At 48.5% G+C, this 72,089-nt stretch overlaps 1 protein-coding gene across 1 annotated transcript; it reads left to right on the forward strand.

The window, feature by feature from the left end:
* The first annotated feature begins 23,193 nt into the window (after positions 1-23,193).
* Positions 23,194-45,420, forward strand: LOC147121712 (nucleus accumbens-associated protein 1-like). Its single transcript, XM_085982157.1, has 5 exons — positions 23,194-24,011; positions 28,088-28,261; positions 29,436-29,541; positions 33,543-33,640; positions 44,940-45,420. Exons 1-5 carry the CDS (start codon positions 23,234-23,236, stop codon positions 45,281-45,283), a joined length of 1,500 nt encoding a protein of 499 aa, XP_085838283.1. The 5' UTR covers positions 23,194-23,233; the 3' UTR covers positions 45,284-45,420.
* The last annotated feature ends 26,669 nt before the right edge of the window (positions 45,421-72,089 follow it).

Genomic DNA, 72,089 nt, shown 5'->3' on the forward strand with positions numbered 1-72,089 from the left:
GATTGGGTTTCGTACCAGACCGACACACTTTCGCTATATGCCCCTTTTTCCCACACTGCCGGCATATTTTATCACGAAACCCACAAGTACTTTGGTCGTGGGTGGTTTTGCCACAACGGTAGCATTTACCTTTGTGAAATGTCACCTCATGGGTGTCATAGCCGGTTGTGGTTTGTCGTATTTGAGCAGCACCCTGTGCTGCTGCTTCGTGGGCCGATGCTATTTCAATCGCCTGATCTAGGCTGAGCTGTTTCTTGGCTAGCAACCGTTTACGTGTATTCTCATTTAACATGCCACAGACAAATCTGTCTCTGATCGCGTCCGCCAATATGGCTCCAAACTGGCAATGTTTGGACAACCTTCTGAGCTCAGCTAAATAGGCTGCCTGCGACTCATCATTCCTTTGGTCGCGTCTGTAGAAGCGGTACCTTTCCGCTATAAATGGTGGCTTAGGGTTTAAATGTTCCCTTAACGTATCAACAATTTGGGCGTACGTTTTGTCTGCTGGCTTTTCTGGAGTAAGAAGATTCCTCAGCAGACTGTATGTTTTTGCCCCCATAAAATTTAATAAGGTTGCTACCTTTTGGTCATCTTCCACCTTGTTTACTATGCAATAAAGTTCATGCCTTTCGATATAGGCATCCCACTCTTCTGTGTCCTCAACAAATGCTGACAAACAACCTTCTTTAGTCATTTTAAACTTTTGAAGAGAAAAAAAAACTTTTCCCGCTTTCTCCACTAGATGGCATTTTCCCCGCCTTTTCTCCCTCTGCTGTCAACGACCTCTCTCCAGCGTCGCTATTTTTGGCCCTTGCAGCTCCCGTTATTGCCACCGCCGCTATTAACAACGACCTTCCCCTCTCGTGGCCCGCTAGTCCTTGTGGCTCCGTTTGTTCCCCAGATCGCCTGCCCGTTCTGGCCCTTGCAGCTCCCGTTCCCCGGGAAGGATTTCAGTTTACCTGGCCCTGGGTGGACTTTTGCCCCGTGGCTGGAGCGCCCGTTCAGCCTCTTCTCTCAGCTGCCGCAGCCTCCGCTGGAAACCTCTCTCTCTCGCTCCGTTGCTGCCGCTCCTCCCGAACCCGGAGTGCTGGGCGGCCTCCTTCGGCCGACGCTGGACTCTGCAGGCTGGCTGGTAAGAAGCCTCTCTCCTTCTCTCTCCGTACTGCTACCGTTCCTTTGTTGCACCGTGTACTGGTGAGTTCGAACCTTACTCGTCGGCAGTATAAAGTATGTGTCTATACTTAATGCAATAATGACGAGACAGCTTGGAAGATTCAACGTAGGTCTTTACTTAATACCAACAGGCGGGAAACTGAGGGGAGATCAGTACCCACAGTACTATTTATACCCCTATGGCCAGGAGTGGTACTACGGTATCACTACGCCCTACAAAGTAGTGCTGCCCTGGCCATAGGTTTAAAGTAACATACCTATTACATACACAACAGTATATTTACTGGGTGCACGCACGGTGGTTTATTTACAGGGTACACTCACAGTGATATATTTACAGGGTACACGCACGGTGGTATATTTACAGGGTACACTCATGGTGCTATATTTACAGGGTAAGCTCATGGTGGTATATTTATAGGGTGAACTCACGGTGGATTATTTACAGGGTACACTCACGGTGGTATATTTACAGGGTATACTCACGGTGCTATAATTACAGGGTACACTCACTGGTATATTTACGGGGTACACTCACGGTCGCATATTTACGGGGTACTCTCACGGCGATATTTTACAGGGTATACTCACGGTGGTGTATTTACAGGGTACACTCACGGTGGTGTATTTACAGTGTACACTCACGGTGGTATATTTACGGGGTACACTCACAGTGTTCTATTTACAGTGTACACTCACGGTGGTATATTTACACGGTACACTCACGGTGGTATATTTACAGGGTACACTCAAGGTGATATATGTACAGGGTGCATTCACTTTGGTATATTTACAAGATGCACTCGCGGTCGTATATTTACAGGGCACACACACGGTGGTATATTTACAGGGTTCACTCACTTTGGTATATTTGCAGTGTACACTCACGGTGTTATATTTACAGTGTACACTCACGGTGGTATATTTACAGGGTGCTCTCACGGTAGTATATTTACAGGGTACACTCACGGTGGTATATTTACTGGGTACACTCACGGTGGTGTATTTACAGGGTACACTCACGGTGGTTTACTTACAAGGTGCACTCACAGTATATTTACTGGGTGCACTCACGGTGGTATATTTACTGGGTACACTCACGGTGTTGTATTTACAGGGTACACTCACGGTGGTATATTTACAGGGTGCACTCACGGTGGTATATTTACAGTGCACACTCACGGTGGTATATTTACAGGGTACACTCACAGTGATATATTACAGGGTACATTCACGGTGGTATATTTACAGGGCACACTGACGGTGGTATATTTATAGGGTAAGCTCACGGTGGTATATTTACATGGTACACTCACGGTGGTATATTTACTGGGTACACTCACGGTGGTGTATTTACAGGGTACACTCAAGGTGGATTATTTACAGGGTACACTCACAGTGGTATATTTACAGTGTACACTCACGGTGCTATAATTACAGGATACATTCACTGGTTTATTTACGGGGTACACTCACGGTCGCATATTTACGGGGTACTCTCACGGCGATATATTTACAGGGTATACTCACGGTGGTTTATTTACAGGGTACACTGACGGTGGTAAATTTACAGGGTATACTCACGGTGTATTTACAGTGTACACTCACGGCGATATATTTACAGGGTATACTCACGGTGGTATATTTACAGGGTAGACTCACGGTGGTATATTTACAGGGTAGACTCACGGTGGTATATTTACAGGGTACACTCACGGTGATATATTTACTGGGTACACTCACAGTGTTATAGTTACGGCGTACACTCACGGTGGTGTATATATACGTGGTGCACTCACGGTGGTGTATTTACAGGATACACTCACGGTGGTTTATTTACAAGGTGCACTCATGGTGGTATATTTACTGGGTACACTCACGGTGGTATATTTACAGGGTACACTCACAGTGATATATTTACAGGGTACACTCACGGTGGTATATTTCCAGGGTACACTCACGGTGGTATATTTACAGGGTACTCTCACGGTGGTATATTTACAGGGTACACTCACGGTGGTATATTTACAGGGTACACTCACGGTGGTATATTTACAGGGTACACTCACAGCGATATATTTATAGGGTAAGCTAACCGTGGTATATTTACATGGTACAATCACGGTGGTATATTTACTGGGTACACTCAAGGTGGTGTATTTACAGGGTACACTCACGGTGGATTCTCTACAGGGTACACTCACAGTGGTATATTTACACGGTACACGCACGGTGCTATAATTACAGGGTACACTCACTGGTATATTTACGGGGTACACTCTCGGTCGCATATTTACGGGGTACTCTCACAGCGATATAGTTACAAGGTATCCTCACGGTGGTGTATTTACAGGGTACACTGACGGTGGTAAATTTACACGGTACACTCACGGTGGTATATTTACAGTGTACACTCACGGTGGTATATTTGCGGGGTACACTCACGGTGGTATATTTACGGGGTACACTCACTGGTACATTTACACTGTAAACTCACGGTCGTATATTTACACGGTACACTCACCGTGGTATATTTACAGGGTGCACTCGTGGTATATTTACAGTGTACACTCAAGGTGGTATATGTACAGGGTGCATTCGCTTCTGTATATTTACAGGGTGCACTCACTGTGGTATATTTACAGGGTGCACTCTCCGTGGTATATTTGCAGGGTGCGCTCTCGGTGGTATATTTGCAGGGTGCACTCACAGTGGTATATTTACAGGGTACACTCACGGTGGTATATTTACTGGGTACACTCACACTGTTATAGTTACGGGGTACACTCACGGTGGTATGTATACGTCATATACACTCACGGTGGTATGTTTACAAGGTGCACTCAATGTGGTATATTTACAGGGTACACTCACGGTGGTATATTTACAGGGCACACTCACGGTGGTATATTTACAGGGCACACTCACGGTGGTATATTTATAGGGTAAGCTCACGGTGGTATATTTACAGGGTACACTCACGGTGGTATATTTACTGGGTACGCTCACGGTGCTATAATTACAGGGTACACTCACGGTGGTATATTTACAGGGTACACTCACGGTGCTATAATTACAGGGTACACTCACTGGTTTATTTACGGGGTACACTCACGGTCGCATATTTACGCGGTACTCTCACGGCGATATATTTACAGGGTATACTCACGGTGTATTTACAGGGTACACTGACGGTGGTATATTTACAGGGTACACTCACGGTGGTGTATTTACAGGGTACACTGACGGTGGTATATTTACAGGGTACACTCGCGGTGGTATATTTGCAGCGTGCACTCTCGGTATATTTAACGGGTGCACTCACTTTGGTATATTTGCAGTGTACACTCACGGTGGTATATTTACAGGGTAGACTCACAGTGGCATATTTACAGGGTAGACTCACGGTGGTATATTTACTGGGTACACTCACGGTGGTGTATTTGCAGGGTACATTCACGGTGGTATATATACGTGGTACACTCACGGTGGTATATTTACAGGGTGCACTCACAGTGGTATATTTACAGTGCACACTCAATGTGGTATATTTCCAGGGTACACTCACGGTGTTATATTTACATGGTACACTCACGGTGGTATACTTACAGGGTACACACACGGTGGTATATTTACAGAGTGCACTCACGGTGGTATATTTACAATGTACACTCACGGTGTTATATTTACAGGGTAGACACACGGAGGTGTATTTACAGGGTACACTCACGGTGGTATATTTACTGGGTACACTCACAGTGTTACAGTTACTGGGTACACTCACGGTGGTATATATACGTGGTACACTCATGGTGGTATATTTACAGGGTACACTCACGGTGGTGTAGTTACAGTGTACACTCACGGAGGTGTATTTACAGTGTACACTCACGGTGGTATCTTTACAGGGTATACTCACGGTGGTATATTTACAGGGTGCACTCTCTGTGGTATATTTGCAGTGTACGCTCTCGGTGGTATATTTGCAGGGTACACTCACGGTGGTATACTTACAGGGTACACTCACGGCGGTATATTTACAGGGTACACTCACGGTGGTATATTTACAGGGTACACTCACGGTGGTATATTTACAGGGTACACTCACGGTGGTATAGTTACAGGGTACACTCACGGTGGTATACTTACAGGGTGCACTCAAGGTGTATGTTTAAAGGGTACACTCACGGTGGTATATTTACAGGGTACACTCACGGTGGTATATTTACAGGGTACACTCACGGTGGTATATTTACAGGGTACACTCACGGTGGTATAGTTACAGGGTACACTCACGGTGGTGTATTTACAGTGTGCACTCACGGTGGTGTATTTACAGTGTGCACTCAGTGGTACATTTACAGGATACACTCACGGTGGTATATTTACAAGGTACACTCACGGTATATTTACAGGGTGCACTGGCGGTGGTATATTTACAGGGTACACTCGTGGTGGTATATTTACACGTTACACTCACGGTATCTTTACAGTATGCACTCACGGTGGTATATTTACAGGGTGCACTCACGGTGGTCTATTTACAGGGTGCACTCGGTGGTATATTTACAGGGTGCACTCACGGTGGTATATTTACAGGGTGCACTCACGGTGGTATATTTACACGGTACACTCACGGTGGTATATTTACAGGGTACACTCACGGTGGTATATTTACAGGGTACACTTACGGTGGTATATTTACAGGGTTCACTCACGCTGGTATATTTACAGGGTGCACTCACGGTATATTTACAGTGTGCACTCACGGTGGTGTATTTACAGTGTGCACTCACAGTGGTATATTTACAGGGTACATTCACGGTGGTATATTTACAGGGTACACTCACGGTGGTATATTTACAGGGTACACTCACGGTGGTATATTTACACGGTACACTCACGGTGGTATATTTACAGGGTACACTCACGATGGTATATTTACAGGGTGCACTCACGGTGGTATACAGGGTACACTCACAGTGCTATATTTACAGGGTTCACTTACAGTGCTATTTTTACAGGTTACATTCACGGTGGTATATTTCCCGGGTACACTCATGGTGGTATATTTACAGGGTACACTCACGGTGGTATATTTACAGGGTACACTCACAGTGGTATATTTCCGGTGTGCAATCACGGTGGTATATTTACAGGGTACACTCACGGTGATATATTTACAGGGTGCACTCACGGTGGTATATTTACAGGGTACACTCACGGTGGTATGTTTCCAGGGTACACTCACGGTGGTATATTTCCAGGGTACACTCACGGTGGTGTATTTACAGGGTGCACTCACGGTAGTATATTTACAGGGTACACTCACGGTATATTTACAGGGTACACTCACGGTGGTATATTTACAGGGCACACTCACGGTGGTATATTTACAGGGTACACTCACGGTGGTATATTTACAGGGTGCACTCACGGTGATATATTTACAGGGTGCACTCACGGTGGTATATTTACGTGGTACACTCACGGTGGTATAGAAACATAGAAGATAGGAGCAGGAGTAGGCCCTTCGAGCCTGCTCTGCCATTCAATGAGGTCATGGCTGATCATCCAATTTCAGTACCCTGTCCCTGCCTTCTCCCAATATCCCTTGATCCCTTTAGCCTCAAGAAATATATCCAACTCTTTCTTGAATATATTTAATGAACTGGCCTCCACCGCCCTCTGTGGCAGAGAATTCCACAGGTTCACCACTCTCTGGGTGAAGAAATTCTTCCTCATTTCAGTCCTAAATGGCTTACCCCTTATCCTTAGACTACGACCCCTGGTTCTGGACTCCCCGGCCATCAGAAACATCCTTCCTGCATCTGGTCTGTCCAGACCTGACAGAATTTTATAGGTTTCGATGAGATCCCCTCTCAATCTTCTAAACTCCAGTGAGTATAAGCCCAATTGACACAATCTCTCCTCATACGTCATTCCTGCCATCCCAGGTATTAGCCTGGTGAATCTTCGCTGCACTCCCTCCATGGCAAGAACGTCCTTCCTCAGGTAAGGTGACCAAAACTGCACACAATACTCAAGGTGCGGTCTCACCAAGGCCCTGTACAACTGTAGCAAGACATCCTTGTTCCTGTACTCGAACCCTCTTGCTACGAAGGCCAACATACCATTTGCTTTCGTAACCGCCTGCTGCACCTGCATGCTTACCTTCAGCGACTGGTGCACAATAACACCCAGGTCTCTTTGCACTTCCCCTTCTCTCAGTCTATTGCCATTCAAATAATAATCTGCCTTCCTGTTTTTGCCACCAAAGTGGATAACCTCACATTTATCCACATTATAGTGCATTTGCCATGTTTCTGCCCAATCACCCAACCTGTCCAAATCGTACTTGAGTTTCACGACATCCCCCTCACAGCTTACCCTCCCACCCAGCTTTGTGTTGTCTGCAAATTTGGAGATATTACATCCAATTCCCTCGTCCAGATCATTAATATATATTGTGAACAGCTGGGGGCCTAGGACCGATCCTTGCGGTACCCCACTAGTCACTGCCTGCCACTCGGAAAACGACCCGTTTATTCCAACTCTTTGCTTTCTGTCCGCCAACCAGTTCTCTATCCAAGTCAATACCTTGCCCCCAATCCCATGTACCTTAATTTTGCACGCTAATCTCTTATGTGGGACCTTACCGAAAGCCTTCTGAAAGTCCAAATACACCACATCCACTGGTTCTCCCGTATCTATTTTATCAGTTACATCCTCAAAAAATTCCACTAGATTAGTCAAGCATGACTTACCTTTTGTAAATCCATGTTGACTTTGTCCGATCCTGTCACTGCTTTCCAAGTGCTCTGCTATTGCATCTTTTATAATAGACTCTAGCATTTTCCCCACTACCGATGTCAGGCTTTAAGGTCTATAATTCCCCGCTTTTTCTCTACCACCTTTTTTGAATAGTGGGGTAACATTAGCTACCCTCCAATCCATGGGTACGGTTCCAGAGTCTATAGAGTTCTGGAAGATGACCAGCAATGCATCTACTATCTCTAGGGCCACTTCCTTAAGTACCCTGGGGTGTAGACCATCAGGCCCTGGGGATTTATCAGCCTTCAGGCCCATCAATTTTCCTAACACCATTTCCCTACAAATACTGATTTCTTTCAGTTCCACCCTTTCATCAGACCCTATGTTCCCCGACATCTCTGGGAGGTTATTTGTGTCCTCCTTTGTGAAGACGGAACTGCAGTATGTATTTAGTTGGTCTGCCATTTCCTTGTTTCCCATTATAAATTCCCCTGATTCTGACTGTAAGGGACCTACGCTTGACTTCACCAATCTTTTTCTCTTCACATATCTATAAAAGCTTTTACAGTCAGTTTTTATGTTCCCTGCAAGCTTACACTCATATTCTGTTTTCCCTTTCTTAATTAATCCCTTTGTCCTCCTTTGTTGACTCCTAAACTGCTCCCAATCCTCAGGATTATTGTTTTTTTTAGCCAATTTATATGTCCTCTCCTTGGATCTTATGCTATCCCTAATTTCCCTTGTTAGCCACGGTTGAGTCACCATTTTTGTTTTATTTTTATGCCAAACTGAGATGAACAAATTCTGTAGCTCATCCATTCGGTCTTTGAATGTTTGCCATTGCCTATCCACCATCAACCCTTTGAGTGCCATTCCCCAATCTATCCTACCCAACTCGCTCCTCAGACCATCATAGTTTCCTTTATTTAAATTGAGGACCCTTGTCTCTGAGTCAACTACTTCATTCTCCATCTTAATGAAGAATTCGATCATATTATGATCGCTCCGACCCAAGGGGCCTCGTACAACAAGATTGCTAATTAATCCTTTTTAGTTACATAATACCCAGTCTAAGATGGCCGTATCTCTGGTTGGTTCCTCGACATATTGGTCCAGGAAACCATCCCGTAAACACTCCAGGAATTCCTCCTCCACAGTATTGTTACTAATTTGGTTGGCCCAATCTATATGTAGATTAAAGTCACCCATGATGACTGCTGTGCCCTTATTGCACGCTTCTTTAATTTCCCTTTTAATGCCATCCCCAACCTCCGCCTTACTGTTTGGAGGTCTATATACCACTCCCACTAATGTTTTTTCCCCCTTAGTATTTCTCAATTCTACCCGTACAGATTCCACATCATCAGAGCTAATATCCTTCATTACAATTGTATTAATCCCTTCTTTAACCAGTAATGCTACCCCACCTCCCTTTCCTTTTTGCCTATCTTTCCTGAAGATCGAATACCCCTGGATGTTGAGTTCCCAGTCTTGGCCATCCTTGAGCCACGTTTCCGTAATCCCAACCAAATCATATTCGTTTACCTCTATTTGCACAGCCAATTCATCCACCTTATTACAAATGCTCCTCGCATTAAGACACTCACTGGGTACACTCACAGTGCTATATTTACAGGGTACACTCACGGTGGTATATTTACAGGGTGCACCCACGGTGCTATATTTACAGGGTGCACTCACGGTGGCATATTTACAGGGTACACTCACAGTGGTATATTTACAGGTTACACTCACCATGGTATATTTACAGGGTTCACTCACGGTGGTATATTTACAGGGTGCACTCACCGTGGTACATTTCCAGTGTACACTCACGGTGGTATATTTACAGGGTGCACTCACGGTGGTATATTTACAGGGTGCACTCACGGTGGTATATTTACAGGGTGCACTCACGGTGGTATATTTACAGGGTACACTCACGCTGGTATATTTACAGGGTACACTCACGGTCGTATTTTTACAGGGTACACTCACGGTGGTATATTTCCAGGGTACACTCACGGTGGTACATTTCCAGGGTACACTCACGGTGGTATATTTCCAGGGTACACTCACGGTGGTATATTTACAGGGTGCACTCACGGTGGTATATTTACAGGGTACACTCACGGTGGTATATTTACAGGGTACACTCTCGGTGGTGCATTTACACGGTACACTCCGGTGGTATATTTACAGGGTACACTCACGGTGGTATATTTACAGGGTACACTCACGGTGGTATATTTACTGGGTACACTCACGGTGGTATATTTACGGGGTACACTCACGGTTTTATATTTATAGGGTACACACGGTGGTATGCTGATTAGGGTACATTTATGGTGGTGTACTTACAGGGTACACTCACTTAAAACCCACCTCTTTGACTAAGTTTGTGGTCACCACTCCTAGTATCTCATCTTTTGGCTCAGACTTTATTTTTACTGTTCATCTTCGTGATACCTTGAGATGCTTTTCTATATTAAAGTTCCTGTATAAATACAAGTTGTGGTTGTTGAGTTAGAACTGCTGCAGTACTTGAGTCAAATTCGCTAATGAATCGGAGAATCATACATCACGGTAGGCAGCCATTCGGCGTATCGTGCCTGTGCCGGCTCTTTGAAAGAACTATCCAAATAATCCAATTCCCTGCTCCTTCCCCTATAGTGATTGACTAAAGTGAGACATTTTTCATTTCCCCCACCTGATGCAGTGGGGCCTGTTTGGGCTCCAGATTCTGGGGGGTCGGTGGTGTAAAAATTAAAGGATCTGCTGCAGTATCGGCCTTGCGCCACGCGGTGGCACTGTAACACCCCCCTCCACTGGTAGGCAGCCGACACTGCAGCTAGATTGCCAATGGCCATTTCCGACTGACAGACGCTTGAGTCAGAAAAAACTGGTGCCAGTTTCTGGCCAAAATTTACCAAATGTGTTTTCGCCGTGTACTGACGCCACACAGCCTGTATAGCTCGGACACCTTCCTGCCACGGCAATTCTTGTTGCTCTGCAGTGAAACGCAATCCCTGTGTCTGTGACTCCTGTACAGACACTTCCACTCCCTGAAAAACCCAGGAATGAGTTACAGGCTGGAATCTAATTGGGGGGTTCGGGTGGTTTATATTTAGAATAACAGATACCTGGGAGTGAGTTACAGGCTGGAATCTAATCAAGGGGTTCGGGTGGTTTATATATTCCGGGAGTGAGTTACAGGCTGGAATCTATTTGAGGGGTTTGTTATGTTCATTAATAACTAGTCATTTTTATTAAGAACAGCTAGCTTTTGCTAGACACTTTATTGAGCACATGTGGACTAGGTACAGTATCTGTAGAGGCCTCCATCTTGACTGCTGCCTTGTGGGTAGCCTAGTGCATCGTGGGTAGCCCACTCTTATATACATACAGCACCACCTAGTGTACCATTCCAGAATGACAGTTTACTGATCATTACATCCCCCTTTGAGGTTAAACAAAATCAGTATCAATCAATAACAACATAAACATCTTAAACAGTCAATACATTTTCAATGTAGTTTTCTTTGTACTCAAAGATTAAGTCTAGCAGGCTTTTTTACTTCACGTGTGGATCTTCTCAGCACAGGTAAGTCTGATGTGTTTTCATGAGAGCCTGTATGTGTATTTGTGTTAGATTGTTCTGGTGGTGAGTGACAAGATTCAGTTGCGGCATTGTCATCGATTTGCTCTTCGATAGTCTCTTGTGTTTTTAGGAGGGAACAGCGGTTCCTCCTGAGAATCTGTCCTTCCTCAGTTCTAACAGTGTATGACCTTGGTCCTACTTCCTCAAGAACTGTAGCTTTCCTGTTCCATGCATCTGGATCCTCAATCCTGACAACATCATCCCTTGTCAATGGTTTTAGAGTTTTGGATGACTTGTCATAGTATGATTTGTGTTTCAGCTTTAACAGTTGAAGTCTCTGTCTCAGTTCCTTACTCTGCTTTTCTTTTGCACAGCAGGGTAGCGTGGTACGCAACTTGCAACCCATTAGGAGTTCAGCAGGAGAAGAACCAGAGTCTAAAGGTGAGGCTCGGTAGCTCAGCAGGGCGAGATAAGGATCAGACTTGCTTTCTGTCGCTTTCTTCAGTAGCTGCTTGAGAACTTGAACACCTTTCTCTGCCTTACCATTCGACTGAGCATACAAAGGACTGGATGTGATGTGTTGAAAGTCATAATGTGCTGCAAACTGTTGCCACTCCTTACAGTTGAAGCACGGACCATTGTCGCTAACGGCAATCCTGGGAATTCCATGTCTGGCGAAGATGGATTTCACATGCATTATGACACTGCTTGCTGTGGTGCTTGAGAGCAGTGCCATCTCAGGATAGTTAGAATAGTAGTCAATCACTATTAGATAGTCTTTACCATTTAAATGAAAAAGGTCCATACCAACCTTTTGCCATGGTGCTGTTGGTATGTCAGCTACTATCATTGGTTCCTTTGCTTGTTTGTTTTGGTGTTTCTGACATGTCTCACATTTGCCTATCATGTTCTCAATGTCCTTATTTATGCCAGGCCAATAAACAGTGTCTCTTGCTCTCCTTTTGCATTTTTCAATTCCGAGGTGTCCCTCATGAATCCTTTTGAGCATGTCTTGACGTAGAGCCTGTGGAATGACTATTCTGTTCTGTTTTAGTAATAGTCCACTTGCGACACTCAATTCTGACCTTATGTGAAAATATTTTGGACAGGAACCTTTTGGCCAACCATGATGAATGTTCTCTATTACTGTTTGTAATACTGTATCTTTTACTGTTTCCTTCTGCTATTTGCTTTGATTTTGTGTCTGACACGGGCAGCGCAGCAGTGACCATACTCACATGAACATCCACGTCTTCTTCAGTAGAGCTCACATGACTCATTGTGGGTGCTCGGGATAGTGCATCTGCTAACATTATGTATTTGCCTGGTGTGTAGATCAGTTCAAAGTCATATCTTTGCAGCTTCATCATGAGTCGTTGAATCCTTGGAGACATCTCATTCAGGTTCTTTTTTATGATGGCAACCAGTGGGCTGTGGTCTGTCTCAATTGTGAAGGTGGGAAGTCCATATATGTAGCCATGAAACTTTTCTAGTCCAACTACCAAGCCTAGACATTCCTTTTCAATCTGGGCGTATCAACACTCAGTATCAGTCATAGACCTGGAGGCATAGGCAACAGGCTTCCAATCTTCACCCTCTGCTTGTAGTAAGACCGCACCTAGGCCATCTTTTGATGCATCCGTTGACACTTTGATTCTTTTTGTTGGGTCAAAGAAGGTGAGTACAGGTGTGGTTGTCAGCACTGTTTTGAGGTTTATCCACTCTTGTTCATGTCTTTCTGTCCATGCGAACTCATTTGTTTTACATAGCAGGTCTCGCAGACAGGCTGTCTTGGCTGACAAGTTAGGAATGAACTTTCCAATGAAGTTTATCATCCCCATGATGCGTAGCACTCCTTGTTTGTCAGTGGGTCGGGGCATTTTGAGTATGGCGTTTACTTTTTCCATATCTGGCTCTATTCCTTTACCAGATAGATTATCTCCTAGGAAAGTGACTTCCTGGACGCCAAACGGACACTTGGCTTTGTTGAGCTTCAGTCCATTCCGGCGTATGCTCTGTAGCACTTTAGTCAGTCTCTCATTGTGTTCTTTCAATGTGGAGCCCCAGATGATGATGTCATCAACATAGACCCGAACTCCTTCCAGACCTTCAATTATGTGTTCCATCGCTCTATGAAAGATTTCAGATGCAGATATTATCCCGAAAGGCATTCTGAGGAAACAATACCTGCCAAATGGTGTGTTGAAGGTACAGTATTTGGTGCTCTCTTCATCCAGTTTTAGTTGCCAAAATCCTTGAGGCATCGAGCTTTGTAAAGTATCTGGCACCTGACATTTCACTGGTGATTTCTTCTCGCTTGGGAATCTGGTAGTGTTCACGTTTTATGTTTGCATTTAAGTCCTTTGGATCCATGCATATTCTTAGATCATTGTTCTTTTTCTTTACACATACCATGGAGTTAACCCAGTCTGTTGGCTCTTCGACTTTCCTGATGACTCCTAGTGTGGTCATTCTGTCCAGTTCATTCTTGAGCCGGTCACGCAGGGGTGCTGGAACTCTTCGTGGAGCATGTACCACTGGCTGAGCATCCTCCTTTAGCTGGATCTTGTAAGTGAATGGTAGAACTCCAAATCCTTTGAACACATCCTGGAAATTATTTACTACAGAATCCACTGAGTCATCTGGTCTGCTTACGGCACTGTTTATACGGTATACTCTCTTGACCAGTTCTAAGTCCTTACAAGCTTTGTCACCCAGTAGTGAATCAAGTCCTTCAGCCACAACAGAAAACATGAGATGATGCACTTTGTCTTTGACTGTCACTTTAAGTCTGCATACACCTAAGCTATCTATTTTCTGTCCATTATAGTCCTTCAGTAGTACTGACTTTTTCTGTATTTTGGGCTTTTCTTTCATATATTTAATGTCACTCATACTGATTAAGTTTGCTTTTGCCCCAGTGTCCAGTTTCAATGTAACTAATGCTCCATTTATCTGCAGTGGGATCATCCATTTGTCCTCTTTTACTGCATTAATTTTATGTTCAGCATTGTCCATATCTGAGGGCTGCACATTTTCTGTATCATTTTTGACATTGTCACATGACACCATTCGTACAAAAAATACCTCACTTAAATCAGTGTCCTCAATCACATTAACTCGTTGCCCTTTGTTTTTACTTTTGAAAAGCATTGTTTGGCAAAGTGATTCTTTCCATTACACTTTGTGCACATTTTTCCAAACGCTGGGCGTTGTCTTAACATTTCATCCTCCGATTGCTTTTCATTTCTGTTCTGCCCACGTTTCTTCCCCTTGTAGGACAGAGCACCGACAGCAGCATTATCAATCATTACAATCGCATCATTATTGATTTCACTGAAAGTCTTCGCGTGCTTTCGAGCTAGCTCGCTGGCTTGGCATATTTTCACAGCAATTTCCAATGTTAGTTCGGTTTCTCTCAACAGACGTTCCCTGACTTTTTTTTATCATGAATACCAAACACAATCTGGTCACAAATCATGGATGCTTTCAGCTCAGAGAAATTACATGTGTGTGCTTTCAGTTTCAGATCAGTTATAAAGCTATCAAAAGTCTCATTTTGCTGCTGTGTCCGAAATGGAAGATGTACCTCTCATAGGTTTCATTCTTTTTGGGAGAACAATGTGTATCAAACTTCTTTAGCACATCGTCTAATTTTCCTCTGTTCTCCTCTGGATTAAATACAAATGTATTAAATACCTCTATAGCCTGTGGGCCTGCAACCGTGAGCAGCAACGCTATTTTCCTTGCGTCTGGCTTCGTACCGTACCCGATGGCAGCAATGTAGAGTTCGAATTGTTGTTTAAAAGTCTGCCAATTGTAGTCGATATTTCCTGTGAGTTTCAAACGCTCTCGTGGCTTCAAATTCTCCATGTCGCGTTGCACAATATTCAGCAGATCTTACCAATCCTGGCACCATGTTATGTTCATTAATAACTAGTCGTTTTTATTAAGAAAGCTAGCTTTTGCTAGACACTTTATTGAGCACATGTGGACTAGGTACAGTGTCTGTAGAGGCCTCCATCTTGACTGCTGCCTTGTGGGTAGCCTAGTGCATCGTGGGTAGCCCACTCTTATATACATACAGCACCACCTAGTGTACCATTCCAGAATGACAGGTTACTGATCATTACAGGGTTCGGGTGGTTTATATTTAGAATAACAGATACCTGGGAGTGAGTTACAGGCTGGAATCTAATCAAAGGGTTTGGGTGGTTTATATATAGAATAACAGATACCAGGAAGTGAGTTATAGTCTGGAATCTAATCGAGGGATTCGGATGGTTTATATATAGAATAACAGATACCCAGGAGTGAGTTACAGGCTGGAATCTAATCGAGGGGTTTATATATCCCGGGAGTGAGTTACAGACTGGAATCTAATTGAGGGATTTGGATGGTTTACATATAGAATAACAGATACCAGGAAGTGAGTTATAGTCTGGAATCTAATCGAGGGATTTGGATGGTTTATATATAGAATAACAGATACCCGGGAGTGAGTTACAGTCTGGAATCTAATCGAGGGGTTCGGTTAGTTTATATATAGAATAACAGATACCTGGGAGTGAGTTACAGGTTGGAGTCTAATCGAGGGAATCGTTGCGTTTATATATAGAATAACAGATACCCGGGAGTGAGTTACAGGCTGGTATCTAGTCGGGGGGTTCGGGAGGTTTATATATAGAATAACGGATACCCGGGAGTGAGTTACAGACTGGAATCTAATCGAGGGGTTCGCTGGGTTTATATATAGAATAACAGATACCTGGGAGTGCGTTACAGGCTGGAATCTAATTGAGAGGTTCAGGTGGTTTATATATAGAATAACAGATACCCGGGAGTGAGTTACAGGCTGGTATCTAATCGAGGGATTCGGGTAGTTTATATATAGAATAACAGATACCCGGGAGTGAGGTACAGGCTGAAATCTAATCGAGGGATTCTTTGCATTTATATATAGAATAACAGATACCCGGGAGTGAGTTACAGGCTGGTATCTAATCAGGGGGTTTGGGAGGTTTATATATAGAACTAGCTGGGGGGGCCCGGCGTTGCCAAGGCTTTTTTGTAAAACGGCAGTTTACAGGGCCGCGAGGTTTACGGCCGGCCGCTGCCGCTCCCCCGCTCTGTGTCTCGGGCCGAGCGGTTGTCAGGCCCGACCCGAGTGACCCCAACTCACCTTCCGCTCCGGCGGGCCGGGAGCGGGATACTGTGCCGGAGCAGCAATGTGGGGGTTTGTTGTGCTGGTGCTGGTGCTGTCGCTGTCGGGATTTTAAAAATGGCGGCGACGTTTCGGGAGGCTGCAGGATTAGGCCCGCCCACACACGGAATGAAACGTCCCCCGTGACGCACCGATTGATCAACCATCAGATCACTGAACTGTAGGATTGGGCATCCATCACGTCACTCAACGCTAATGAGCGGTAGGTATATAGATAACGGATACCCGGAAGTGAGTTACAGGCTGAAAGCTAATCGAGGGGTTCAGGTGGTTTATATATAGAGTAGCAGATACCCGGGAGTGAGTTACAGAATGAAATCCAATCGAGGGATTTGGATGGATATATAAAGAATAACAGATACCCAGGAGTGAGTTACAGGTTGGAGTCTAATCGAGGGAATCGTTGCGTTTATATATAGAATAACAGATACCCGGGAGTGAGTTACAGGCTGGTATTTAGTCGGGGGATTCGGGAGGTTTATATATAGAATAACGGATACCCGGGAGTGAGTTACAGGCTGGAATCTAATCAAGGGGTTCGGTGGGTTTATATATAGAATAACAGATACCCGGGAGTGCGTTACAGGCTGGAATCTAATCGAGGGGTTCGGGGGGTTTATATAAAGAATAACAGATACCTGGGATTGAGTTACAGGCTGGTATCTAATCGAGGGATTCGTGTAGTTTATATATAGAATTGTAGGACTAGGCGTATTCCTAACAAATAACGGAGCTTGACTCGGAAGAACAACAAACAGGATTTTAATGTTGAATAAGATGAAGTACGGCAAACAACGTAGACCGATGCAGGAGAGTCGTGGAACAGGTCTTTCCCCAGTGGGGACGCCACGAGGACTGACTAGGCAGTCCGGAGGTTTGCGCGATGACGTCATCGTGTTTGCGTCATGACGTCATCGCGTTGCTCACGTTTTCCCGTGCTTGGGGCGTCACGTGACTTGCGACGTGACATCATCGCGTTTGCCCGCGCTTGGGGCGGTCACGTGAATTGCGTGATGACGTTATCACGTGGACCCGGCATTGGAGCTGGTCGTTGCGGCCGAAGTCGCGGGAGCGGAAGGCCGAGCTGGGCCGGCGATTGCCGCGGGAGCGGGAGGCCGAGCTGGGCCGGCTCGCGTTCTTAAAGGGGCAACGCCCCGTACAGGTAAACTATATATATATACATCGTTAAGTTAAAGGGAATTATGTATAATAAGTAAGGGACACTCGGTGGTACCGCTACAGAATAACAGATACCCGGGAGTGAGTTACAGGCTGGAATCTAATCGAGGGGTTCGGGTAGTTTATATATAGAAATAACAGATACCCGGGAGTGAGTTACAGGCTGGAATCTAATTGAAGGGTTCGTTGCGTTTATATATAGAACAACTGATACCCGGGAGGGAGTTACAGGCTGGTATCTAATCGGGTGGTTCGAGGGGTTTATATATAGAATAACGGATACCCGGGAGTGAGTTACAGGCTGGAATCTAATCGAGAGGTTCGGGGGGTTTATATATAGAATGACAGATACCCGGGAGTGAGTTACTGGCTGGAATCTAATCGAGGGATTCGGGTTGTTTATATATAGAATAACAGATACCCGGGAGTGAGTTACTGGCTGGAATCTAATCGAGGGGTTCGGGGGGGGTTTATATATAGAATAACAGATACCCGGGAGTGAGTTACAGGCTGGAATCTAATCGAGGGGTTCAGGTGGTTTATATATAGAATAACAGATACCCGGAAGTGAGTTACAGGCTGGAATCTAATCGAGGGATTCGGGTGGTTTATATATAGAATAATAATGTGGCAGAACCACTGAATGACTCTGGCTAACTGTATATAATTCTCTTTAACGATGTTCTAACACCAGCCTAAACCTGTACCATTGTGTTAGGCATTACTGTGTTTTGTATATTGAGTTTGCATGTACGGGGCGTGGCCCCTTTAAGAGCGTGGGAAAACGCGGGCAAACGCGATGACGTCACGTCGCAAACCACGGGGCTGCCCAGGCAGTCCTTGTGGCATCTCCGTTGAGTAAAGACCTGTTTAATTGATCTCTTGTGTCGATCTCCGTTATTCGTTGGAATTCGTTAATTCCTACAATAACATATACCCAGGAGTGAGTTACAGGCTGGAATCTAATCGAGGGGTTCGGGTGGTTTATATATAGGATAACAGATATCAGGAGCGAGTTACAGGCTGGAATCTAATCGAGGGGTTCGTTGCGTTTATATATAGAAAAGCCGATACCGGGTGTGAGTTACACGCTGGAATCTAATCGAGGAGTTCGGGTGGTGTATATATAGAATAACAGATACCCGGGAGTGAGTTACAGGCTGGAATCTAATCGAGGGGTTCGGGTAGTTTATATATAGAATAACAGATACCCGGGAGTGAGTTACAGGCTGGAATCTAATCGAGGGATTTGGATGGTTTATATATGGAATAACAGATACCCGGGAGTGAGTTACAGGCTGGAATCTAAATCGAGGGGTTCGGGTACTTTATATATAGAATAACAGATACCTGTGAGTGAGTTACAGGTTGGAATCTAATCAAGGTGTTCGGGGGATTTATATATAGAATAACAGATAACAGATACCCAGGAGTGAGTTACAGGCTGGAATCTAATCGAGGGGTTCGGGGTGGTTTATATATAGAATAACAGATACACGGGAGTGAGTTACAGGCTGGAATCTAATCGAGTGGTTCGGGTAGTTTATATATAGAGTAACAGATACCCGGGACTGAGTTACAGGCTGGAATCTAAGCGAGGGGTTCGGGTAGTTTATATATAGAGTAACAGATACCCGGGACTGAGTTACAGGCTGGAATCTAATCGAGGGGTTCGTTGCGTTTATATATAGAAAAGCCGATACCCGGGAGTGAGTTACAGGCTGGAATCTAATTGAGGGGTTCGGGTGGTGTATATATAGAATAACATATACCCGGGAGTGAGTTACAGGCTGGAATCTAATCGGGGGGTTCGGGGCATTTACATATAGAATAACAGATACCCGGGAGTGAGTTACAGGCTGGCATCCAATTGAGGGGTTCAATTAGTTTATATATATAGAATAACAGATACCCGGCAGTGAGTTACAGGCTAGAATCCAATCGAGGGGTTCGGGTGGTTTATCTATAGAATAACAGGTTCCCAGGAGTGAGTTACAGGCTGGAATCTAATAGAGGGGTTCGGGTGGTGTATATATAGAATAACAGATACCCGGGAGTGAGTTACAGGCTGGTATCTAATCGGGGGGGTTCGGGGGGTTTATATATAGAATAACAGATACCCGGGAGTGAGTTACAGGCTGGAATCTAATCGAGGGGTTCAGGGGGTTTATATATAGAATAACGGATACCCGGGAGCGAGTTACAGGCTGGAATCTAATCGAGTGGTTTGGTGGGATTATATATGGAATAACAGATACCCAGGAGTGAGTTACAGGCTGGAATCTAATCGAGGGATTTGGATGGTTTATATATAGAATAACATACCCGGGAGTGAGTTACAGGCTGGAATCTAATCGGGGGGGGTTCGGGGAGATTTATATATAGAATAACAGATATCGGGAGTGAGTTACAGGCTGGAATCTAATCGAGGGGTTCGGGTGGTTTATATAAAGTATAACAGATACCTGGGAGTGAGTTACAGGCTGGAATCTAATCGAGAGGTTCGAGGGGTTTATATATAGAATAACAGATACCCGGGAGTGAGTTACAGGCTGGAATCTAATCGAGGGGTTCAGTTAGTTTATATATAGAATAACAGATACCCGGCAGTGAGTTACAGGCTGGAATCTAATCGAGGGGTTCGGGGTTTTTTTTATATAGAATAACAGATACCCGGGAGTGAGTTACAGACTGGAATCTAATCGAGGGATTTGGATTGTTATATATTGAATAACAGATACCCGGGAGTGAGTTACAGGCTGGAATCTAATCGTGGGGTTCGGGGGTTTCTATATAGAATAACAGGTATCCAGGATTTAGTTACAGGCTGGAATCTAATCGAGGGGTTCGGGGGAGTTATATATAGAATAACAGATACCCAGGAGTGGCTTACAGGCTGGAATCTATTTGAAGGGTTCGGTGGGTTTATACAGTATATAGAATAACAGATACCTGGGAGTGAGTTACAGGCTGGAATCTAATCGAGTGATTCGGGGGGTTTATATATAGAATAACAGGTATCCGGGATTTAGTTACAGGCTGGAATCTAATCGAGGGTTTTGGTTAGTTTATATATAGAAATAACAGATACCCGGGAGTGAGTTACAGGCTGGAATCTAATCGAGGGGTTCGGGTGGTTTATATATAGAATAACAGATACAAGGGAGTGAGTTACAGTCTGGAATCTAATCGAGGGGTTCGGCTGGTTTATATATAGAATAACAGTTACCCGGGAGTGAGTTACAGGCTGTTATCTAATCGGGGGGTTCGGGGGGTTTATATATAGAATGACAGATACTCAGGAGTGACTTACAGGCTGGAATCTATTCCAGGGGTTCGGGTGGTTTATATATAGAGTAACAGATACCCAGGAGTGAGTTACAGGCTGGAATCTAATCGTGGGATTCGGGTTGTTTATATATAGAATAACAGGTATCCCGGATTTAGTTACAGGCTGGAATCTATTTGAGGGGATCGGGTGGTTTATATATAGAATAACAGATACATGGGAGTGAGTTACAGGCTGGAATCTAATCGAGGGTTTTGGTTAGTTTATATATAGAATAATAACAGATACCCGGGAGTGAGTTATAGGCATGAATCTAATCGAGGGGTTCGGGTGGTTTATATATAGAATAATAATAGATACCCAGGAGTGAGTTACAGGCTGGAATCGAATCGAGGTGTTCGGGGGGTTTATATATAGAATAACAGATACCCGGGAGTGAGTTACGGGCTGGAGTTTAATCGAGGGGTTCGTTGGGTGGGGTTTATATATAGAATAACAGATACACGGGAGTGAGTTACAGGCTGGAATCTAATTGAGGGGTTCAGTTAGTTTATATATAGAATAACAGATACATGGGAGTGAGTTACAGGCTGGAATCTAATCGAGGGTTTTGGTTAGTTTATATATAGAATAATAACAGATACCCGGGAGTGAGTTATAGGCATGAATCTAATCGAGGGGTTCGGGTGGTTTATATATAGAATAATAATAGATACCCAGGAGTGAGTTACAGGCTGGAATCGAATCGAGGTGTTCGGGGGGTTTATATATAGAATAACAGATACCCGGGAGTGAGTTACGGGCTGGAGTTTAATCGAGGGGTTCGTTGGGTGGGGTTTATATATAGAATAACAGATACCTGGGAGTGAGTTACAGGCTGGAATCTAATCGAGGGTTTCAGGGGGTTTGTATGTAGAAAACAGGTATCCAGGAGTGAGTTACAGGCTGGAATCTAATCAAGGGTTTCGAAGGTTTATATATGGAATAACAGATACCCGGGAGTGAGTTACGGGCTGGAGTTTAATCGAGGGGTTCGTTGGGTGTGGTTTATATATAGGATAACAGATACCCGGGAGTGAGTTACAGGCTAGAATGTAATCGAGGGGTTCGGGTCGTTTATATATAGAATAACAGATACGCGGTAGTGAGTTACAGGCTGGAATCAAATCGAGGGGTTCGAGGGGTTTATACAGGTAGACTACCTTTTATCCGAACTTCCGAAAACCGAAACCCTCTAAAAACCGAAGGTTTTTTCGTTCAGCGTAAGTCGTGCGCACGACATGACCAGAGTGGCGCACGACTTACGCTGAGCAGAGGGTCAGCATAAGTCGTGCACACGACCCCGACCCCCGCCGACCCCCCCCCGCCGACCCCGACTCCCGACGACCCCGACTCCCGACGACCCCCCGCCGACCCTGACCCCCGCCGACCCACCCCCGACAAATTTCCCAGTCTTATAAAATACCTTCCGAAATCCGAAATTTTCCGAAAACCGAAACACGGCTGGTCCCGAGGTTTTCGGATAAAGGATAGTCTACCTGTATATAGAATAACAGGTTCCCGGAGTGAGTAACAGGCTGGAATCTGATCGAGCGATTTGGGGGTTTTATAAAGAGAATAACATGTACCCGGGAGTGAGTTACGGGCTGGAATCTAATTGAGTGAGTGGTTCGGGGGATTTATATATAGAATAACAGGTACCCGGGAGTGAGTTACAGGCTGGATTCTAATCGAGGGCTTCGGGGGGTTTATATATAGAATAACAGGTACCCGGGAGTGAGTTACAGGCTGGAATCTAATCGAGGGGTTCGGGGGGTTTATATATAGAGTAAATGGAGTCTAACAATGGTGAGAGCTGGTTGGCTAAGGTCCAAATCGTCTCCCCCCTTGCTGCGGCCCGCTCTGTGTGTACTGGCATGTTAAGTCACTCCCGAGGACTAATGCCCGTTTCTTTCTGCCTTTGTTTTGAAGGTGCGAAGTCGCGCTCCCGACCATGGCTCAAACGCTGCAGCTGGAGATTCCCAACTTCGGAAACACCGTTCTGGAGTGCCTGAACGAGCAGCGGCTGCAGGGCCTGTACTGCGACACCTCCATCGTGGTGAAGGGGCAGGCATTCAAAGCCCATCGCGCCGTGCTGGCCGCCAACAGCTCCTACTTCCGCGACCTCTTCGCCGGGACCACACGGGCGGCCTTTGAGCTGCCAGCGGCAGTGCAGCCGCAGAGCTTCCAGAACATTCTCAACTTCTGCTACACTGGACGGCTGTGCATGAAGGCGGGCGAGCAGTTCATGCTGATGTACACGGCGGGATTCCTGCAGATACAGCGCATCGTGGAGCGGGGCACCGAGCTCCTGTCCAAGGTCAGCTCGCCGCGCTGTGACTCTCAGGGCTTGAGCGTCGACGATCCGGGCTGGGAGCCTCAGAGCCCGGCCGCGCCCCTCCCCCTTCCCCTCCCCCTCGCGTCTCGCGTCAAAGTGGAGCAAAGCGACATGGGCTGCGGCCGTGGCAGACGGGCCGCCGAGGGTCCCACTGCGGGCAACGCCAAGTCAGCCCGCCTGGCACACGAGGTAGCGAGCGGGCAGGGCTGTCCCGTCAACGTGCCCCGTGACATCGCCAGTCCAGGAGCCAGCAGCCTTCACCCCAGTGACAGCCCTTTCTCCTGCCAGAACGAGGACGAGGAGGAGCAAGAAGAGGAGGGGCTGGAGGACATGACGGAGGAGCAGTACGTCCAGATGTGCAGCATGTACAACATCATGAGCGTCCCACACGTAGGTGAGCAGCAGGTACCCAGTACCCCAGGGCAACCGGATGCGGCGACCCTCTGTATTCCCAGTGCAGTACTGAGGGAGCGCCACACTAGAGGGGCAGTACTGAGGGAATGCAGCACTGTCAGAGGGGCTGTACTGAGGGAGTGTTGCACTAGAGGGGCAGTACTGAGGGAGCGCTGCACTGTCAGAGGGGCCGTACTGAGGGAGCGCTGCACTAGAGGGGCAGTACTGAGGGAGCGCTGCACTTTCAGAGGGGCAGTACTGAGGGAGTGCTGCACTGTTGGACGGGCAGTACTGAGGGAGCGCTGCACTGTCGGAGGGGCAGTACTGAGGGAGCGCTGCACTGTCGGAGGGGCTGTACTGAGGGAGCGTTGCACTGTCGGAGGGGCAGTACTGAGGGAGCGCTGCACTGTCGGAGGGGCAGTACTGAGGGAGCGCTGCACTGTCGGAGGGGCTGTACTGAGGGAGCGCTGCACTGTTGGACGGGCAGTACTGAGGGAGCGCTGCACTGTCGGAGGGGCAGTACTGAGGGAGCGCTGCACTGTCGGAGGGGCTGTACTGAGGGAGCGTTGCACTGTCGGAGGGGCAGTACTGAGGGAGCGCTGCACTGTCGGAGGGGCTGTACTGAGGGAGCGCTGCACTGTCGGAGGGGCAGTACTGAGGGAGCGCTGCACTGTCGGAGGGGCAGTACTGAGGGAGTGCTGCACTGTCGGGCAGTACTCGGAGGATTGCACTGTCGGAGGGGCAGTTCTCAGGGAGTGCTGCACTGTCAGAGGGGCAGTTCTCGGAGCGCTGCATGTCAGAGGAGCAGTTCTCAGTGAGCGCTGCACTGTCAGAGGGGCAGTACTGAGGGAGTGCTGCACTGTCGTTGGGGCAGTAATGAGGGTGCGCTGCACTATCCAGGGGCAGTACTGAGGAAACGCTGCACTGTCAGAGGGGCAGTACTGAGAGAGCGCTCGCACCTCCTAATTAACATGCAGTGTGTGTGTCGCCCCCCCGCCCCCCCCCCCCCCCGCCTTGTTTGAAAGTGGATGTTGGCAGACGACCAACATCGGTCTTGGCCGCGATGCTTTTCCTGCTCAAATAGCCTGCTGGCACTCCGGTGGATCCAGCATTAAAGCAACAGCAGGATGACCAACAGCCATCAAAGAAATTCAAGACTACAGGAATCCCATAGAGTCAGAGGTTCCTAACGCAGCCTCCAGGCCCAGGGAGCAGCAGTGTCCACACTTCCTGTTGCTTCTGAATCCAGTGCTGCACCCCTTGGTTATGCTCTGTAGTCACCCAGTTTTCCTGTGGCAAGACACTCGCAGCCTGTAGCATTCACACCTGACTGCTCTAGTTCATCCTCTGTTCAACTGGGCACAGATACATCGCCCTCTCTTTCACCCCCCCACCCCCACCCAATTTATCCCCTCCCCTGGGTAGCGATTCGTCCTGGAGTCTGGCTTTCATGGCACCATTTGCCCTGCACAAGTGGCCAGGCTCAACTAAATTTAACACCTTGGTTTGTGGCTCACCCGTCTCCCTCTCAAACCTAATATCAAATTCTACCATATTATGGTCACTTTTAGCTCGGTGTTCCCTTATTGTTAGAGGGATGAATATTGGCCAGGACACCGGGGAGAACTCCCCTGCTTTTTGTCGGAATAGTGTCATGGGATCTTTTTCATCCACCCGAGAGGGCAGATGGAGCCTCAGTTTAACATCTCCACTGAAAAACGGCATTTCCGACAGTGCAGCACTCCCTCAGTACTGCCTCTCTGACAGTGCAGCGCTCCCTCCGTACTGCCCCTCCGACAGTGCTGCGCTCCCTCCATACTGCTCCTTCGACAGTGCAGCACTCCCTCAGTACTGCGCCTCCGACAGTGCAGCGCTCCCTCAGTACTGCCTCTCCGACAGTGCGGCGCTCCCTCATTACTGCCCCTCTGACAGTGTAGCGCTCCCTTAGTACTGCCCCTTCGACAGTGCAGCGCTCCCTCAGTACTGCGCCTCCGACAGTGCAGCGCTCCCTCAGTACTACCCCTCCGACTGTGCAGCGCTCCCTCAGTACTACCCCTCCGACAGTGCAGCACTCCCTCAGTACCGGCCCTCCGACTGTGTAGCGCTCCCTCAGTACTACCCCTCCGACAGTGCAGCACTCCCTCAGTACCGGCCCTCCAACAGTGCAGCGCTCCCTCAGTACCGGCCTTCCAACAGTGCAGCGCTCCCTCAATACTGGCCCTCCAACAGTGCAGCGCTCCCTCCGTACTGGCCCTCCAACAGTGCAGCGCTCCCTCAATACTGGCCCTCCAACAGTGCAGTGCTCCCTCAATACTGGCCCTCCAACAGTGCAGCGCTCCCTCAGTACCGGCCCTCCAACAGTGCAGCGCTCCCTCAATACTGGCCCTCCAACAGTGCAGCGCTCCCTCAGTACTGGCCCTCCAACAGTGCAGCACTCCCTCAGTACTGGCCCTCCAACAGTGCAGCACTCCCTCAATACTGGCCCTCCAACAGTGCAGCGCTCCCTCAATACTGGCCCTCCAACAGTGCAGCGCTCCTTCAGTACCGGCCCTCCAACAGTGCAGCACTCCCTCAGTACTGGCCCTCCAACAGTGCAGCGCTCCCTCAGTACTGGCCCTCCAACAGTGCAGCGCTCCCTCAGTACTGGCCCTCCAACAGTGCAGCGCTCCCTCCGTACTACCCCTCCAACAGTGCAGCGCTCCCTCAATACTGGCCCTCCAACAGTGCAGCGCTCCCTCAGTACTACCCCTCCAACAGTGCAGCACTCCCTCAGTACCGGCCCTCCAACAGTGCAGCGCTCCCTCAGTACTGGCCCTCCAACAGTGCAGCGCTCCCTCAGTACTGGCCCTCCAACAGTGCAGCGCTCCTTCAGTACCGGCCCTTCAACAGTGCAGCGCTCCCTCAGTACTGGCCCTCCAACAGTGCAGCACTCTCTCAGTACCGGCCCTCCAACAGTGCAGCGCTCCCTCAATACTGGCCCTCCAACAGTGCAGCGCTCCTTCAGTACCGGCCCTCCAACAGTGCAGCACTCCCTCAGTACCGGCCCTCCAACAATGCAGCGCTCCCACAATACTGGCCAACAGTGCAGCGGTCCCTCAGTACCGGCCTTCCAACAGTGCAGCGCTCCCTCAATACTGGCCCTCCAACAGTGCAGCACTCCCTCAATACTGGCCCTCCAACAGTGCAGCGCTCCCTCAGTACTGGCCCTCCAACAGTGCAGCGCTCCCTCAGTACCGGCCCTCCAACAGTGCAGCGCTCCCTCAATACTGGCCCTCCAACAGTGCAGCGCTCCCTCAGTACCGGCCCTCCGACAGTGCAGCGCTCCTTCAGTACCGGCCCTCCAACAGTGCAGCACTCCCTCAATACTGGCCCTCCAACAGTGCAGCGCTCCCTCAGTCAGGTCCCTTGTCGGACTCGCTGCTTCCTCAGATAAAGACCATCATCGTGCTGACCAGATCGAGCATCTGTTGCCCGTTGGCATAATTTTTTTTTAAATAACAGATTCTTAAAGCAAGAGACAGTGATATGTCTGACAGCTTCATTTATTACTGTTTCAAAACATTCATCTTAAGATTACTTACAGAGCAGTGCACACAGCCCTACGTCCAGAAACTCATGTGTAAAGAACTCCCCGGGAACGCTGAGCCAAACCTATCCAAAGCCATTCACAGTACCTCTCCTTGAAGGCAACTAAAGTTCCTAAAGAATTTTGCTTCATATCTGTCCTTTATCCTATTTTAAAACCAAGCTTTCATTGTTTAATTATTGCTGAGGTTAACTCTGTTGGGTGTTTTCTGACCCTTCGATCATCGCACATACATACAGTGATAGAGACCTCAAATCCTGGTTAATATCCTTGCTTTACTCTTGCGCTGCCCGCGACATGGATTTTCTTAAAGGGACAGTATTGCTGCAGATTGCCCCCTTGGGGTGATGGTGTGTGTCTGGAGACTCAATGCCTTTTAATGAGATTACCTGTGGTTACTGGTGGGCTGGGTCTCCCCAGGACCAGCTGTGGGCTGCTTGTATCCTGCTCTGCCTCACCTTTCTGTCACGACCTTTGTTTTGCCCGTTAAGCGACCCCAGAGCGGGTGGAGGCCTTGCCTGATCATGTCGATGGGCGTTCCAGGATGAGGATCCGGCATGACCTGGCGGTGCTCCCTGCCGACCTCATCAATCAGATCGGGCACCGCTGCCACCCCAAGCTGTACGTGGAGGGGGACCCTTCGGAGAAACTCGAGCTGGTGACAGGTGAGCAGCAACTCCCAAGTCCACTGTCCATCAATTCATGACCATCACAGGGCTCACAGTGGGAACCGGGCCAGACCGTACTAATCCAGGGAGGACCAGGCCAGACCGTATTATCCCGGGGAGGACCGGGCCAGACCGTACTAACCCGGGGAGGACCGGGCCAGACCGTACTAACCCGGGGAGGACCGGGCCAGACCGTACTAACCCGGGGAGGACCGGGTCAGACCGTACTAACCCGGGAAGGACCGGGTCAGACCGTACTAACCCGGGGAGGACCGGGTCAGACCGTACTAACCCGGGGAGGACCGGGTCAGACCGTACTAACCCGGGGAGGACCGGGTCAGACCGTACTAACCCGGGGAGGACCGGGTCAGACCGTACTAACCCGGGGAGGACCGGGTCAGACCGTACTAACCCGGGGAGGACCGGGTCAGACCGTACTAACCCGGGGAGGACCGGGTCAGACCGTACTAACCCGGGGAGGACCGGGTCAGACCGTACTAACCCGGGGAGGACCGGGTCAGACCGTACTAACCCGGGGAGGTCCGGGTCAGACCGTACTAACCCGGGGAGGACCGGGTCAGACCGTACTAACCCGGGGAGGTCCGGGTCAGACCGTACTAACCCGGAGAGGACCGGGTCAGACCGTACTAACCCGGGTTTGGGCGGGGGGGGGGGGTTGGTGGTGGTGTGGTTTACAGGTTCTCACCCGGGAGAGGCTGAGGTCCACAGGTTCTGCCCCGGGTGGGGGGCGGGGGCTGTTGTGGTTTACAGGTTCTCACCCAGGTAGGACTAGGTGGGATCATGGGGGACAGGGGATGAAATCTCAGTGGCACTAATAAGTAATGGATGCACATCACAAGACACAGAAGTGGGCTAGGGAGGGGAAAAATCAGTCACAGTTCCTGCTCCTGATGTCATCCAGCGACCCCAATGGAAGGCACGAGAGCCTGCACGTTGGGTGAGAACAGGCTAATGCCCCCTGCAGTTGAATAGCCTGCCGATGCTGACTGTCTGAGACTGCCTATGAGTGGACGTGGGTGAGTGAGCTGAGGCCCGCTCTAGCTTGTGCTGACCGTACCCCAAAAGGCACTTTGGGAGAGGAAGGGTGGCAGGGAGGGCATGCTGGAATCACACTGCTGACTGATGGCTCTTGCTGCCATTGAACCTGCAGGTACGAGTGTGTACATCACACGAGCTCAGCTAATGAACTGTCACATCTGTGCGGGGACACGACACAAAGTGTTGCTTCGGAGGTTGCTGGCTGCATTTTTTGACCGGTAAGTTGCAACTTGGCAGTTGTCGCCTGGTTTGTGGTCTGCAGAGTTTGCTGGTCCCGGGATGGCTCAGTGGTTGCAACAAAACACTTGCTGAACTGCGAGCTTTTACAGTAAAATGTTCTCGTCTCTACAGTCGGGTTGCCAACTCTGGTTGGGTCTATTCCTGGAGGTATCATCACATGACCGCCAGCCCCCAAACTCCCGTCATTGGTCCATCCTCCAGGTGCTCTGCCCTCCCACGGCCAACTGGAAAGGGAACTGAGTATTCGTTAGCCAATTGATTGATGCTTGACTGTCAGTGAAACGGCCTTTTTTCCCCCATCTCCAATATTGTTATTACTATCAATGAAAGTGTTTGGAGAAAATGAAAAAGTTTTTTTTCATTGCCCCTATGCTTTTTTTCTCCTGGGTTTTTTGCTCATAGCAGTGTTCTGGAGATTAATTTTCAATTCCTGGAGACTCCAGGGCAGTCCTGGAGGGTTGGCAACCCTACTGAACAAAGTATAAATTTATAAAATATTAATTGATTCTGAGGCATCATGACGATTAAAAAACGTACCAGGCATTTTCATACCGTATAGGGTTTGTAACTCTTTAGGGTAGGAAAGGTAAGAATCAACTGAGAGACTGAGACACCTTAGAATGGTTTGAAACACTTTTATAAATAATGTTATTGACATTAAGACACAACAGATGAAGATGCCGTACAACTCTAAACTCTGTTTCGGGGGACGAGAGGGTTAATGTTCTGCTGCTGACTTCTCTTCTTTGACTGCTACTTGTGATCTCCTCAAAACCATTGCAAGCCTGTGTTTTTATATCTTTCTTCTGTTCCTGGGAGAACAGCTTGCAGGTGTTTATCCTCATTCTCTCTCGCAGTTCAGCAAAGCAGCTGTTCTTTGTTATTGTCTGCTAATTTCTCGTTGCCGGCAGTCACTGTCCTTCGAACGTACAGCGAGTTTTGAACAAGATTTGTCCTTGAGGAAGACAGCAAGCCAACAGTTAGTCTGCAACACTTCCTCTCTTTCACTGCAGCAAAGAAGTTCCAGCATGCTCTCTGATTTTGGCCAAGTTCCCTTTGCTCTGTTCCTCGGTTATCTGTCGATTCCACATTAGTCCACCTGTAATTTTGTTTTGAAAGTGATTGGCTGTACATGAGTCATCCTTCATTCGCCATTCATAATTTTAACCCATCATGCTCTTTTACCCAGCATTCACCATGCTAGTCCAGGGTTTCAGGTCCTTTATCCATCTCACGAGTATCACCAGGACCGTTCCCGCTCCATAAGCCTTACTGATTCCTCTTTAAGAGCAGGCACCCTAATGTCCAAAATCCTTCAGTAGGAAAGGAGCAAGACGTTCGAGGGAAGTTCAAAGCCAGGCTGTCCTCACACGTTGCCCGTGTGGGAGCAGCGCTGGAGGAGTCGGACTGTCCCCTGCCTTCCATTTTGTATCAAACTAAGCGGACCGCCTCCATTTTAGCTGCGACATAACTCTAAAGCCAGAAGTGCCAATTTTTGCCACAAAACATGAAGCGTTACTTTGAGCATGTGTTCCTCAACTGGAGTTGCACCACCAGGATTGAGGGGGGGGTCGGGGGGTGAACAGGCCAGGATTGGCGGGGTGGGGGGGGGTCGGGGGGTGAACAGGCCAGGATGGGTGGGAGGGTGAACAGCCCAGGATGGTGGGTCGGGGGGTGAACAGCCCAGGATTGGGGGGGGGGGGAGGTCGGGGGGTGAACAGGTCAGGATGGGTGGGAGGGTGAACAGCCCAGGATGGGGGGTCGGGGGGTGAACAGCCCAGGATTGGGGGGGGGGGGTGGGGGGGGGGTCGGGGGGTGAACAGGTCAGGATGGGTGGGAGGGTGAACAGCCCAGGATGGGGGGTCGGGGGGTGAACAGCCCAGGATTGGGGGGGGGGGGTCGGGGGGGTGAACAGCCCAGGATGGGGGGGGGGGGTCGGGGGGTGAACAGCCCAGGATTGGGGGGTCGGGGGGTGAACAGCCCAGGATTGGGGGGGTCGGGGGGTGAACAGCCCAGGATTGGGGGGGGGGTCGGGGGGGTGAACAGCCCAGGATGGGGGGGGGTCGGGGGGTGAACAGCCCAGGATTGGGGGGTCGGGGGGTGAACAGCCCAGGATTGGGGGGGTCGGGGGGTGAACAGCCCAGGATTTGGGGGGGGTCGGTGGGTGAACAGCCCAGGATGGGGGGTTGGGGGGTGAACAGCCCAGGATGGGGGGGTCGGGGGGTGAACAGGCCAGGATTGGGGGGTCGGGGGGTGAACAGCCCAGGATTGGGGGGTCGGGGGGGCGAACAGCCCAGGATTTGGGGGGGTGGGTTGTGGCCCAGCAGTGGGGGTGCACACAGCCTTGGAGCTGGAGGGGCTGTTGTGACTCTGGAAGGTGTGGGGGAGGGTGCTAGGCTGCAGAGCCCAGCAGAAGCCAGTCATCTTCCTTTTCCTCAGTGTGGTGTGTTTGATACTGGAATTCACCTGCTGTGCCCCTCAGTCAGTCTGGGTGGGACATCTCATTGATCCAGATTCCATATTGTCCATTGGGTAATTTTTTAAAATTCTGCCCCCATTTCCCACGTTTCCCAGATACGTACCTCCACCACTACAAACACGCAGTTACATCACAGACCCTTTAATCATTCAGACTGAATGGCCACTGCCAGGAATGACCCACCAGACGATGAAACTCTAAGCACTCCCACAACTGCTAAGGCCCCAGTAGAATGTGTGCTGTCTGTAGGCCAGGAGACAGCAAGTTGAAGCTCTCTCCTGTTGTCTAGTATTTTTTCTAAGTTGGTAAAATCGAGTCAAGCTGGACAGTCTGGGTTTGGTTGAGTTCACCCTGGCTTGGCTTTTCCTGTGTTTGGTTGAGTTCACCCTGGCTTGGCTCTCCCTGTGTTTGGTTGAGTTCACCCTGGCTTGGCTCTCCCTGGGTTTGGTTGAGTTCACCCTGGCTTGGCTCTCCCTGTGTTTGGTTGAGTTCACCCTGGCTTGGCTCTCCCTGTGTTTGGTTGAGTTCACCCTGGCTTGGCTCTCCCTGGGTTTGGTTGAGTTCACCCTGGCTTGGCTCTCCCTGGGTGTGGTTGAGTTCACCCTGGCTTGGCTCTCCCTGTGTTTGGTTGAGTTCACCCTGGCTTGGCTCTCCCTGTGTTTGGTTGAGTTCACCCTGGCTTGGCTCTCCCTGGGTTTGGTTGAGTTCACCCTGGCTTGGCTCTCCCTGTGTTTGGTTGAGTTCACCCTGGCTTGGCTCTCCCTGGGTTTGGTTGAGTTCACCCTGGCTTGGCTCTCCCTGTGTTTGGTTGAGTTCACCCTGGCTTGGCTCTCCCTGGGTTTGGTTGAGTTCACCCTGGCTTGGCTCTCCCTGTGTTTGGTTGAGTTCACCCTGGCTTGGCTCTCCCTGTGTTTGGTTGAGTTCACCCTGGCTTGGCTCTCCCTGGGTTTGGTTGAGTTCACCCTGGCTTGGCTCTCCCTGTGTTTGGTTGAGTTCACCCTGGCTTGGCTCTCCCTGGGTTTGGTTGAGTTCACCCTGGCTTGGCTCTCCCTGTGTTTGGTTGAGTTCACCCTGGCTTGGCTCTCCCTGGGTTTGGTTGAGTTCACCAGGGCTTGGCTCTCCCTGCGCTCACTGATCCTTGACTTCAGCCACACCAAGGGCTGTCCCAGCTCTAAGTTGGCCAATTTGGCCTCTTGCCTGTCGCCAGTGCCCAGTGCGGGAGCTAACTCCAGGACCACATAGAGGAAAGTGCCACAGTGCAAACTGCTGGGGTCACAGCCCGTTTAGTCCAACAGCAGATTGAGGAAAAGTCAGAGTCTGCAACAGGAGGATGCTGGAGAAGACGTGAAGGAGATTGAAAGCATCAGAAAACTGCAGGGTGATGATTGAGGAAGATATTCTCAGTCACAATAGACAACGGAAACCATAGGTAGTTTGGTGTAGGTGCATCTACAGTTTTTCCTCGCCCAATTTGACTGGTTATTCATGCGATCCCAATAGGAACACACTGGCTAACAGCTGTGGCACTGGAATCCGTTCCTCACTCTGCGATCCCAGTCGGAAACCACTGGATAGCCGGATCCTCAACGCCATCAAAGGTAAGCGTGCACCTGGAGGGCAGCAACAGTGTGCCGGGGAACTAACCACGTGTTTATAGAGCGCCGTTAACATTGGAAAAGGCAGCAAGAAGGGAATGGGCACTGAGCCATTCAATGGGTTGGGCAGAGAGGGGTGCGGTGAAGGGGCCCAAGGGGTCTGTGGAGGGTGTGAGCCCGAGACGGTCAAAGGCTCGACCACTGATGGTCAGGTCAGGAGGCCGGAGGATGGAGGGTACGAGATGTGATGCGAGGAGGAGGTTGGAGAGGTGAGGAGGTTGGAGAGGTAGGGAGGGGCCAGACTGTGAGGGGTGGGCTGGGTTGGGGTGTGGGGGGTGGGTCGGGGTCGGGGTTGGGGTGTGGGGGGTGGGTTTTTTGGGGTGGGGGGTGGGTTGGGGTGTGGGGGGTGGGTTGTGTGGGGGGTGGGTTGGGGTTGGGGTGTGGGAGGTGGGTTGGGGTGTGGGTTGGGGGGGTGGTGTGGGTTGGGTGGGGGGTGTGGGGATTGGGGTGTGGGGTGGGTTGGGGGGTGGGGTGGGGGGGCGTTGGTGCGTGGGTGTGGGGGGGGGCGTTGGTGCGTGGGTGTGGGGGGGTTGGTGGGTGGGTGTGGGGGGGGTTGGTGGGTGGGTGTGGGGGGGGGTTGGTGGGTGGGTGTGGGGGGCGGGTTGGTGGTTGGGTTGGGGTGTGGGGGTGGGTTGGGGTTGGGTTGGGGTGTGGGGGGGTTGGTGTGTGGGGGGTTGGTTGGGGTGGTGGGGGGTTGGGGGATGGGAGGTGGGTTGGGGTGTGGGGGGTTGGGGGTTGGGGTGGGGGAGGTGGGTTGGGTTGGGGGTGGGGTGTGGGGTGGGAAGTGGGTTTGGGGGGTGGGGTGGGAAGTGGGTTTGGGGGGTGGGGTGGGTTGGGGGGGTGGGTTGAGGTGTGGGGGGTGGGTTGGGGTGTGGGGGGTGGGTTGGGGGTTCGGTGTTGGGGTTGTGGGGGGGTTGTGGTGTGGGTTGGGGTTGTGGGGGGGTGGGTTGGGGTTGTGGGTGTGGGGGGTGAGTTGGGGTGTGGGGTGGGGGTGGGTTGGGTTGGGGTGTGGGGGTTTGGGTTGGGGTGTGGGGGGGTGGGTTGGGGTTGGAGTTTGGGTGTGAGTTGGGATGTGGGTGGGTGTGGGTTGGGGTGTGGGGGGGGGTTGGGGGGTGGTTGGGTTGGGGGGGTGGGTTGGGGTTTGGGTGTGAGTTGGGGTGTGTGGGTTGGGGTGTGGGGGCTAGGTGGGTGTGGGGGGTGGTTGGGGGTGTGGGTTGGGGTTTGGGTGTGAGTTGGGGTGTGGATTGGGGTGTGGGGGGGTGGGTTGGGGTGTGGGGGGGTGGGTTGGTGTTGGGGTGTGGGGGAGTTGCCATGGCTCTGCCAACGCTCGCTACCTTTACCTGCCGATACAGACCTCTCCAACTTTAGGAATTGCTCCCCCTACTGGGCGGCACAGAGCAGCAGTGAAAGGAGGTCCTACCGCTCGGTCACATCACCGATTTTTCACAAAACGCGGTGCACGAGTTCCTTCCTTGAGGCTGGAGCTCATCGGAATGCACCATGCTCGTGGATCCAGTTCCATGGATACTCTGGAAGTGAGCTGCTGCATCAACACTTAGGAACATAGGAACAGGAGGAGGCCATTCAGCTCCTCGAGCCTGTTCCCCCATTCAATTAGATCATGGCTGATCTGTATCTTAGCTCCATCTACCCACCTTGGTTCTGTAACCCTCAATACTCTTGCCTAACATATATCTATCAATCTCAGTTTTGAAATTTTCAATTGACTCCCAGCCTCAACAGCTTTTTTGGGGGAGAGAGTTCCAGATTTCCACCACCCTTTGTGTGAAGAAGTGTTTCCTGACATCACCCCTGAAGGGCCTAGCTCTAATTTTAAGGTTATGCTCCTTGTTCTGGACTCCCCCACCAGAGGAAATAGTTTAGTCATAGAGTTATACAGCACAGAAAGAGCCCTTCGGCCCATCATGCCTGCGCCGGCCATCAAGCCCTATCTATTCTAATCCCATTTTCCAGCACTTGGTGATATACGGCCGGTCGGGTCCGGGACGCCGACGCAGAGGTAGGTCCCGGGGGCGGCGCTGGGAAGGGTGCTGTGGTAGGGGTCGGGCCCGAGTCCCAGGGTCGCGAGCAGTACCTGGTGAATGCTTCCTGATCTTGGTGGGCCACTTCCAGGGAGATAGCGAGGGCTTCAGCTTTTTCCATGCTGAGGTCTTTAGCTTCCAGCAGTCTTTGCCGTGAGTACTCGGACCGTAGGCCTTTCAGGAATGCGTCGCGGATATTATCTTCAGTATTTTCGGCTGCCGACACCGATTTAAACTCACAGTTCCTGGCGAGTGCATATAGCGCCTGTGAGAATTCGGCTACTGATTCTCCTGGCTGTTGCGGCCGTGATCTTAGGAGGTGCCTAGCGTACATGTAGTTTACCGGGGTCCGGTACTTCTGTTTCAGCAGGTTGATGGCGGTCTCGTAGGTAGTCATGTCCTCGATGAGAGTGTATACTCTCGGGCTCAGTTGTGCCTGCAGGACACTTAGTTTGGATGCCTGAGGGACGCTGGATTCTCTCAGGTATGATTCGAAGCAGACCAGCCAGTGTTTAAAGTCTGCGGCTGAGTTTGCTGCTCGTGGGTTCAGGTCCAGGTACGGCGGTCTGAGGGCTCGCAGCCAAGCTGGCTGGTGTGGCTGTGCTCCTGGGAGCTGCGCTGGTGGCTCCTCCGCCGGTTGTGACTCGTTGTCGGACATCATTAAATTTAGTCAATAAAATTGATATACCTATCAATTCCTCCAATAAAAGGCGAAGAGTTACGAAGGTGACTAAAGGTTTTTATTGACTAAATAACAGAGCCCACTCTCGTGGGTGATCCGATCCAAGCAGGAGGAATACCAGCCAGTCGCTCACCTTTATACCTGGCCTGGTGGGTGGAGCCAAGGCGGAGTCGGCAGTGGTCATCCCAGGTATAGCAGTGTGGCAAGAGGCGACCTCGTACCGTGATACAATAGTGGTCAGTGATACAGTTATAACGAACAGTGGTGAACAGTGCTAACTACTAACAGTGATACGATAGTGAACGTGGTTTACCACACTTGGTCTGTAGCCTTGTATGCTATGGCATTTCACGTGCTCATTTAAATGCTTCTTGAATGTTGTGAGGGTTCCTGCCTCTACCACCCTTTCAGGCAGTGAGTTCCAGATTCCAACCTATATATCCTATCAAATCCTTTAATCATCTTAAACACTTCAATTGGTCTTCCAGAAGGCATTTGATAAGGTTCCATATAACTGACTGTTAGCAAAAAGTAAAGCTCATGGAATTGAAGGAAAATTATTGACCTGGTTAGGAGATTGATTATGCAGTCGAAGACAGAGGGCTAGAAATTCATTATAGCCAAGGAATGGGCGGTGTCAGTAGAAAAGTTGGAGAATTAGCGCCAGGCGCAAATGCTTTAGACAGCACGCAAAATTCATCCTCAGTGCTCAATAAAATGTTTGAATCAAGTCTTAAAACGCAAGCTCATTGACGTTACCCTTAAAGGTTGGACCAATATCGGGTGCAATCTAATCGCAACTCATCATTGCGACAGGCTTGTTTCACTACTTGAAGGGGAGGTTCATTGATGCTGCAGCACCTCATACTCAGCACTGCTGGCTGTGCAGCTGCCTCAGCGAGCAGAAGCAGAACAAGGAGACGGAGCCGGAGGAGTGAACCAGGTGTGCTCATGGCAGGTCCATGCCCCAGGGGGAGAGCCCACAGATTCTCCGGTGAAGCATTGGAGGCATTGGTGTTCGCTGTGGAGAGACGGTGGGCGGTGCTCTACCCGGCAAATGGCAACAGACCCTCACCACAAGTCTTCTGCACCATGTGGAGGGAGGTAGCACAGCACGTCTCGGGCAGCACTGTGGTCCCCAGGACCCCCACACAGTGCAGGAAGAAATTTAACGACCTCACTTGGGTGGTCAGGGTGAGTGAATGCTTCAACAAATGCAACATACCACCAGCTGAGCCACAATCTTCACACACTGCCCAAAGCACCACACCCCCAGCACTCACCCACCAAAAATCTCTACCTACCAACACTCACACCCACATCTCACACCTTGCACACAATGACAGCTATTCAACTATGGCAGGCACATCACCCAAACACATTGCTCCGCACTCACTCACACAATTTCCTTTCTCTTGCAGGCCAAGGTGGCTCACAACAGGAGGGAGCAGGAACGCACAGGCTGGGGACAAGCCGACACCCAACCACTCTGCGCTGGAGAATCAAGTGCTACAGATTATTGGGTGCCAGGTGGTGGACGCCGCGGCCACCGGCGACGTTGACCCCCTTGGGGACAACAATGGTATGTTCATCCCTACTCCTCCTTCTCACATCCCACTTCCCCCTCACCCCACAAGCGTTTCACACTTTCCAGCTAATCATGCTGTATGCATGCATTTCTCCCTTCCTGCCCCCTCCCCTCACCTTAACCTGACTCTTGTGCCTTTATGCTTTCAGATAATCAGCAAGCACCTGAGCAGCCTGTCCCTGAGGGCACGGTAGAGAGCGAGGTGGGAGAAGAGGAGGAGGAAGAACACACCGCATCACTGCATGTCTCACCTGCAGACACCAGCTCAGATACTGGCACTACGTGTTCTTTAGAGGCTAGTATATTAGTGGAATCTGCACAGGGTGAGGTACCAGGGACGAGTGGGCTGCAGCAAGGCCAGGGGGAAAGGGTAGCTTCGGGGTCAGCTCCCTGGAGGGCAAGTTCTGCTGCACAGGACTCAGATGAGGACCTCGATGGGGAGGTGTTTAGAAGAAGGTGATGGGCATGCACACGGAGATGATAGGTGCAATGGCAAGGGTGCCTGAGAGCCTCAGCAATGGTAAGGAGTGTGGAGGATTCCGCCTCCAACATTGCACAAGGCTCTGCGCACACCATGGAGCCCATCATTTCCAGTCTGCAAAGGATAGTAAACTCCCAGAGAGATCGTGGCGACCCAGACCTGATGCCGCATGTGGTGGGCAACCTGGCAGCTTCCATTGCAGCACAGGCAGAAGCGACACAACGTCTTAGTGCTGTAATGTAATCTATGCTTGATGGCATCCAATCTCAGACTGTTCTCATACAGTCTCAGCTTGATGCCACACAAGCTCTGACTGCTGCCATCGACCGGAGCTTTCACGGTGTCGCAGCAGGCCAGCAATCTGTGCTCCAACAGATTGCTAGGGATGCTGAGGTGCTGCCCCGGGGGAGTGGCAGTGGGTCAGTGGAGTAGAAACCTGCTGTTCTCTCTCAGGATGACAGCATTCCTGCTCCCACCACTGCCACTCTGCTATTGCCCTTGTCGCTGCCTGTCATCCAGCCAGGCCAGACTGCTGCCGCCCATGCTGAGGTGGTGCAGTCTACAGCCGGGCCTTCCAGGCCCAGAGCTGGTCAAGGGCGTCCTGCAAGGCCATCTGAAGTCCCCCGCACGGACATTCAGCAGCCTTCCACCAGCCCTGCTGCAGCCACTGGCCCAACACTTCATAGGAGCACTCGAGTAGGCAAAGGCACCGTAACAAGAGGCTCTAAGGAATTGCACGAGGGTGAATAGTTAATATTTTTGGTGTAAGTATGTGTTCACTGATTTTTGATAAATTTATTAATTCAGTTTGGATTCTTTTGTGGTGTGTCTCATTTCAGCTTTGCGCAGTGATATGGCCTGCGACAGGGATGGAATGATGGGGATGTGGTGAACAACGGGGTTCTGGGGTTTAATTTATTGGAACCGCAGTCTGATGAGACGCACTTCCAGAAGGCCGATTGGGTGGCTGCCGCCTCCTCCTCCTCTCTCTCTTCCTCCTCCTGAGTTGGTCCCGCAATCCCTGGTGGCAAGGGCTGGGCCCTCATGATGGCCAAGTTGTGGAGCATGTAGCAGACCACCACGAAATCGCGTACTGGAGGGCTCCTTCCGAGCGGTCAAGGCAATGGAACCATTACTTCAGTAGGCCGATGGTCTTCTCGATTATGTTCCTGGTGGCAGCATGGCTCTCATTATATGAGAGTGTTGGGGTTGCGGAGGGGAGTCATGACCCAGGTAAGAGAGCGGATGGCCCTTGTCTCCGACCAGCCAGCCGCAAGCTTGATGTGGTGGCTGGAAGAGTGCTGGCACACCGGCCTGGCGCAGGATGAAGGCATCGTGGCTGCTGCCAGGAAAGCGGGCATTGACGGTGAAGATTTGCTGTCTGTGGTCGCACAACAACTGCACATTAAGTGAGTGGTAGCCTTTGCAGTTACAGAAGATCTCAGAATTGTTATCTGGTGCCCACAAAGCCACGTGGGTGCAATCAATTGCACCCTGCACCATGGGGAATCCTGCTATCCTGGCAAAGCCACATGCACATTCGTCCTGCTTCTCTCTGGTAATGGGGAAGGAAATGTAGGCCCTTCTCCTACTGTGGAGAGCCTCTGTAACCTCCCGGATGCAGTGATGGACGGCGAACTGAGAGATGTTAGCTATGTCTCCTGTTGCAGACTGGAAGGAGCCGCTGGTGAAGAAATTGAAGGCGACGGTTACCTTGACTGCCACTGAGAGAGACGTGGTCACCCTGATCTGAGGCTGGAGGTCTTGTTTCAGGAGGTGGCAGAGTTCTGTGACCACCTCCTTGATGAAGTGGAGCCTTCTCATACACTGCTCCTTGCTTAATTGGAGGTAGGAGAAGTGCTCTCGGAATACCTTCGGACGGTAAGGCCTCCTGTTGAGAGGCCTGATGGCCCTGCTCCTCCCTCTGGGCACATAGAGTCATAGTCATACGATACAGAAGGAAGCCATTCGGCCCATCGAGTCTGTGCCGGCTCTCTGTAGAGCAATCCTTTCAGTCCCATTCCCCCGCTCTATCCCCATAGCCCTGCAAGTTTATTTCCCTCAAGTGCCTATCCAGTCTCCCCTTGAAAACATTGAGTGTTTCCGCTTCCACCACTTCCATCGGCAGCGAATTCCAGGTCCTTACCACCTGCCGTGTAAAAAAGTTTTTCCTCACATCCCCCTGTATCTCTTGCCCAAAACCTTAAATCTGTGTCCCCTAGTCCTTATTCCATCAACTAGTGGGAACAGCCTTTCCCCATCTAGCCTATCCAAATCTGTCATAATCTTGTACACCTCTTATCAAATCACTCCTCAACCTCCTTTTCTCTAATGAAAACAAATCCAGCTTCTCCAACCTGTCCTTGTAGCTAAGATCCCCCATCCCCGGAACCATTCTGGTAAATCTCCTCTGCACCCTCTCAAGGGCCTTCACATTCTTCCTAAAGTGTGGTGACCAGAACTGGACGCAAAACTCCAGTCAGCATCCACCTAACCAGCGTAATCCAATATCCAGGTCATTTATATATATCAAAAAAAGCAGGACCCTTGGGGAACACCACTGCCTACCATCCTCCAGTCTGAAAAACAGCCATTTATCACAACTCGCTGTTTTCTGTCCTTAAGCCAATTCCTTATCCAAGCTGCCACTGACCCACCTATTCCATGAGCCACCATTTTGTTAACCAGCCTTCTATGTGGTACTTTGTCAAATGCCTACTGAAAATCCATGTCGACAACATCCATTGCATTCCCTTCATCAATCCTCTCTGTTATTCATCAAAAAATTCAATTAACTTAGTCAAACACGATCTGCCTTATACAAATTTCCTTAATTAGCTTAAACCTCTCCAAGTGCCTGTTAATTTTTTCTTTGATTATTGTTTCTAAAACTTTACCCACCACTGATGTTAAACTGACCGGCCTGTAGTTACTAGGATTGTTCCTACACCCTTTCTTAAACAATGATGTCACATTTGCCACTTTCCAATCCTCAGGCACCTCCCCCACATCTAGGGAAGATTGGAAAATTATGGCAAGCCCTTACGCTATCTCATCCCCCAATTCCCTAAGCCATCTGGACCAGGCGACTTGTCCACTCTAAGCATACTCAGCCTTTCTAGTACATCGTGTCCATAAATTTTCACCCCTTCCATTGCTTCTACCTTTTCCACTTCTACCGATATTTTGTCAGCATCCACCTCCTTAAACATGTTCCAGTCTTTCTCGCTGCCACCACTCCCTCCGTCATGGATCCTGGAGGGCAGCGAGGTCGACTGCCAGTACAGCCCCTGTTAATGTTACCAAGTGTGTCAGTTTGTTTCTTTGAAGAATAAATGTAGCTACTTTTTAGTTGCCACAACACTCCTGATACAAAAGAACCTTGAAATTACTGAATGAAACAGGATGCAGAGAAACTCCAGCATGATTTGGACAGGTTGGGTGATTGGGCAGATGCATGGCAGATGCAGTATAATTTGGATAAATGTGAGGTTATCCACTTTGGTGGCAAAAACAGGAAGACAGATTATTATCTGAACGGCAATAGATTGGGAAAAGGGGAAGTGCAACGAGACCTGGGTGTCCTTGTGCACCAGTCGCTGAAGGTAAGCATGCAAGTGCAGCAGGCGGTTAAGAAGGCAAATGGTATGTTGGCCTTCATAGCGAGAGGATTCGAGTACAGGAGCAAGGATGTCTTGCTGCAGTTGTACAGGGCCTTGGTGAGACCACACCTTGAGTATTGTGTGCAGTTTTGTTCACCTTATCTGAGGAAGGATGTTCTTGGCATGGAGGGAGTGCAGCGAAGATTCACCAGACTGATACCTGGGATGGCAGGAATGACATATGAAGAGAGATTGGGTCGATTAGGCTTATATTCGCGAGAGTTTAGAAGAATGAGAGGGGATCTCATTGAAACTCATAAAATTCTAACAGGACTAGACAGACTAGATGCAGGAAGGATGTTCCCGATGGCGGGGGAGTCCAGAACCAGGGGTCACACTTTAAGGATAAGGGGTAAGCCATTTAGGACTGAGATGAGGAGGAATTTCTTCACCCAGAGAGTGGTGAACCTGTGGAATTCTCTACCACAGAAGACAGTTGAGGCCAACTTATTTAAATATATTCAAGAAGGAGTTAGATATATTTCTTAAGGCTAAAGGGATCAAGGGATATGGGGAGAAAGCAGGGACAGGGTACTGAATTTGGATGATCAGCCATGATCTCATTAAATGGCGGAACAGGCTCGAGGGGCCAAATTGCCATACTCCTGCTCCTATCTTCTATGTTTCTATGTTAACTGTTGGACTATGTGAAACTGACAAGAAACCACTGAAACTGCACTAACCTGACAGCTGCAAGTGATTACTGATGATCCCTTTAAATAACGTCCCTGGAGCCGGCTTCCTGGTGCTTCACACAAGCTCGCCCTGTCGGTGTTTACTCCAGGCGCTAAGCTAAGTGACGAGAATCTATTTAGCAGATTGGGTGGTCAGTGAGCGTTGCACACTCACTGACATCACAAGCTACCTGGCGTTGATGTTCCCGGCGATACCTCTTATCGGCGGCGCTACAGGGGGGGCAGGATTTGGCATGCGCCGCTGGATTTGCCTCGCCCCTGCGATGCTGGTCTAGCGCCCCATTAGCGCCATCCGCTGGCGCTAACTGGAGGCACTAAGGGGACAAATTTTTCCCCCAGAGAGTAAGGATAATGGGTATGTACTCGAATTGGAAGGAAGTGACTCGTGGTGTCCCACAAGGAACTGTGCTGGGGCTGCAACCATTCACTATATTTATTAATTACTTTGATAACACAATAGAGAGCCATATATCCAAGTTTGCTGATGGCACTAAGATTGGAGGTATAGTAAGTAGTGTAGACGGGAGCATAAAACTATAAAGAGACATCGCTAGATTAAGTGAGTGAGCGAAACTGTGGCAGATGGATTTCTATGTAGGTAAGTGTGAGGTCATCCATTTTGGACCAAAACTGGTTAGAACTGAGTATTATTTAAATGGTGAAAAGCTAGGAACAGTGGAGATTCAGGGATCCATGTACCCAGATCATTAAAATATAGTGATCAGGTACAAAAAATAATCAAAAAGGCTAATGGAATGTCAGCCTTTATAATTAGAGGGCTAGGATATAAAGAGGAGGAAGTTGTGCTGCAACTATACAAAGCCCTGGTTAGACCACATCTGGATACTGTGAGCAGTTCTGGGCACCGCACGTTAGGAAGGATATATTGGCCTTGGAAGGAGTGCAGCGCAGATTCACCAGAGTGTTACCGGGGCTCCAAGGGTTAGATTATGAAGAGAGATTACATGTTCCCTGGAATAAAGAAGGCTAAGGGGTAATTTAATTGTGGTTTTTAGGATTTTGAAAGGAATTGATAGGGTAGACAGAGAGAATTTTTTGCCACTAGTGGGGGAGTCTAGGACAAGGGGACATAGCTGTGACTCCGACTATCCTTTCTTGAGTGTAGAAGGTTAATGTGGAGGCAGACGGGGATAGAATTAGGAAGTAGGGAGCTGAGACTTTACTGTTTCCCAAGAGACTGTTTTAAGCTTGGTGGAGGAATTGTTGTTCGATAGTTCGACAATTATGAGGGGTTTTGATAGAGTAAATAGGGATACACTGTTTCCACTGGCAGGAGGGTCGGTAACCAGCAGACACAGATATAAATCATTGGCAAAAGAACCAGGGGGGGAGATGAGAATTTTTTTATGCAGCGGGTTATTATGTGGAAGCAGATTCAATGGTAACTTTCAAAAGGGAATTGGATAAATATTTTAAAAGGGAACAATTTGTAGGGCTATGGGGAAAGAGCAGGGAGTGGAACTAATTGGATAGCTCGTTCAAAGAGCTAGCACAGGCACGATGGGCTGAACAGCCCCCTTCTGTGCTGTCTGATTCTACAGGCAGAGTGAGATGGGAAAAGGCCTCACCAGGACTCACTGAGGTTCTGAGCCCAGCTCAGTGCTTGCTCTTGCTCTTTTTTTATTAAATGTCCCCCTCTCTGTTGGCCGTGGCTCTGAGTCTGAAGGTTCAAGTCCCACTCTAGAGACTTGAGCACAAAAATCTAGGCTGACACTGCTGTGCAGTACTGAGGGAGTGCTGCACTGTCGGAGGTGCCGTCTTTCCAATGAGACATTAAGCCGAGGCACCATCTACCCTCTCAGGTGGACGTAAAAGATCCCACGGCACTATTTGAAGAAGAGCAGGGGAGTTCTCCCCGGTGTACTAGCCAATATTTATCCTTCAACCAACATCACTAAAAACAGATTACCACATTGCTGTTTGTGGGAGCTTGCTGTGCGCAAATTGGCTGCTGCGTTTCCCTACAGTAACCACACTTCAAAAGTACTTAATTGGCTGTAAAGCGCTTTGGGATGTCCTGAGGTTGTGAAAGGTGCTATGTAAATGCAAGTTCTTTCTTTCTTTCTTGCAGTTTACTGTCAGAACTTTGCTCCGAACTTCAAGGAGAGTGAGATGAATGCCATCGCCGCGGACATGTGCACCAATGCCCGGAGAGTGGTCCGCAAGCACTGGATCCCCAAGCTCAAGTTGATGCTCGCCGAGGGAGACGGTGGCTACCGCTCGGTTATCGCAGACGTGGCGGGCGGGGGTTTGCCGGATGGGGCGTCTGGGAGCCAGGAGATGGAGCTACCGGGCGCTGGGCACAGGCACGAGGCTGGTGAGATGAGAGCCGGCAGCACCGGCCACAGATACGAGACGGGTTTCCCGGAGGGTCTGGACGACTCCGGGAATGGGATCGTAGAGGCGCCAAACTAATGGAGCCCGACAGGTGTTCCTTGAGAAGGACACGTGCTACATAGGAAGTCATTCGTGTCGTGGGGTTTGTACTTGGCCTCATTAATTGGGGGTTGTTAGTGGTGACTTGGCGTGAGAACTGGCTAGCCAGTGTGTACTGGGTGGGGGTGGGGGGAGGGGGTCATCGCACTGTGCCCGACAATTAACCCTTTCACTGCTGGGCACCCGTACACTGGTTTAGATGAAGTACATTTGGGGTGGTGTTACCCTGAATGTAGATAAAGGAAAAGAAAGACTTGCATTTATATTTCATGACCTCGGGAAGTCCCAAAGCGCTTTACAGCCAACGAAGTACATTTGAAGTGTCGTTACTGTTGTAATGTAGGAAATGCAGCAGCCCAGTTTACACACAGCCAGCTCCCACAAACAACAATGTGATAATCACCAGATCTGTTTGAGGGATAAATATTGGCCAGGACACGGGGGAGAACTCCACTGCTCCTCTTCGAATAGTATCGTGGGATCTTTTACATCCACCTGAGATGGCAGATGCGGCCTCAGCTTAATGTCACATCTGAAAGACGGCACCTCCGTCAGTGCAGCACTCCCTCAGTAATGGACTGGGAGTGTCAGCCTGGTTAAGTGCTCAAGTCTGTGGAGTGGGACTCGATCCCATGACCTTCTGACTCAGAGGCGAGAGTGCTGCCCACTGAGCCACGGCTGATACATTGATATGCCTGGCAGTGATGTAAAGGACCAAGAGCACGCTGCCCCGGGGTTTCTGCTCTGCTCACTAATACCCGATATTTCAAAGTGTGTTTGCAGTCCTGGTGAGAGCCCACCCGTGGATACGGAATATCAGCCGGGCCCATCCGCGAAAACTTGATCTCATTTTTAAATAAAAAGGAAAAATGTACAGTGAGCAGGTACAAAGAGGAATGCCCGTCCAGCTCGCCATGTTTGAACTGATGGACCACACACTTGGTCCAGTCGCTTTCTGCCCTGCCAACGTTGCCCAGCATCCGAGTCGCACTCCACAGAACGTGTTCTCTGTTCAGCACCCGCACGAAAGGAACCATTCGACACCTTCACTCAAATACTAAAGAATGGTGCAAGTAAATCACCCGTAATGTGATGTAATGCTTCTCCACTCTTTCCCCCCGTGCACCTTTTCCAGTATTACATCCAATCTACAGCACAGAAACAAGCCATTTGGCCCAGCTGGTCTATGCTCCATATGAGCTTCCTCCTACCTCACTTCATCTCACCCGATCAGCATATCCTTCCATTCTTTTTTCTCCCTCATGCGCTTATCTAGCTTCCCCTTAAATTCGTATTAACCACTGCTTGTGGTAGGGAGTTCCACATTCTCATCACTCTCCGGGTAAAGATGTTTCTCCTGAATTGTTTATTGGATTTATTAATAGCTAGCTTATATTTATGGTCCCTAGTTTATAGACATTGTGTCAATTAAATACAAGCATTGAGTTTTTTTTGGATATGCGTTTAATTGGTAGCTCTCTGAGTTTGAGACATGTATTTAAATTTCCTTTGCCCTGGTCATTTAAAAAAAGTTATTCAGAACTTGTCTTATTAAAATTGGGTACTCCACCCAAAGTCAGCAGAGATTGTGAGAGAGAGAGAGGCCAGTTTCCCAGTGCGTTCCCATTGGGTACTATTCTAGATATATTTCTGGGGTTCAGTGTCTCAGACTGTGTTGATGAGCCCCTCGATCCCGACGATTCGGAGTGCGCCTTTAACAGACGAATATTTAGATAATTTATAACGAGCCCAGGTAACGAGCAGAAACCCCCATCACTGTATTTTACCTGCTGTCGTCACACGATGTTCTTCCACTTCGGAACAACAAAAATTTGCATTTATATCATGCTTTTAACACAGTAAAATGTCCCAAGGTGCTTCATAGGAGTGTTGTCAGACAAAAATTGAAGGCAGCAGAAATAAACACTTCCCTAAACCGTGGCTTGGGCTATAAACTGCTCAGCAGATTACGACATAGATAGATGAACCGAAGCAGTGACATTACAGATTTACAGCAATGGTGAGCCGCCTTCTTGAACCGCTGCAGTCCTGTGTGGTGAAGGTACTCCCACAGTGTGGTTAGGGAGTTCCAGGATTTTGAGCCATATTTTTCTTGGAAGATAGAAAATTACAAAGTCACATTAGCAGCGCTAAACTGCAGTGTAAAGTGGACCAGGCACAAGGTCGCTGAATATTAACCTTAAAGTGGTGGTTTCTTTGCCTCTTTCTCTCGCTATCTGCTGACTTTGGGTGGAGTAACCAATTTTAATAAGACAAGTTGTGAATAACTTTTTTTTTAAATAACCAGGGAAAAGGAAATTTAAATACATGTCTCAAACTCGGAGAGCTGCCAATTAAACATGTATATAAAAAACCCACACAATGTTTAGAATTTAATTGTCACAATGGGGTAGATTTTCCGCTTTGGGTGCAATCGATGATCCAGCCGCAAATTGCACTCAAAGTTGTGCTAGTTTTCAGACTTTTTTTTGCTCAGGTTCTACTCACTCATCTGCATATCGCTGAATGTAAAATCTGCCATGAACCAGCGCAATCGGACAGCGTTTCAGAACGTAATTTTTTTTGCATTAAAAAATATTCCTTGATATATTTAAGAGGGGTACATTGGTGCAGTTTGATTAATACAGCTGAAAATGGGTTTATCACAAATAAGTATTTTTAATCACCTGTGAGTAACCTGATGTTAACAAAATGACTTTAAAAAAACTACAGAACCATTTACTAGTTTCATTGGTGTAGTCAATTTCTTAGTAATTTTTTAATATTTAAAAGCTTTTAAAACATGCCTATTAACGTCCTTGCGCCTAAAAAAAAAGCTTAATTTTTGGCACCTTCTCAAAGTCATGCAAACAAGTGCAATTAGCAGAAACTCGCAATGGTGATGAATTCACCCGGAGTCGTGGCCAGTTTTGTGGGTGGGGCCGGCTTCTGGCGCGATGTTTGTTAAACTAGCACAACAGCTACCAATTAAACAATTTGTGCTTGAAATGCCATTATCTTTTGTGCTGGTTTGGCCGATTTTAGGCGAACGGAGCGGAAACTCTACCCAATATCTATAATCTGTGCCCTACCCCAGTGTCTGGGGCTCTGCAAAATCATTCATCGCACCAGGCTGAGGCTCAGTGCCAGACCAGAATCCAGTGCCAATCTGCAGGGGGCAGGGGTGTGGACTCTAGTATCAGACTTGCATGTTGCTCCAATATCAGTGGGGCTTTCAGTATTGGTCCTGTATGCTGAGAGTCGGAGGTAGTTCCAGCCTAGTTATGATTGTCCAAACCTGATTAACGTGTAGGCTGTGGGCAGACATGGGATAATAATACTTGTATTTACACAGTGCTTTTCCATGTGATACAGTCTCAAAGAGCTTCGCACAGGGACGTACTTAGCACAGCAGCAGAGCTCCCTAGAGTGGAATAAGACTCAGGCAGTTTAAAAAAATTAAAAAAAACCCCCGCTCTGTGGTGTCACTGTCACATCAGACTTGTTTCCTTTGCCATGCCTTAATGAATCTGACAATTTTACACTGGGGCTGCCACAGGCGTGTATGAGAGAAAGCTAGAGGGCCATTACCCCAGTACGGTGCACCTCGCAGGCGATAGACGGGCATTACCCCAGCACGGTGCACCTCACAGGAGATAGACGGCCATTACCCCAGCACGGTGCCTCTCGCAGGAGATAGACGGCCATTACCCCAGCACGGTGCACCTCACAGGAGATAGACGGCCATTACCCCAGCACGGTGCCTCTCGCAGGAGATAGACGGCCATTACCCCAGCACGGTGCACCTCACAGGAGATAGACGGCCATTACCCCAGCACGGTGCCTCTCGCAGGAGATAGACGGCCATTACCCCAGCACGGTGCACCTCACAGGAGATAGACGGCCATTACCCCAGCACGGTGCCTCTCGCAGGAGATAGACGGCCATTACCCCAGCACGGTGCACCTCGCAGGAGATAGACGGGCATTACCCCAGCACGGTGCCTCTCGCAGGAGATAGACGGCCATTACCCCAGCACGGTGCACCTCGCAGGAGATAGACGGCCATTACCCCAGCACGGTGCACCTCGCAGGTGATAGACGGGCATTACCCCAGCACGGTGCACCTCGCAGGAGATAGACGGGCATTACCCCAGCACGGTGTCCCTCGCAGGAGATAGACGGGCATTACCCCAGCACGGTGCATCTCGCAGGAGATAGACGGCCATTACCCCACCACGGTGCCTCTCGCAGGAGATAGACGGCCATTACCCCAGCACGGTGCACCTCGCAGGAGATAGACGGCCATTACCCCAGCACGGTGCACCTCGCAGGTGATAGACGGGCATTACCCCAGCACGGTGCACCTCGCAGGAGATAGACGGGCATTACCCCAGCACGGTGTCCCTCGCAGGAGATAGACGGGCATTACCCCAGCACGGTGCATCTCGCAGGAGATAGACGGCCATTACCCCACCACGGTGCCTCTCGCAGGAGATAGACGGCCATTACCCCAGCACGGTGCACCTCGCAGGAGATAGACGGGCATTACCCCAGCACGGTGTCCCTCGCAGGAGATAGACGGGCATTACCCCAGCACAGTGTCCCTCGCAGGAGATAGACGGGCATTACCCCAGCACGGTGCATCTCGCAGGAGATAGACGGCCATTACCCCACCACGGTGTCTCTCGCAGGAGCTAGATGGCCATTACCCCAGCACAATGCCCCTCAAGGGAGCTGAAGCCATCGCTCATTTTGCTGACTGAAATATACATTAACACTGTGAGTCAATGAGATGAACTTATTTTTCTTCTTCCTCTCAGAATTTGGGCTTGTGATGGGCAGCTTGGTCCAGTCTCTTTGGCTCCTCTATGAAACACAATTGAATATTTGGCCGCTGCTGTTGTGTTTGACACAGGGCTTCAAACCACCCTGCATTAATGAAAGCAAAGGTGGAGTGGTGATAGATATCCCCACTGGTTTATATTGGACAAGTGAGTGGATTTAATCAACCAAAGCACCAAATGCTCATCCCTGCCCGAGGCAACAGGCAGATAATTAGGAACATTTCAGTCACCACTCCCCTTCTTAAAGAGGTAAAATAATACTTGCATTTATCGAACAGCTCATGTTGAAACCTCCCAAAGCAGGACTTACTTTTGGAGGGCAATGTTTGCTACAAGTCAGTTAACACATTTCACTTTTGGGGAAGGTGGAACTGTGTTACTGACTTGAAAATCAAAAGAACGTAACAGGCAGGTGTAGTACTGAGGAAGACTGCGTTGCTGGATGTACCACTAAACCAAGGCCCTGTCTACCTGCTCAAGTGGGTGATAAAGGTCTCATGGCAGCATTCAAAGAATAGCAGGGATATCACTGTGTGTCCTGGCTGACATTCCTCCCTCAATCAGCACAACTAAAAGAAAATAAGGTGGCTGGTCATTCACCTTATTGCCATTTGTGGGATCTTGCTTGCACAAAGCAGCTCCCATTTTCACCTACATAATGACAGCCATTGCTTTGAAGGAATTAATTGTATGTGAAGCACTTTAGAGATGTTTGAGAGATGTGATAGGCACCATATAAATGCAAGTCGCTCGGTCTTTCAAATTAACAGGTGTGTAATGGCTTCTGAAATGGAGAAAATGAACTTATTTTGGTGGTGTTCCTGATAAATAAGCGACCATAGGAAGATCTCTTGGTTCTGGTCCAGTCTGAAGATCACTGGCCAAACTCTTGGGTCTATTCCCATTCTCATCTCCATGATCTGAAGGTCACTAGCCAAGCTCTTGGGTCTGGTCCCATCCCCTTCTCCATGGTCTGAACATCACTGGCCAAGCTCGTGGGTCTGCTCCCATCCCTATGGTCAGAATATCACTGGCCAAGCTATTGGGACTGGTCCTGTCGCTTTCTCCCTGACTTGAAATACTAACAATTAAATATGTTGGCTCCAAAGCATCTGTAACCCAGCCTGGCACCATGGTGACTCCAGGTAAAAAGGGGGGAAACTCTAAATGTTTGCAGGAGGAGAAGAACAGGCAGAGGTGGGAAGAATGTAAGATTGGAGTTTGCTTGACAGAGAACGAGTTGGCATTAAGCACTGAAGACAGCTGAACTCGGGAATGCTGCACTACTCCAGGCAGTTCTCCATTAACACCACAGCTACCACTGGACACTGAAACACACCTGCCTTGCTGTTTGAAATGCTTCTGCAACCTGCATTGCACATGGACTGTATGTTGGGCTTAGGGCAAGAAACTGTCGCAAATCGGAATGGCTTTCGCTCCGTGTACATGGATGGGCAGTCAGCAATGAACATGTGCTTGTGTTTTGGAAATTAGGAATGTAAAGTGTATTTTGAACCTTGCTTTCTGATGAACATGGACAATTTTGGGCTTCTAGTGTTTGGAAGACTCTTCACTTTCCCTTTGACTGTTGAAGGGTTGGCTGTGAGACATGCATCGCGAATGCCCACTTTTTTATACAGCCGCACAGGGGTGTGCAAGTCACTCTGATGGACCCTTTGAATCTTGTACTGCTTTCCAGTGGCCTTACTGACACACAATGGGACACCCGCCCATTTAAGGATGGGTCCTGGTCTGCAGTGAAACGACCCACTAATTGTGTGATACTGTATCTCGCGGTGCTCCCATTGGTGTTTGTTGTATGTATCATTTTAAACGAATAACATGTATAAATACAAATGTAGCTCGACAGTCCTGCTTTAGCATTGTCCTTCACACTTGAAGCTTTAGCTGCACATTTCCATATGGGGTTGGGTTTTCAATGCTGTTGCCCTATAGAGATACAATAGTTGCCTCCAATGGTTTTATCTGGTGTGGGAGGAAACCGTAAGGTGCACGGGATTCCAGGCTCCCAGCTTTGCTTACCCCCACCCCCAGATGTTGTGGATTCCAGCTGGGGGTCTGTAATTATCCTCAGTGCCCTGTGCTTGGGCTGAGCAAATGATCAGCCTGGATTCCTGCTCATTGTCCACTTATTCTAGCTAAGAAGGGAACATTGGGGGTGAGAATGGGATTGTTTCTGGTCACCATTCCCTACAGAGGGAAAATAGGGCTGGGTGCCTGGGCTTTGTGGGTCAGATTGTCAAGTCTCAACAATATATAGTTCACAGGCTTGCTTTTTTAAATTCATTTTCGGAATGTGGGCGTCACTGGCAAAGCTGGCATTTATTCCCCATCCCAAGTTGCCTTGACTGAGTGGCTTGCTAGGCCACATCAAGAGAGCAGTTCAGAGTCAACCACGTTGGTGTGGGACTGGAGTCACATATAGGTCATACCTAAGGGTAAGGAAGTCTTGCTGCAATTATATAGGGCTTTGGTGAGATCACACTTGGAGTACTGTATACAGTTTCGGTCTCCTTACCTAAGGAAGGGTATACTTGCCTAACGGGATGAAACGAAGGTTCATTAGATTAATTCCTGGGATTAGAGTGTTGTCCTTTGAGGAGAGATCGAGCAGAATGGGCCTATTTTCTCTGGAGTTTGGAAGACTGAGAGGTGATCTCATTGAAATGTATAAAATTCTTTGAGGGCTTGACAAGGTAGATACTGAGAGGCCGTTTCCCCTGGCTGAAGAGTCGAGAATTATGGATCATAGTCTCAGGATAAGGGGTCGGCCATTTGGGACCGAGATGAGGAGAAATTTCTTCACTGAGGGTTGTGGGAATTCTCTACCCCAGAGAGCTGTGGATGCTGAGTCGTTGAGTATATTCAAGACTGAGATAGAAATATTTTTGGACCCCAGGGGAATCAAGGGATATGGAGATCGGGCAGGAAAGTGGAGTTGAGGTAGAAGATCAGCCATGATCTTATTGAATGGCGGAGCAGGCTCGAGGGGCTGTATGGCCTACTCCTGCTCCTAATTCTTATGTAGGCCAGAACGGGTAAGGACGGCAGGTTTTCTCCCCTAAAGGACATTAGGGAACCAGTTGTTTTTTTAATGATAATCCGACAGCTTCATGGTCACTTTTACTGATTTCAGCTTTTTATTTCCAGATTTAAAAAACAAGTGAATTCCAATTCTCAAACTGCTGTGGTGGGATTTGAACTCACGTTCTCTGGATGATTAATCCAGGCCACCAGGCTACTAGTCCAGTAACATAATTACTTACGCTACCGTACCCATATTTGGACACCTCAGAATCTATTGAATGCCAGCATAAGAGAATATATTGCTGACTAATAAATGATTGAATGCTCACTGCGCTGATGTTACCTTATACCTACCTACTGTGTGGCTTCCTGTAGACAGATATTCATATCTCTGCAATCACATGGACACACCAAGAATGTTAAGGATTTCTTGTTTTCCTACCACCACCAAGGATCTCGGTCATCAGGCTATACAAGCCACTGTGTATAGCAGGCAAATCGCTGTAACACCAACACGATCACTATAAATGCTGGGGACTGTCTCCAGAGAGAGACATATGAACCAGTAACAGGCAGATGTTGGTTGACAAATTTATTAATATATATATATATATATAAAAAAGGATCGTGGTGTCTGTATGTCCGGGCTTAACTCAAAAGTTATAGCGCGTACCTACACATATGTTATATCAAAAGAAAGCTTATGATTAGGGGAGTGTCATAGGCATATTTACTTTTTGGTCAGACAAAAATTGTTCGGACACTATACAAAAAACGGACAAAATCCGCTCATTAGCGTTGAGTGACGTGAAGGTTGACCAATCCTACAGGGGGAGCGCGCTGCACCACGGGGGGAGTTTGATGGTGTGTGTGGGCAGGGCCTAATCCTTCAAACTGCTGTTAGTGCGGGAGCGCGAAAAACCAGAGACCGGAGCAGCAGGGGTCCATCGGGCCGGGCCTGAGGCGCTCTTTCCTCCCCTCTCCAGGCTAATCCCAAAATAAATCCAGCAGCGGAGCAGCGTCGGAGGCCCGCAGCGGGAGCTCATCAGGGCTCACGCGGGCCTGAGGTGCTAGGCCGCGCACGGGGGCTCGGGCCGGAGCGGGAGCTCAGCTGAGGTGAGTCGGGCCAGGCTTGAGGCGCTAGGCCGTGCACGGGGGCTCAGGTCAGAACAGGAGCTCAGCTGAGGTGAGTCGGGCCGGGCCTGAGGCGCTAGGCTGCGCACGGGGGCTCGGGCCGGAGCGGGAGCTCAGCTGAGGTGAGTCGGGCCGGGCCTGAGGCCCGAGGGGGAGGGAGAGAGACAGGGGGAGGGAGAGAGGGGGAGGGAGGGACAGAGGGAGGGAGAGAGAGGGGAGGGAGGGGGAGAGGAGAGAGAGGGGCAGGGAGGGAGAGAGAGAGGGGGTGGGTGAGGGAGGGAGAGAAGGAGCGCGGGGAGGGAGTCTCCGTCTCCTCACACAACATACACACAGCCCGAGCGATGAGAACCTTCACCTACATCTCCTCTGGATCCTTTAAAAAAAAATTTAAACCCACACTCTCGCCTTCTTCCTTCCTTCGGCTGCCGCGATTCAAACTTCCCGCCGACCTCACAAAATGGTGGCCACCCTTCTTCACCCGCCGGGCTCTGAGTCCAGCCCCTTCCCCGGGGTGTCTTCCTCTCTTCTCTATCTCCTTCCCTCTCTCTCCTTCCCCCCCTCTTTCTCTCTCCTTCCCCCCCTCTCTCTCTCTCCTCCCCCTCTCTCTTCCCACACAGACAGACAGACTCATTTATATATATAAAAAATTATTTTTTCTTTTTTCATAACAGCATGCCCTCAAGAAAATGTAGCAGACTTGGACGCACCACTTCTGACTAGCGAGCTCCATTAACAAAAAACGAAGTTAAAGAACCACCTCCTGGGTGCTTAGGAAGAGTTCTTCAATCCCAACAGTCTCAAACAGTTTTATAAACATGGCACAGGGTTCTTCAGTTCCCTCGGCACCGCCGGGTACTCCAGCATACACATGAACACGAGAAGCATTAGTAATAAGCGGGGTTATTTTGGCCAAAAGGTGAAAACAGGTGCTAAATGGGTGCTGTGCTAATAAGTCACGCCTGTTTGAAAGTGGATTAAGCAAACAATTTTGATCCTAATTACTGATCATCATAATTTGAACTTGCCTGGAGGTGCTAAACCAGAAACCTGCAGGTTTAAAACTCAAGTGCTGATTAGATGCACTTTCCATGGAGCAGTATATGTGGGCTCCTCACATTCCACTTTCACTGAAGGTGTGGAGTGCGCTGGCTGACACACAGCAGCACGTTGCAGGATGGCGCAGGGACCGAGGGAGAGGGCGCACAGGTTCTCAGATGCTGCAGGGGAGAAAGATGCCACCTCGCCCTCCTGTCCCACTCTCCTGCAGCAGCTGATGCTGCTCTGCCTGGCCTCCTGTCCTCCCATTCCTCGTCCAGACCAAGGGGGACCCCTAACAAGATGCCGATGACCAAGCACTCCCTTTCTCCTGGTGACTCCAGTAAGGTGGAGCAGCACAGCACTTACCAGGTGAACTCCTCAGAGAATTTGCGGAATCAATGTTGCTCGAGTGTTGGTGAAGTCTTGACAGTGTCCCAGGAATTCGCCCGATGTGTTTCAGAGGTCCTCTTCACAGCTCCAACAGCAATGACCATGAAATGGTGAGTATCCCTTTAAGTGGCGAATATCCCTTTAGTGGGGAGTATCCCTTTAAGTAGCACTTGAAATTGACATCAATGCCATGCTTATTCCCAAACAGCTGGTTGCTGTTAGGTGAGGGCGTAGGTTGAAGTGCTAGCCACCAAAATGCTGTGCAGTCTGTTTAATGAGCGCTACATAAGAACATAAGAAATAGGAGCAGGAATAGGCCTTACAGCCCCTCGAGCCTGCTCCGCCATACAATAAGATCATGGCTGATCTTCAACCTCAACTCCACTTTCCCGCCCTATTTCCATATCCCTTGATTCCCCTAGAGTCCAAAAAATCTATCAATCTCAGCCTTGAATATACTCAAAGACTCAGCATCCACAGCCCTCTGAGGCAGAGAATTCCAAAGATTCACAACTCTGAATGAAGAAATTCCTCCTCATCTTAGTCTTAAACAGCCTACCCCTTATCCTGAGACTATGCCCCCTAGTTCTAGACACTCCAGCCAGGGGAAACAACCTCTCAGCATCTACCCTGTCAATCCCCTTCAGAATCTTGTATGTTTCAATTAGATCACCTCTCATTCTTCTAAACTCCAGAGAGTACAGGCCCATTCTACACAATCTCTCATCATAGGACAGCCCTCTCACCCCAGGAATCAATCTAGTGAACCTTTGTTGCACCGCCTCCAAGGCAAGAATATCCTTCCTTAGATAAGGAGACCAAAACTGTGCACAGTACTCCAGGTGTGGTCTCACCAAGGCCCTGTACAATTGTAGCACGACTTCCTTACTCTTATACTCCAAACCCCTTGCAATAAAGGCCAACATGCCAATTGCCTTCCTTATTGCTTGCTGTACCTGCATGCTAGCTTTCTGTGTTTCTTGCACGAGGACACCCAAATCTCTCTCAACACCAACATTTGAAAGTTTCTCACCATTTAAAAAATATTCTGTTTTTCTATTCTTCCTACCAAAGTGAATAATAACCTCACATTTCCCTACATTATACTCCATCTGCCACCTTACTGCACACCCACTTAGTCTATCTATATCCCTTTGCAGACTTTGTGTTCTCCTCACAGCTTACTGTCCCACCTAGCTTTGTATCAGCAGCAAACTTGGATACATTACACTCGGTCCCTTCATCTAGGACAGCCTGCCAATCTGAAAAAGATCCGTTTATCCCTATTCTGTTTTCTGTCCGTTAACCAATCCTCTATCCAGGTTACTACATTACCCCCAACCTCATGAGTCCTAATCTTGTGTAATAACCTTTTATGTGGCACCTTATCAAATGCCTTTTGGAAATCCAAATATACTACATCCACTGGTTCCCCTTTATCTACCCTGCTGGTTATATCCTCAAAAAACTCTAAGAAATTTGTCAAACACAAATTCCCTTTCATAAAGCCATGTTGACTCTGCCTAATCATGTTATGATTTTCTAAGTGCCCTGATACCACTTCCTTAACAATGGATTCCAGCATTTTCCCGACGACTGATGTCAGGCTAACTGGCCTGTAGTTCCCTGTTTCTTCTCTCCCTCCTTTCTTGAATAGCGGTGTTGCATTTGCAACCTTCCAATCCGTTGGAACCATTCTAGAATTGAGGGAATTTTGGAAGATCAAAACCAATGCATCCACTATCTCTTCAGCCACCTCTTTTACAACCCTAGGATGTAGGCCATCAGGTCCAGGGGATTTGTTGGCTTTTAGTCCTATTAGTTTCTCTAGTACTTTTTCTCTACTTATATTAATTTCATTAAGTTCCTCACCCTCATTAGACCCTTGGTTTCCCACCATTTTTGGTGTGCTTTTTGTGTCGTCTACTGTGAAGACAGATACAAAATATTTGTTTAACGTTTCTGACATTTCCTTATTCCCCATAATAATTTCTCCTGTCTCAGCCTCTAAGGCACCAACGTTTACTTTTGCTACTCTTTTCCTTTTTACATACTTGTAGAAACTCTTACAATCTGCTTTTATATTTCTTGCTAATTTTCTCTCATTCTATTTTTTCCCTTTTTATCAATTTTTTAGTCAACTGTTGCTGGTTTCTGAAACTCTCCCAATCCTCAGGCTTACTATTATTCTTTGCAACATTATAAGCTTCTTCTTTCAATCTAATACTATCCTTAATTTCTTTAGTTAGCCACGGTTGGATCACTTTTCCCGTGGAGTGTTTGTTTTATTGTTGAGAATTGTGAAATATTTCTTTAAATGCTAGCCACTGCTTATCTACCGCCATACCTTTTAATCTATTTTTCCAATCTACCTTAGCCAACTCGCCCCTCATACCTATGTAATTGGCTTTATTTAAGTTTAAGACTCTAGTTTCAGACTTAGGCAAATCACTCTCAAAATGAATGTGAAATTCTATCATATCATGATCACTCTGCCCCAGAGGATCCTTTACTATTAGATTGCTAATTAACCTAAAATAGCCTACTTCCTGGTTGGTTCCATGACATACTCTTCTAAGAAACTGTCCCGAATACATTCCATGAACTTGTCCTCCAGACTACCTTTGCCAATTTGATTTGTCCAGTCTATATGAAGATTTTAAAAGTCCCCCAAGATTATTGCATTACCTTTGTTCCAAGCTCCTACTATTTCTTGATTAATATTCTGTCCAACGATATAGCTACTGTTAGGGAGCCTATATACTACTCCTACCAGTGTTTACTGCCCCTTGTTATTCCTTATCTCCACCCATATTGATTCTACTTTCTGATCTTCCGAGCCGAGATCCTTTCTCGCTACTATCCTTATGTCAAACTTTATTATGAGGGCTACTCCCCCTCCTTTACCATGCTGCCTGTCTTTTTGAAATATCAAGTACCCTGAACATTTAGTTCCCAACCTTGGCCACCTTGTCTCAGTAATGGCTATTAGATCAAACCCATTTATCTCTATTTGTGCCATTAGTTCATCTATCTTGTTACGAATGCTTCATGCATTCAGATAAAGAGCCTTTAATTTAATTTTTTACCATTATTCCCTGCTTTGACCTTATTCTCTGCTGCACTGCTACCATTAAACTCTCTGTCCCTTCCCGTCACACTCTGCTTATTTTTACCCAGCCCCCTAACAAGGCTCCGGGCAGCTGTTCCTAGTGCTGGCTTCAACTTCTTTACCAAGATGGCATCTTGCACTAAATGCGGGCTAAACCGACGTTTCACCTTGGCCACTTTGGAGGATTGTTAACGCCTGAACGTGCTGCCAAAATTCACCCCAAGATGTCGGAGTTGGAGGCTGCTGTGGCAGTAGGGATTGGAATGTGGTGGGAGTATCAGAAACATGGCTGAATCCATAGGATGGAAATGAATATAATAGTCAGGGTAGAAGGTATTTAGAAAAGACAGAGAGTGGGCAGAGTAGGAGATGGCATATCCAGGAAGTAAATGGCATTGATCCTGTGGAAGGGGGAGAGTTGCAGAATGAATTACTACGAATAGAGATATCTAATGGAGGAAAAAAATCCAAGCTTTCACTAGGAGTATGCCACAGACCTCCAGGCCAGCAGGAGGGGAAGATAAATTGTTCTATGAAGAGAAGAGTATGTGGGAACAGAAATTATTTTAATGGGCGACTTAAATCAATCAAATGTAAACTAACAAGTGTTTTAGAGTTGGTAAATATAATGCATGACTGCTTCATGACTCAGTTGGGAGAATCAGTGTTCATCTTGACCTGGTATTTGTAAATGATCCAGTAGATGTACAGGAGATGGAAGGCTTAGCAGTCCTGGAAATAGCGACCACAGAATGACGCGGGAGTCTGATACACTCAAGAGCAGGAGCCAAATACATAACTTTAAAAGAGCAAAACTCCATGGACTGAAAGCAAATAGATTAGGGAAGGTTTTTGACTATTTTAGTGGAGACACCTTTAGGGGTACAATGCTGAGCATGCAGAATAAAGCCACACCAAAAATCAACAAGCTCATCTAAAATGGATTAACAAACAAACTAAAAGTGACATAAAGAGGAAAAATAAGCTCTACAAATCCTACAAGAGAAGGGATCCCTTGGAATGAATAAAAGAAAACACAGAGACACGTTAAAAGGGTGGTCAGAGAGACCAGGATAAAAACCATAACAGCAGAGGGCTCAACACAATAGTAAAAATTATTTGAGTACTACAACAGCAAGCAGTCAGACAAGAGATAAAACCATAAAAGATGCAAAAGGAATTGAAACTGAAGATAACTACAAGATAGTAAATATTCTGAATGATTGGTGGTATTGAATTAATTTAAATTAATTAAAGGGTAAGTCATGCCAGGAGAGCCCAGCCCCGTGTTATGCTCCTCTTGCTCTATGTGGGAATTCAGGGACGCTTCCAGTGTCCCTGATGACCACGTGTGCCGGAAATGCATCCAGCTGCAGCTACTAACGGGCCGTGTTGAGGCGCTGGAGCTGCGGATGGATGGGTTGTGGAGCATTCACGATGCTGAGAGGGTCGTGGATTACACGTTTGATGAGTTAGTCACGCCGCAGGGTAGGGCTGCACAGGCAGGAGGGAAATGGGTGACCACCAGGTGGAGCAGTAGAAGCAGGCAGGTAGTGCAGGAGACCCCTGTGGCCATCCCCCTTTTAAACAGGTATACCAATTTGGATACTGTTGAGGGGGATGACTCACCAGAGGAAGGCAGCAGCAGACAACTTCCTGGTGCCGGGGGTGTTGCTGCTGCTCAGGAAGGGAGGGAAAAGAGTGGGAGAGCAATAGTGGTAGGAGATTCTATCGTAAGGGGAACAGATAGACGGTTCTGTGGCCGTAGACATGACTCCAGGATGGTTTGTTGCCTCCCTGGTGCCAGGGTCAAGGATGTCACTGAACGGCTGCAGGGCATTCTGAAGGGGGAGGGGGAACAGGCAGAGGTCGTGGTTCACATTGGGACCAACGACATAGGTAGGAAGACGGATGAGGTCCTGCAACAAGAATTTAGGGAGCTAGGTAGCAGATTAAAGAGCAGGACCTAAGGTAGTAATCTCTGGATTACTCCCGGTGCCACGTGCTAGTGAGTATAGGAATAGGAGGATAGAGCAGATTAATGCGTGGCTAAAGAGTTGGTGCAGGAGGGAGGGCTTTAGTTTCCTGGATCACTGGGCCTGCTTCTGGGAAAGGTGGGACTTGTACAAGTCGGACGGGTTGCACCTGAACCAGAGCGGGATAAATATCCTTGTGGGGAGGTTTGCTAGCACTGTTCAGGGGGGTTTAAACTAAATTGGCAGGGGGTTGGGAACCTGAGCAGGGAGACAGAGGAAAGGAAAACAGGGATAAAAGCAAAAGATAGGAAGGAGAAAAACAAAAGTGGCAGTCAGAGAAATCAACGGTTTAAATCAAACGTGGCCACAGTAAATAATAATTCTAATAGGTCTAAGAGCTTTAAAAAAACAAGCCTGAAGGCTTTGTGTCTTAATGCGAGGAGCATTTGTAATAAGGTGGATGAATTGGCTGCGCAAATAGAGGTAAACGAATATGATTTGGTTGGGATTACAGAAACATGGCTCAAGGATGGCCAAGACTGGGAACTCAACATCCAGGGGTATTCGATATTCAGGAAAGATAGGCAAAAAGGAAAGGGAGGTGGGGTAGCATTACTGGTTAAAGAAGGGATTAATACAATTGTAATGAAGGATATTAGCTCTGATGATGTGGAATCTGTATGGGTAGAATTGAGAAATACTAAGGGGAAAAAAACATTAGTGGGAGTGGTATATAGACCTCCAAACAGTAATGGTGTGGAGATGCCGGAGTTGGACTGGGGTGGACAAATGTAAGAAGTCACACGACACCAGGTTATAGTCCAACAGCTTTATTTGAAATCACAAGCTTTCGGAGCGCTGCTCCTTCTTCAGGTGAAGTGGAGAAATGCATAAAGACACAGCTTATATAGTCAGAGAATCATGTCAGATGTTTACAGGTAACCTTTCCAACTGCCATTTATCACACCTCGGCAGAGAGATAATCACAGCAGTCAAAGGTGTGAATGGTGTCCAAACAGGTCAGTCAGGGAAACATTACATCAAAGAACAATGAGGTGGGGTCACAAGGGGTCAAATATTGCAGATACTGGGGTCTGTATGAAAAACAAAAAAAGACAAAAAACATTTTTTTTGGCTGGAAATCACAGCAGGTCCGGCCGCATCTGTGTAGAGAGAACAAGCCAATGTCGACTCGAGTCTGGATGACCCTGCATCAGGTGGGGTTACATGTAGCGTGACATGAACCCAAGATCTCGGTTAAGGCCGTCCTCATGGGTGCGGAACTTGGCTATCAGTTTCTGCTCGACGATTTTGCGTTGTCGTGTGTCTCGAAGGCCACCTTGGAGAATGCTTACCCGAAGATCGGAGGCTGAATGTCCTTGACTGCTGAAGTGTTCCCCGACTGGGAGGGAACACTCCTGCCTGGTGATTGTTGCGCGGTGTCCATTCATCCGTTGTCGCAGTGTCTGCATGGTCTCGCCGATGTACCATGCTCCGGGGCATCCTTTCCTGCAACGTATGAGGTAGACAACGTTGGCCGAGTCACATGAGTATGTACCATGTACCTGGTGGGTGGTGTCCTCACGTGTGATGATGGTATCTGTGTTGATGATCTGGCATGTCTTGCAGAGGTTGCTGTGGCAGGGTTGTGTGGTGTCGTGGTCGCTGTTCTCCTGAAAGCTGGGTAATTTGCTGCGAACGATGGTCTGAGGTTAGGCGGCTGTTTGAAAGCGAGTAGTGGAGGCGTGGGGATGGCCTTAGCGAGGTGTTCATCGTCATCGATGACATGTTGAAGGCTACGAAGAACATGGCGTAGTTTCTCTGCTCCGGGGAAGTACTGGACGACGAAGAGTACTCTGTTGGTTGTGCCCCGTGTTTGTCTTCTGAGGCGGTCTATGCGATTTTTCGCTGTGGCCCGTCGGAACTGTCGATCGACGAGTCAAGCGTCATATCCCGTTCTTACAAGGGCGTCTTTCAGTGTCTGTAGGTGTCCATCGCGTTCCTCCTCGTCTGAGCAGATCCTGTGTATTTGCAGGGCTTGTCCATAGGGGATGGCTTCTTTAACGTGGTTAGGGTGGAAGCTGGAGAAGTGAAGCATCGTGAGGTTGTCCGTGGGCTTGTGGTAGAGTGAAGTGCTGAGGTGTCCGTCTTTGATGGAGATTCGTGTGTCCAGGAATGAGACTGATTCTGAGGAGTAGTCCATGGTGAGTTTGATGGTGGGATGGAACTTGTTGATGTTATCGTGTAGTCTTTTCAGTGATTCTTCGCCGTGGGTCCATAGGAAGAAAATGTCGTCGATGTATCTGGTGTATAGCGTTGGTTGGAGATCCTGTGCAGCGAAGAAGTCTTGCTCGAACTTGTGCATGAAGATGTTTGCGTATTGGGGTGCGAATTTGGTCCCCATGGCTGTTCCGTGTGTTTGGGTAAAGAACTGGTTGTCGAAGGTGAAGACATTGTGGTCAAGGATGAAGCGGATGAGTTGTAGGATGGCGTCTGGAGATTGGCTGTTGTTGGTGTTGAGTACTGAGGCTGTCGCAGCGATGCCGTCATCGTGGGGGATACTGGTGTAGAGTGCCGAGACGTCCATCATGGCGAGGAGTGTTCCTGGTTCAACTGGTCCGTGGGTGCTGAGCTTCTGTAAGAAGTCTGTAGTGTCGTGACAGAAGCTGGGGGTTCCCTGTACGATGGGTTTCAGGATGCCCTCGACATATCCAGAGAGGTTCTCACACAGGGTTCCGTTGCCTGATGCGATAGGACGTCCAGGTGTGTTGGCTTTGTGTATCTTTGGGAGGCAGTAGAAGTCTCCCACGCGGGGAGTACGTGGGATGAGAGCATGTAGGATGCTTTGAAGGTCTGGATCGAAGGTTTTGATCAGTCTGTTGAGTTGGCGGGTGTGTTCTTTGGTCGGATCTGCGGGTAACTGTCTGTAGTGTTCCTGGTTGTCCAGTTGTCGGTATACTTCTTTGCAATAGTCCATTCTGTTCTGTATGACGATGGCACCTCCTTTGTTTGCTGGTTTGATGACGATGTTGCGGTTGGTCTTGAGAGCGTGGATGGCGTTGCGTTGTGCTCGGGTGACATTCTGGACTGTCTTGTGAGTGCGGCTGATGAATCTGGCGTTGATGCATCTCCTGACAGCTTGAGCATACATGTCAAGCTTAGGGCAGCGACCCTCCGGAGGGGTCCAATTTGACTCTTTCTTCTTCGGTTGCTGCACTGCGGATCCCTCTGTCTGCTGTTCCGGATCATTGATTGTCTCATTGGGTTCGCTGCTGACATCTTGGGATTTGTGGAAGAATTCCCGGAGCCTCATTCTCCTGATGAATTCCTCTGTGTCTGCTGCGAGACCGATGGGGTCCATTTTGGTGGTGGGGCAGAAATTGAGCCCTCGGCTGAGAACTTCAATTTCGTCTGGTTGAAGGGTGTGGTCGGACAGGTTGACGATGGATTTCCCTGTGGTTTCAACCGTGGTACCGGGGGAGGCTTGGTTGCTGCTGCTGGTGATGCCAAGTTTCTCAAGCTTCCTGTTCTTGGTGTGCATGTAGGTAGCATAGTTCCGTTGCCTTGTTTGTTTGGCGGTGTCTCGTAGCTGGTCTGCTGCGTCCTGAGCACAGGCTGAGAACATGGACTCCATCTCGGTTTCAAGGTTGCGGCGTCTGCTGTAGAGCTGGTGTACGAGATGGTTGAGGAGTGTGCGAGAGGTACGACGGCAAAGTCTCTCAGCGTAGTCTGTGTTGTAGGTCGACTTGAGTGGGTTAGTGATCTGTAGTCCTTTCGGGATCTTGTCTGCTTTCTTGCATCTCTGTAGAAACTTGATGTCTGTGTCGATATGCGCGATCTTCTTGGAGATCCTCTCCACTTTGAGCCGGCAGTTTGTGGTGTCGATAGTAGCCATGGTGTGGAGATGCCGGAGTTGGACTGGGGTGGACAAATGTAAGAAGTCACACGACACCAGGTTATAGTCCAACAACTTTATTTGAAATCACAAGCTTTCGGAGCGCTGCTCCTTCTTCAGGTGAAGTGGAGATATGCATAAAGACACAGCTTATATAGTCAGAGAATCATGTCAGATGTTTACAGGTAACCTTTCCAACTGCCATTTATCACACCTCGGCAGAGAGATAATCACAGCAGTCAAAGGTGTGAATGATGTCCAAACAGGTCAGTCAGGGAAACATTACATCAAAGAACAATGAGGTGGGGTCACAAGGGGTCAAATATTGCAGATGCTGGGGTCTGTATGAAAAACAAAAAAAGACAAAAAACATTTTTTTTGGCTGGAAATCACAGCAGGTCCGGCCGCATCTGTGTAGAGAGAACAAGCCAATGTCGACTCGAGTCTGGATGACCCTGCATCAGGTGGGGTTACATGTAGCGTGACATGAACCCAAGATCTCGGTTAAGGCCGTCCTCATGGGTGCGGAACTTGGTTATCAGTTTCTGCTCGACGATTTTGCGTTGTCGTGTGTCTCGAAGGCCACCTTGGAGAATGCTTACCCGAAGATCGGAGGCTGAATGTCCTTGACTGCTGAAGTGTTCCCCGACTGGGAGGGAACACTCCTGCCTGGTGATTGTTGCGCGGTGTCCATTCATCCGTTGTCGCAGTGTCTGCATGGTCTCGCCGATGTACCATGAGGGCATCCTTTCCTGCAACGTATGAGGTAGACAACGTTGGCCGAGTCACATGAGTATGTACCATGTACCTGGTGGGTGGTGTCCTCACGTGTGATGATGGTATCTGTGTTGATGATCTGGCATGTCTTGCAGAGGTTGCTGTGGCAGGGTTGTGTGGTGTCGTGGTCGCTGTTCTCCTGAAAGCTGGGTAATTTGCTGCGAACGATGGTCTGTTTGAGGTTAGGCGGCTGTTTGAAAGCGAGTAGTGGAGGTGTGGGGATGGCCTTCGCCCTGCGAATACACAGGATCTGCTCAGACGAGGAGGAACGCGATGGACACCTACAGACACTGAAAGACGCCCTTGTAAGAACGGGATATGACGCTCGACTCGTCGATCGACAGTTCCGACGGGCCACAGCGAAAAATCGCATAGACCTTCTCAGAAGACAAACACAGGACACAACCAACAGAGTACCCTTCGTCGTCCAGTACTTCCCCGGAGCGGAGAAACTATGCCATGTTCTTCGCAGCCTTCAACATGTCATCGATGACGACGAACACCTCGCTAAGGCCATCCCCACGCCTCCACTACTCGCTTTCAAACAGCCGCCTAACCTCAGACCATCGTTCGCAGCAAATTACCCAGCTTTCAGGAGAACAGCGACCACGACACCACACAACCCTGCCACAGCAACCTCTGCAAGACATGCCAGATCATCAACACAGATACCATCATCACACGTGAGGACACCACCCACCAGGTACATGGTACATACTCATGTGACTCGGCCAACGTTGTCTACCTCATACGTTGCAGGAAAGGATGCCCCGGAGCATGGTACATCGGCGAGACCATGCAGACACTGCGACAACGGATGAATGGACACCGCGCAACAATCGCCAGGCAGGAGTGTTCCCTCCCAGTCGGGGAACACTTCAGCAGTCAAGGACATTCAGCCTCCGATCTTCGGGTAAGCATTCTCCAAGGTGGCCTTCGAGACACACGACAATGCAAAATCGTCGAGCAGAAACTGATAGCCAAGTTCCGCACCCATGAGGACGGCCTTAACCGAGATCTTGGGTTCATGTCACGCTACATGTAACCCCACCTGATGCAGGGTCATCCAGACTCGAGTCGACATTGGCTTGTTCTCTCTACACAGATGTGGCCGGACCTGCTGTGATTTCCAGCCAAAAAAAATGTTTTTTGTCTTTTTTTGTTTTTCATACAGACCCCAGCACCTGCAATATTTGACCCCTTGTGACCCCACCTCATTGTTCTTTGATGTAATGTTTCCTTGACTGACCTGTTTGGACACCATTCACACCTTTGACTGCTGTGATTATCTCTCTGCCGAGGTGTGATAAATGGCAGTTGGAAAGGTTACCTGTAAACATCTGACATGATTCTCTGACTATATAAGCTGTGTCTTTATGCATTTCTCCACTTCACCTGAAGAAGGAGCAGCGCTCCGAAAGCTTGTGATTTCAAATAAAGCTGTTGGACTATAACCTGGTGTCGTGTGACTTCTTACATTTGTCCAAACAGTAAGGTGGAGGTTGGGGATGGCATTAAAAGGGAAATTAAAGAAGCGTGCAATAAGGGCACAGCAGTCATCATGGGTGACTTTAACCTACATATAGATTGGGCCAACCAAATTAGTAACAATACTGTGGAGGAGGAATTCCTGGAGTGTTTACGGGATGGTTTCCTGGATCAATATGTCGAGGAACCAACCAGAGATCAGGCCATCTTAGACTGGGTATTATGCAACGAGAAAGGATTAATTAGCAATCTTGTGGTACGAGGCCCCTTGGGTCGGAGCGATCATAATATGATCGAATTCTTCATTAAGATGGAGAATGAAGTAGTTCACTCAGAGACAAGGGTCCTCAATTTAAATAAAGGAAACTACGATGGTCTGAGGAGCGAGTTGGGCAGGATTGAGTGGGGAATGGCGCTCAAAGGGTTGACGGTGGATAGGCAATGGCAAACATTCAAAGACCAAATGGATGAGCTACAGAATTTGTTCATCCCAGTTTGGCGCAAAAATAAAACAAAAAAGGTGACTCAACCGTGGCTAACAAGGGAAATTAGAGATAGCATAAGATCCAAGGAGAGGACATATAAATTGGCTAGAAAAAGCAATAATCCTGAGGATTGGAAGCAGTTTAGGAGTCAACAAAGGAGGACAAAGGGATTAATTAAGAAAGGGAAAATAGAATATGAGAGTAAGCTTGCAGGGAACATAAAAACTGACTGTAAAAGCTTTTATAGATATGTGAAGAGAAAAGGATTAGTGAAGTCAAGCGTAGGTCCCTTGCAGTCAGAATCGGGGGAATTTATAATGGGAAACAAGGAAATGGCAGACCAACTAAATGCATACTTTGGTTCTGTCTTCACAAAGGAGGACACAAATAACATCCCAGAGATGCCGGGGAACATAGGGTCTGATGAAAGCGAGGAACTGAAAGAAATCAGTATTTGTAGGAAAATGGTGTTAGGAAAATTGATGGGACTGAAGGCCGATAAATCCCCAGGGCCTGATGGTCTACATCCCAGGGTACTTAAAGAAGTGGCCCTAGAGATAGTAGATGCACTACTGATCATCTTCCAGAACTCGATAGACTCTGGAACAGTACCCATGGATTGGAGGGTAGCTAATGTTACCCCACTATTCAAAAAAGGTGGTAGAGAAAAAGCGGGGAATTATAGACCGGTAAGCCTGACATCGGTAGTGGGGAAAATGCTAGAGTCTATTATAAAAGATGTAATAGCAGAGCACTTGGAAAGCAGTGACAGGATCGGACAAAGTCAACATGGATTTACAAAAGGTAAATCATGCTCGACTAATCTACTGGAATTTTTTGAGGATGTAACTGGTAAAATAGATAAGGGAGAACCAGTGGATGTGGTGTATTTGGACTTTCAGAAGGCTTTCGATAAGGTCCCACACAAGAGATTAGCGTGCAAAATTAAGGCACATGGGATTGGGGGCAAGGTATTGACTTGGATAGAGAACTGGTTGGCGGACAGAAAGCAAAGAGTTGGAATAAACGGGTCGTTTTCCGAATGGCAGGCAGTGACTAGTGGGGTACCGCAAGGATCGGTCCTAGGACCCCAGCTGTTCACAATATATATTAATGATCTGGATGAGGGAATTGGATGTAATATCTCCAAATTTGCAGACGACACAAAGCTGGGCGGGAGGGTAAGCTGCGAAGAGGATGTCGCGAAAATCCAGTACGATTTGGACAGGTTGGGTGATTGGGCAGAAACATGGCAAATGCACTATAATGTGGATAAATGTGAGGTTATCCACTTTGGTGGCAAAAACAGGAAGGCAGATTATTATCTGAATGGCAGTAGATTGGGAGAAGGGGAAGTGTAAAGAGACCTGGGTGTCCTTGTGCACCAGTCGCTGAAGGTAAGCATGCAGGTGGAACAGGCGGTTAAGAAGGCAAATGGTATGTTGGCCTTCGTAGCAAGAGGGTTCAAGTACAGGAACAAGGATGTCTTGCTACAGTTGTACAGGGCCTTGGTGAGACCGCACCTTGAGTATTGTGTGCAGTTTTGGTCGCCTTACCTGAGGAAGGACGTTCTTGCCATGGAGGGAGTGCAGCGAAGATTCACCAGGCTGATACCTGGGATGGCAGGAATGACGTATGAGGAGAGATTGTGTCGATTGGGCTTATACTCACTGGAGTTTAGAAGATTGAGAGGGGATCTCATCGAGACCTATAAAATTCTGTCAGGTCTGGACAGACTAGATGCAGGAAGGATGTTTCTGATGGCCGGGGAGTCCAGAACCAGGGGTCATAGTCTAAGGATAAGGGGTAAGCCATTTAGGACTGAAATGAGGAGGAATTTCTTCACCCGGAGAGTGGTGAACCTGTGGAATTCTCTGCCACAGAGGGCGGTGGAGGTCAGTTCATTAAATATATTCAAGAAAGAGTTGGATATGTTTCTTGAGGCTGAAGGGATCAAGGGATATGGGGAAAAGGCGGGGACAGGGTACTGAGTTTGGATGATCAGCCATGATCACATTGAATGGCGGAGCAGGCTCGAAGGGCCGAATGGCCTACTCCTGCTCCTATCTTCTATGTTTCTATTGCTTTCTCCAAGTATTCACAAGAGAAGGCATAAGAACATAAGAAATAGGAGGAGGAGTAGGCCATTTTGCCCCTCGAGCCTGCTCCGCCATTCAATAAGATCATGGTTGATCTTCTACCTCATCTCCACTTTCATGCAGTATCCCCATATCCCTTGATTCCCTTAATATTCAAAAATCTATCGATCTCTGTCTTGAATATACTCAATGACTGAGCCTCCACAGCCCTCAGGGGTAGAGAATTCCAAAGATTCACCACCCTCTGAGTGAAGAAATTTCTCTTCATTTCAGTCCTAAATGGGCGACCCCTTATCCTGAGACTGTGACCCCTGGTTCTAGACTCCCCAGCCAGGGAAACATCCTCCCTGCATCTACCCTGTCAAGTCCTGTAAGAATTTTGTATGTTTCAATGAGATCACCTCTCATTCTTCTAAACTCCACAGAATATAGGCCTAGTCTACTCAATCTGTCCTCATAGGACAATCCCCCCATCCCAGAAATCAGTCTGGTGAATCATTGTAGCACTCCCTCTATGGCAAGTATATCCTTCCTTAGGTAAGGAGAGCAAAACTGTACACAATACTCCAGGTGTGGTCTCACCAGGGCCCTATATAATTGCAGTAAGACGTCTTTACTCTTATACTCAAATCCTCTTGTAATAAAGGCCAAAATACCATTTGCTTTCCTAATTGCTTGTTGTACCTGCATGTTAACTTTCAGTGATTTGTGTACAAAGACACCCAGGTCATAAGAACATAAGAAATAGGAGCAGGAGTAGGCCAATCGGCCCCTCGAGCCTGCTCCGTCATTCAATAAGATCATGGCTGATCTGATCCTAACCTCAAATCTACTTTCACTCTCCATCCCACCCGAACCCATGTGATCTCCCGGGAGAGGCAAAAAACCAGATAAAAAACCCAAAGGCCAATTTGGGAGAAAAAATCTGGGAAATTCCTCTCCGACCCATCTAAGCAATCGAAACTCGTCCAGATCATCACTCTGTCCCTGTATTTCCTGCAGTACTTACCTTCTGTAAGAGGTGATCTCCACCCCAGCCAGGAACAGGCCCAATTTACTCTTGAAGGACTCCTAGCTGGCAGCCTGTTCCCGAGGTCTCCACTAATCCCTGTGAATAGAACCATCTCCTGAAATCTAACACAGAATTAGAACACAAGACGTAGGAGCAGGACCAGGCTACACGGCCCCTGGGCCCGCTCCGCCACCCACAGGGCCATGACCGATCCGAACCTAGCCTCATGTCCGATTTCCTACCCACTTCCCGTAACCCCTAATTCCCTTTACTTCTAGGAAACTGTCTATTTCTGTTTTAAATTTATTTAATGATGTAGCTTCCACAGCTCTCTGGGGCAGCAAATTCCACAGACCTACCACCCTCTGAGTGAAGAAGTTTCTCCTCATCTCAGTTTTGAAAGAGCAGCCCCTTATTCTAAGATTATGCCCCCTAGTTCTAGTTTCACCCATCATTGGGAACATCCTCATCGCATCCACCCGATCAAGCCCCTTCACAATCTTATATGTTTCAATAAGATCGCCTCTCATTCTTCTGAACTCCAATGAGTAGAGTCCCAATCTACTCAACCTCTCCTCATATGTCAACCCCCTCATCCCCGGGATTAACCGAGTGAACCTTCTTTGTACTGCCTCGAGAGCAAGTATGTCTTTTCTTAAGTATGGACACCAAAACTGTATGTAGTATTCCAGGTGTGGTCTCACCAATACCTTGTACAACTGCAGCAATACCTCCCTGTTTTTATATTCCATCCCCCTAGCAATAAAAGCCAACATTCCATTGGCCTTCTTGATCACCTGCTGCACCTGCATACTAACTTTTTGTGTTTCATGCACCAGGACCCCCAGATCCCTTTGTACTGCAGTACTTTCCAGTTTCTTGCCATTAAGATAATAACTTGCTCTATGATTTTTCCTGCCAAAGTGCATAACCTCACACTTTCCAGTATTATATTCCATCTGCCAAATCTCTGCCCACTTACTTAGCCTGTCTATGTCCCTTTGCAGGTTTTTTATGTCCTCCTCACTCACTACTTTCCCTCCCATCTTTGTATCATCTGCAAACTTTGATATGTTACACTCAGTCCCCTCCTCCAAATCGTTAATATAGATTGTAAAGCGTTGGGGTCCCAGCACTGACCCCTGCGGAACACCACTAGTTACTGATTGCCAGTCTGAGAATGAACCATTTATCCCAACTCTGCTTTCTGTTAGATAGCCAATCCTTCACCCATGCCAGAATATTACCCCCAATCCCGTGATTTTTTATCTTGAGCAATAATCTTTTATGTGGCACCTTGTCAAATGCCTTTTGGAAGTCTAAATACACTACGTCCACTGGTTCCCCTTTATCCACCCTGTATGTTACGTCCTCAAAGAACTCAAGCAAATTTGTCAAACATGACTTCCCCTTCGTAAAACCATGCTGACTTTGTCCTATTAAATTATGTTTATCCAAATGTCCCGTTACTGTCTCCTTAATAAT

This window comes from Somniosus microcephalus, chromosome 3 (assembly GCF_052327205.1).
Source record: "Somniosus microcephalus isolate GS21.2 chromosome 3, FLI_Smic_1.0, whole genome shotgun sequence".
NCBI lineage: Eukaryota > Metazoa > Chordata > Chondrichthyes > Squaliformes > Somniosidae > Somniosus > Somniosus microcephalus.

Coding starts and splice junctions, on each gene's coding strand:
- LOC147121712 (XM_085982157.1), top strand. CDS start 23,234: ATGGCTCAAACGCTGCAGCTGGAGATTCCCAACTTCGGAAACACCGTT. Junction 24,012..28,087: donor CATGAGCGTCCCACACGTAG/GTGAGCAGCAGG, acceptor TTGCCCGTTAAG/CGACCCCAGAGCGGGTGGAG. Junction 28,262..29,435: donor GAAACTCGAGCTGGTGACAG/GTGAGCAGCAAC, acceptor TTGAACCTGCAG/GTACGAGTGTGTACATCACA.